Raw genomic sequence first — 72,089 nt, forward strand, 5'->3', positions numbered from 1 at the left:
TTTGTATTATACTAGCAAATACCCCATTTGAGTTTTGAAAATTGTTAGATTGGTTGTGAAGATATAACAATATTTTCAAAAAACTGTGTTCTGTTAAATCTAGAGTGTACTTTATACATGCAAAAGTTAGCCTTCAACCTAACTAACAAATACCTTGTTTGAATTTTGAAAATCAGACAATTGTTTGCAAAGATATTATAAGAGCAGCACCCCATTGCAGCTCCCAAAACAGCACTCCAGAGTCACCCCATTTATTAACAGTCATTGGTGATGATTGATCTAGCCTCGCAAGAGGTGCTCATATCACCTCACGACGCAGTCCCCACAGGAATTATTAATAAACAGAAAGTTTTTAAATTAATTTTATGTGAAGTAAATTTAATTATATTATTCATTTGATTAATTCAGTTCACACAGTGATAGAGGCTCACAGTTCATAAGAGTTTATCCTTCTACCAGCAAACTTCTACAACTGTATACATATGTACATATTTACCTATGACACTCCTGGTAACAAAAGGATTCCAATGCGGAGTCATACATCTAAATCGGTTCAGCTGTTGAGCTGCTATGGTGGAACTTCTTCCTAAATACATGATACTTTTTTTGGGTAGTCTTGTAAAATCAGTCATTAATCTCTTTTCTGAAGCAAGATAGAGTTAAAAAAGAAAATTATATAAAATCATTTTTGGGAGAGGGAGTGAAAATTTTTGGTATTTTGTGATCTTGATAAAAAAACTCAGCTAAAATTATTCCTCTTAGTTCACGTATGGGGTAAATAGAAATACAAATTCCATGATCAAATTATCACTAACTTTTAAGAAATTATTTTTGCTGAAGAGCTAACTGAGAGATATGGCTGGGCAACCAGGCAGATTAAGGCTCCAAGCCCTTTAATGGTCGACAGGTACTTACTGGCATTCAGCGGCTTAGGTGTGGCAGCGAATTGCTGTCTTTGACGAAATAAATTTAATTATTGATAGTCATATATGTTTTAGTAGTTGACGAGGTGCGCCTACCTACTTTAGTGATATATGTCAAGTGGGCGGTGGGACACGCAAGCGAGTGGTATGTGGTACCGCGCTTATTCCGCTCACGCTTTTAGGTTAGCTCTAGGAGTTAGGACACTGGTCGCTAAACTGTTTCGTGGCTCAGTAGCCGTTTGTGGCACAGAAATTCGGTCTATGCTTTAGAGCGACCGAATGGGGTGGTTGCGGGAGAAGTGCCAAGCAAACCAATCTGGTTTGCCCAGTGAAGTAGTTAGTTCAATTATTTATTTGTAAGTACTTGTTAATACAATTACTAATAAATTATAAATATCATTTATATATTTTGATGTTAGTTTACTATGGGTTTGTATTTTTTTTCTTTGAAGTGAAAGCATCGCTGTGATGATTTTACTTCAAATATTTCAATAGGGGAGATGTTCCCCATATTGAAATCATTGAATCACAGTTCACCTTTATTGAAAATGTCATGTGACAGTTGGTTGATATGTCAATCACACGATTTTCTCTAATAGATAAGTTTTTTGTACCAAATATTATGTAGTATGTGAGATTGGATAGCCATAACCTGATTTTAATGAATATAAAATATTTACGTATTTAAAAACATCCAACATAATAAATAATGTTTGAAATTTACACATGTCTAAGTATATTTATTGGTGTTTTTATATTGAGTGCAGTGAGTTTTGAAAATGGAATATATCTGAAATGCATCAACATGTGATTGAATTCTGACAATGCTAAGAAAGGTAGACAATTGTACCCATATAAAAAATTATGACAAATCTATAGGGATATGATTTGCTTTCAGCATTTTAAACAATTTGTAAATAATATTTTGTCTGTGTAAGTAGTAACCAGTTGTTTAATTATTACTGTTATTTTAATATATATTAAAAAATATATTATATTTTATGGTTTAACAAAAAAAAATTAAGTTAGGTTTTCAAGAGAAAAAGATAGTGATTTTCATTGTACATCATTTTTTAATGTTAAATATTGCGCTACTCATGATGAAAGTAACAAGGTGTAGCATTGCGCACAGTATTCTGCGCGAATATGTATACACTCGTCCCAAAATCTCATTTTCTACCGGGTTATTTGAACATATAAGTAAGGGATTTTGGGACAAAAGTTTTTAGTTGAACAAAGTTTTACAAAATTTTAAATACATGATAATGATTAAACGAGCTAACAATCGAATATTTATTAAATATAATAAAAATAAATATTTTATACAAGTCTATTGATTCTTATGAGTATTGAAATTGATTGTTAATTAAGATAAAATTCAAAATAATGAATGAAAACAAACAAACAAATGGAACACATCTTATGAAGTGCAACTTCAAAATTTTATAACTAAAGATCTGATATTATTTATTTTGGTCAATCTTCAGAATTGATGATTTTTTAGTTTAATTAAAAATATTATCACAAAACAATTTTTGAAAGAAATTGCTTTTAATAATCTAATTTACACAGGAAAATGAGATATTACTTATTTTTTTATGGATACCAAAATGAATATTACTTTATAATACTGAAATAAAAATAAAATAAAAAGTTTAGTGAAAAATAATTTTATATTCAATAAACATATTTTTCTAATGAGTCAAATGAAATGCAAGGGATTTTCTAGGTAAACCATTTTAAACCGCGTTCAATAAAGAGAACAATTGTTCTGCATTCAGGTTTGATATCTTAATCTGTTTTGTTTTACAACTCTGACTAATTTTTTTACTTGGGCAAAGCAGAAAAGAATTTTCTCTCTGAAGACACAATTCTGTTTTAGCCTTTACACAGATAGTTTGTCTCCGAATTTTCCCGATTTTATAACTACTCGCTTTTAAACAGTGTTTTGTTTTTATACAAATTTATTCTGATACAAATGTAAATATGCCATTGTGTTATTTCCCCAATTGTTTGAGCAGAACTGATTCGCCAGCAAAAAAACGTGAAATATTTTCCGTTCCCGGAGAATGAAGACAAAGTGTATGGCTACAAAAATGCGGAAAATCATGTGATAATATAAAAATTGAACATGGTTATTTCAAAAGTGTGTTTTTTATCTGAATTTAAATTTTGATGAAATAAATATGATTAAATTTCGAATTCAAATGCCTGTATGGGAAAAATGAAAAGAATATATTACTGGCTAATCGATCAATTGAATGAAATTTTCTTTGAACTTATTGACATCATCTTCAATTATTATTAAATTTTAAATTCTAAAATTAATTAATCTAAAAAATTATATGATTTATACAAATTAAATGTTTGCATAGATGAATTGTACCCTCCCCCCTTGATAATTCTGCCTTTAATCACATTGATGTCTTGCTTGTGTTAGTGCGCCAACTGCATAAACGAATTTAAACATCATGGCGGGAAAAGGATTTTGGGACGAGCCACTGCGCAATGCTGGGAGTGCGTCACCTTGTTACTTTCATCATGGCGCTACTGACATGAAATTCAGCTGATGATGTAATGTAGTCATGCGCTTTACTTAAGACTTTATGAAAGCGTGACTCGCATCATTAATTTATTTATCCGAAAACTGATTCTTAACAGTTCGCATGGTTTTAAATTAATTTAATTTCAGCAGTATATTAGTATATAAAGATTCAGATTTAACTATTATTATTTTATTAAATAGTAAGGTCAATTTCTATTTTTAAATGATAATCCGATTTTGACCGATTCAGATTTTTAATTAAGAGCGACGACATCATGTTCACAGTGCTCAGTATCATGACATCTTGTATTGTGAATTGTGTTCGGTGGTGTACACTTCGTTTTTTACCTTGTCTCTTTTTAAGTTTTGTTTTGTAACATCTTGAATTAGCAATAAATTAATTGGTAATTGTTTTTGTCTTTATTTTAAGAATTGATTAAGATGATTTTGTGACAAATTCGAAAATCATTTCTTATACAAACGTTTTGTTTTTAATAATAATAGCCAGAACATCAAAAACCAAAACAGTTTCCTTTTACTAGTTTTAATTTATTTATATATTAATGTACCTAATTAACACTTGAATATTCTATTTATTTATGTAAAATATTTTTTCTTCATTTGGATGTATTTTTTTTTATTAAGGAATGTTTACAGCGTTTAAATATTGAAAGTTAAAAAGTGTGACAACATAGAAAAGGAATGAACTTCTAGGTAAAATATTTAATAATATTTTTGCAGTAATAATATTTTTTACAATATCGTATTACCTCGGTGAATCTTATTTTTCATAATAGATTTTGAATTTTAAATAGATTGTTATTTTTTTAATAAAAATTGCCCTTTTTCAAAATATTGTATTGAACAGCTTACATTGGAGTAATTACAATGAAATTTTGTGGTTTCTCTAGAAGATTCTTTTTTTTTCTATTGCATTGGATACTTTTTTATATTTGATCACTGTTCTACAGCCACTTCTTAAAAGTTTTTATTTAAATTTACATTTTGTCAAATTTTATTTTGTGTGTTTTAGTTATCGCTAGGTAGATGCATCATATATATCCTGTTCAGTTGTTTGCTAATATAATTTCTCTTTTTGATACAGTGTACATCATCAATTTTCCATTTCATATATACCCATCTTTTGTCCCTATTACTTTTACTCTTTGCACTTTTACTGCAAATTATATATTTCCCAGCAACCTTATTTCTTCTTTTTTCAGGATTTTGCATTAGAAAATTGTTCTGGCATGTAATTTTTAAAATATTTATTTTCTAAGAAATTTGGGTTTAATTATATGCTGATTAAATTAAATAAGCAATTGAAACAGTAAGTTGTGATTATGAAGATAACATTGTGTTAAATCATTTACTGATACTTTATTATAATCAGGAAAATTCTTTTATAAAGTTTTTTTTTTAATTTTAAGTTTCAATTAAAATTAATTTATCTTTTTTTATAAAATTGTTAAATCACTTTTATTGTTTGTAATTTTATAAAAGTGATATCTTTTTATACTTACACTAATAAATGATTTAATTAATTAATTTAATTTAATTAATTAGCAATGTAAAAAAGTGTAATTTCAGTTGTTTATGGGGAGCATTTCAAATACTTAATTGTATGTATGTGGTTAAAATTAATTTATTAGCATAAATTTTTGTAATTATTTTTTTCAGGTTATCATCAATTTTTAATTACTGTTTGTAAATTATTGAATTAATCATTTGCAAAACAGGAAATTTATAAATCTGATATCTAGAAAAAGATTTCTACCAGTATCAATTGCATTTAATACGCTTTGGGCTAATTTTAGGGGGAAATGTAAATAAGTTTTAACTTATGTGTATTAAGCTTACAAGGTCAAATTAGACATAATATATACTGGCAAAAGTAGGCATACTAATCATTCTATTGCCTATTAGGCTTATTTTTTTTTTAAGTGGAGTGCAGATTGTTCTTATTCTTAATAATACTGGTTTCATTTTGTAGGCTAATTGAAATACAGTTTTGTAAGTTGTAGAATAGTATGAATTCAAGTAAATCTAATCGTTTAATTTCACTGTGATATGTAAAGCTTGTGTGATAGATTTCATGATTAAAAGGAGTAATCTTAAGTTAAACAAAGAATTTATGAAGTTTTTCATAAAATGATTGTTGTGCTATTATTTATAACGGTTTTGTACTGTTAAGCTTTAGAAATACCCAGAGCTTAAAATATTTCTATAATAAGTTATAGGTTTTTGTGCTTTTGCAAATCTTTTAACCTCATAATTGCGACATCCTACGTTCGTAATTATCTTTCTTTCAATTTTTAAAACTTTTCAGTTTTTATCATCTATTTTTTTACCTTCTACATACATCCCCCATTCCCAAATTACCTTAATGTTATATTTTAATGCATGGCCTAACAATATATCGTATCTTTTACTTTTAAAAAATATTCTCAATTTCTTGTCATTCATATCAAGCGATTTATCTCACCTTTACTGTAATTAAGAATTTTTAGGTTTCAATTTTATCAGCCATCTAATTTTCAAAATTTTAGTGTAATATTTACATTTTCATTCTTATAAAATTCAGGTGATGGGCAAACATAAACAAAAAAGAGTTGAAAACTATACAGTTGTACTGAATCTGTTTCGAAATCACTCAGAAGTAATGGATAATTTTGTTTTGTTCTGATTAAAGCGTATTTTCATCTTTGTGGAGTTTAGTTAATAAGCAGAATTATTGTTGCCTTGTATTTAGAAATTCTAAAGAGATTCATCAGCGACCTTTTTATAAACCAAAGTTAATTGTCTGGTGTGGTTTGTTGCCATTCTAACATAATTAAACTATACTTCTAAGAAGATAAAAATGTGTATTAAATTCAAATTACATAGAGTGCAATAAAGTAGATTTGAACTTTGGACTCAATACTTATGGTCACCATCTGACAGTATTAAAACAATTAAATTCTAAAAAACAAAGGTAAATAAAATTAAATACATGCAATAAAATCATTTCAATGATATTAAACCGAATAAATTGTTTTTTATTTTTACCTATGATAATAGGCTTCTTTTCAGGCAATATAAACCATCCATTAAAATACAAAAAGAAATAGTATTTTGACTTACAAAAACAAAAAGGTAAACATATAAATAAGAAATAAACTTTTATTAAAGTAAATCTTTAAAACAACCCAATTTACCAATTTGAAAATATAAAAATAATTTAACATGCAAATATTTAAAAGAAAATGAATCAATACGTAAATAAGATTTAAAATTTATTACAATAATGGTGTAAAATTAATCAGTTAATTACATTATTGAATTTTACTGTATTCATATTAATAGACTACTGGAACAATTAAATTTATATGTTCAACGTATAAAAAATAATATTAAATAAAATTTCAATAATATTGAAAATTGAAAAATATTGAAACTACTGTGCCTACAATGCCAGGCATCTTTACTACACATACTTAAACCCAGTATTACTTATAAAGTTAAATGAAATTAATGTTTAATAAATATATTTGTAATACTATTATATCCACATTGCCAGGCTTGTTTGCATTACAACAATGCCATAAAACAAGATCATAACTAAATTAAAATATTCATAAATAAAAAATAAACTTTTACTGTAATATTATTAAAATAAAATTGATATTCTTGGATTAGATTGTACCTACATTTCCAAGCTTTAGTATAATACACATTAAAATCATTGAAAATAATATGAAAGTAATGTAATATGCATAAAAATTAGAAATAAATACATGAAATGCAAAAAGTAATATAGAATTAATAAACAAATATTGAAACTGTATAATTTACCCATCTATCTGCATTACAGTCACATTCAGTATTTTATTTATGCTATGTCAAGCTTTCAACAGGATATAGTTTTACAAGCTGAACTGTACAGGTCTATACATACAAAGTATATAATTTTTTGACCTTATCTGTCATTGTCTTTAACATCTTCGGTTTACATGGTATATCAATTTATAAAAATTAATGATTTTTGTTAATTAAAAAAAGTAATAGTTTTCATTATTATGTATTTTGTTTGATAGATTACTTATAACAGTCAGAATAAATATAGTACTTTTCGGTTAGCATCCCACCTAACACAATATTGACATAACCTAATGCTTACTTTGCTCACTAACCTTATTCTTATTGATAATATTATTTTAGATAATTATTATTTCATTAAAAATAAACATTTTCAGTTTTATATTATGTTTTTCATATTATTGCGATAATGAGATTTGAAAACTTGTATTTTCTTGCTTTCAGTTATATTTAGTTTTGCATCATGTTAGTCTCGTGGCATTTAGTATTCAAGGTTAATTAGACAAGGATAGAGAGCATTAGGTTATGTTGATATCATATTAAGTAGGATGCTAATCGAAAAATACCTAAATAACTACGTGAATAAAGTGAAATTATGCATGAGGCATCGTAGGCTAGATGAGAATATGGTTTTGAGCATCCTTGCATTGTGAGGTGATGAAGATGGGAGTACATCAACTCTACATCCTTGCAGGCCAGCTCGTTTTGTAAAAGATGTACCTGAGTTATCGGTCCCATCCTTGAACTTTATTGGTTTCAAAACATTGGGTTGCCAGTGAAACATTTGATTTGTGAAATCAATGGTAATAATTTGGTACTGGCAAGGTGTAGTGTGAAAATGGTTGAAAATCTACTTGTTAAAGTGGTAAATTGCAACTTATCGAGAAGTATCTTCTTTTTATCAAAATAATATCATCGTGAGTATCCCATATCATTAGTTTTGAATTGATTACATGAAGTTTCTTCTAGCTCTGTTATTGTAGTTCCAGATTTTATGCATTCTACAGCAAATTTGGCTTAGAATCGTAAAACATTATAGCCTTATTTTTTTTTGTTAATACTGAATGGTTGAATTTTTTTGTGTTGTTAAATGAGCTGTGCATCAACTCTTTCATCTTGAATTTGTCATACCACTGCCATTCGTAATATTATTACTAAAATGAAAAAATAATTTACGGATCTTGGTAGCATTGTCCTTAGTTTATAAAAAATTAATCATAATAATTCATTTATCACATTTGAATCCATGTTTCATTGATTGCTAGTTAATCAACATTGAATAGAAGCGTTTGTATCAAGAATATAGTTTCCGTTTACTACTGTGCATGTAAGCTGTCATGGCAATTTGATTATATGATATTATTTTCAACAGATAATCAAGACCTTGTACATTGTTGTTATTAATTTTATAGTTTTTTCTTTTATAAAAAGAAATTATATTTTATTTAAGGTTGGATCATTTTATTTTTCAGGTTATTTACCCACAAGTCAAAACATTTTTGTAACATGTCTGATTGTCAGAAAAATGTTTCAAAACTTACTGCGAAAAAGCCAATATTTAAACCTCCTACATTTGTTCCACCAACTTCAACAAACACTGTCAAAGGTGGTATTAAATCTAGTGCTACCACTACAACTAAAAGTGATAATGTAATGGTGACTAAATCCGGTATTGTCACTAACGATTATTCTGTTCTCAGTAAGAATAAAATTAAACCAAAAACTGATGAAAAATCTAAGGTATTTATTGTTATTTATTTTAATAATACTTAGTGCATGTATCTAGTGGAATATTTTTCTCTTTCAACTTTCCTCAAAATATGTTAATTAACTACTAACAGATTATAAAATAAATTCTAAAGAGTAATTCATTAAAATGAAGGTAAATTTGCAAAGTTTTTCTTTTTATACGCACAATGTGTTTAACTTTGCAGATATGATAGAATTCAGATGATACTCCATTTCATCCCCCATATTATATAAGAATCTACGGTTGCAGCTGTGATAATATATATTAAAGTGACATGAAAATATTCAAAACAGTATTTTTCATGAATATGAGAATTGACAAGAGTTGTCTTTGCTTTAGTGAACATTATAGATAATTTTTTCTCTCTGTTGATTAATTAATTTACATCATCATAATTTGCTAGTAAATTTGTTCTTTGTGAAGTATTCTTGAATTTAGAATCTACAGCTATAACAGAGAAGTATACAGATTCTTAAAAAAATTGGTTTTTTAGTTTTGTGCCTTAAAGAATCATTATAATAAAAAAATTTTCAACAAAATAATAAATTTTAATAAATAATCTCCAAAAAAAGTTTTTACTTCTAATGCTCCCAAATCCAAAAAATTTATTTTGTATCAGATGGACATTTGTTTGTATGTATGTATGTAGGTAAGTCTATATTTGATTTTTATAACTTTGGATCCTGTTGATGAATTTTTTCAAACTTGGTTGACAGGTGTTACCTTCAGGAGGAAATTGTGTAATAAATTTCTGCAAAAATTGGAAAAATCTGTGTTATGTTTTGGCTGAAATAAAATTTCAAATCTTTACTTGGGGGATACTTTAGCAAAAATTTTTCATAGAAAGTTGAAGTTTCTTTTATCAAAGTCATAAATTACAAAAAAAAATATTTAATATTCACCCCCTCCCCAAAAAATGAATTAATAATTTGTGCTTCCTTTTACAAAGTCAAGGGAGTGAAAAACTGTGAATGTGAAAAATGCTGGTTTTTAGATTTCAACAGAAATCTACATTTTGACCATCCCTCAATCCATTTTGACTAGTTTCAGTATGACGTCTATACGTAAGTACATTCATATGTATGTTTCTCGCATAACTCAAAAACAATTAGGTGTAGGATGTTGAAATTTTGGTTTAGGACTATTTTAACACCTAGTGCTGTGGACCTCCCCTTTTGATTCCAATCGACTGAACCAAAAGTGTCCAAAAAAGCCCAAAATCCAAAAAAAAAATTGGATTTTGGACCTTTCTTAATTGCAGTAATAACCCCCCTCATTGAGAGCTTTTCAATGATATATCATAAGTGGTACTTTCATTGGTTCCAGAGATAGCCAAATAAAATTAAAATTTTTTTTTTTCAATATACTGATTTTATTTTTAATTATAGAATAATTTCCACTTACTAACTATTTTTATTATTATGTCTGAGTGCTTTCGGAAATTAATCCATCATCAGGGACATTTATGTGTTATGGAATAATTATTTCCTTCACAAATTAATATATTTAATGAATTTTGAATTTTTTAAAAACAAAAATTATAAATACAACAATTGATCGTCAAAAGGTCTACTGTCGACGTTGTCCATCATGTCAGTATGAAGCTCTCAATTGTTGTGTTTGCTAGTATGAAACAGTATAACCAATCTAAGAATCAATATTATTATTTAACATTTGTTTAAATAATACATCATTATCAAATTTGTATTATTTAAGTATATGTAATTTGTTTCAATCATATTTGTTTTATGAAAGTTACTGGAATATTCAAGAATATAAATAAAATTATCTGGATTATAATTATGATTATTTTCTAAGATATTTCTAGCAAAATTGGATTGTTCCATATTTCCCTTATTTATACAATTAATGTGTTCATTAATTCTGATCGAAAAAGATTGGTTTGTAATCCTGATATATTCCAAATCACAACTTGCACATTGTAAACTATATACTCCCTGTTTATCTAAATTAGATTTATTGTTATATTAAGTTTTCATTGTATCCATTAATTATAACTATATGTTTGATATAATCCAATGTTTAATTTTATATTGTTATGTTTTAAATATTTCATAGCTATATTAAGAATTAAACATCAATATTTTTTGATTCCAAGTTTGAAACGAATTATGGTGCCCTGTTTAGTGGGTTTCCTATTTATATCAATACCCAGTTTGTTAGTATTATAGTTTTTATTAATTTTTATATCTAAAAAATTTATGATAATAAATTCTCTTGAGGTCGAGAAAATAACGGCATGAATTTTTCACTTGCCATGAGTGCTGCGCAAAAATGTTCATTTTCTGTATGGTCCTAATATTTAGAAGCGTAAATAACTGTTTGGCTAATTTTAATCATTAACCTATTGCCTTGCTTGCAGTGATAAGATTAATGTTCATTCTTCTGTCAGAGTTGATCAGCAGATCTGCAGTCAAATTTAATTAATATAACTTTAATATTTAAAATCATTTTATTAATTAAAAGGACACAATTGTTCTTATAAGACTGTAAAATCCTAACCTATACACTTGAAAATATCATATATCATGACTTGGTATTGTATCAAATAGATCGTATATTGTGGTATTGCAATAAGAGTGTAATGTTCCAAAATTAACTTACAGTCAGAAAGATCTAACCTCATTTATTTTGATGATTATAATTTAATTCCTTTACTATTAGTTATATGAATTAAATCAATGAATGGGTGTAAGTGAGAGAAAAGTCAATAAGTATAGTGGATTGACACATCTGGTCATGATACAAAATGGTACGTGTATGCATTGTGTACTGTTATAGATGTATAAAATGGTTATAATATCTTAAAAGTATTAATTATATATATATTTATATTTATGTTTTTTTTTCTCTAGGAGAAAACAACAAAACGTCCTGATTTCCAGACATTTGTATCAAAAGGTAAAGAAAATATTGTTGAGAAGACTATTGGAAGTGAAGATAGGTCTGCAAAAAAGGGGGAAAACCTAAAAAGGTATTTTTTATTTTATTTCAATTAAAGTGTTTTTGTTCATGTGTTCTAATGATTATGCACATTTAATCCTGCTCCATTTTAATCAGTATTAATTAGACTGCTTTAAGCGAATCAGAATAAATAAATTAAATTTAATCATTTATTGAGTGGTGGCATTTTATTCTAAATACAATAATTCTCAGAATATTTTAATAGTAAAGTCTATTTAATATTTTATCGTTTAGTTCCCTATCGCCGTTACTTTTTAATCTTTACATGGAACTAGCAGTTAATGATGTTAAAGAACAATTTAGATTCGGAGTAACAGTACAAGGTGAAAAGATAAAGATGCTACGATTTGCTGATGATATAGTAATTCTAGCCGAGAGTAAAAAGGATTTAGAAGAAACAATGAATGGCGGGATGAAGTCCTACCCAAGAAATATCGCATGAAAATAAACAAGAACAAAACGAATGTAATGAAATGTAGTAGAAATAACAAAGATGGACCACTGAATGTGAAAATAGGAGGAGAAAAGATTATGGAGGTAGAAGAATTTTGTTATTTGGGAAGTAGAATTACTAAAGATGAACGAAGCAGGAGCGATATAAAATGCCGAATAGCACAAGCTAAACGAGCCTTCAGTAAGAAATATAATTTGTTTACATCAAAAATGAATTTAAATGTCAGGAAAAGATTTTTGAAAGTGTATGTTTGGAGTGTCGCTTTATATGGAAGTGAAACTTGGACAATCGGAGTATCTGAGAAGAAAAGATTAGAAGCTTTTGAAATGTGGTGCTATAGGAGAATGTTAAAAATCAGACGGGTGGATAAAGTGACAAATGAAGAGGTATTGCGGAAAATAGATGAAGAAAGTAGCATTTGGAAAAATATAGTTAAAAGAAGACAGACTTATAGGCCACATACTAAGGCATCCTGGAATAGTCGCTTTAATATTGGAAGGACAGGTAGAAGGAAAAAATTGTGTAGGCAGGCCACGTTTGGAGTATGTAAAACAAATTGTTGGGGATGTAGGATGTAGAGGGTATACTGAAATGAAACGACTAGCACTAGATAGGGAATCTTGGAGAGCTGCATCAAACCAGTCAAATGACTGAAGACAAAAAAAAAAAAATAAAAATCGTTTAGTATTTAATGTCGAGGCTAAGAGTCCAGTTTAATTCAACAAGAATATAGGACCTTAATGTAGTCCGGCTTAATCTGAAAGGATTATCATGCAGCCACCAGACAAAACACTCTGTGTTGGGTTGATCTGTAGTCAGCTCTTAGATCACAATAAAAATGGACTGATTTTGTCAGTGTTCCTGGCTTTACCAAACTGGTTTTCTCAAATTTTTCATCTACTTTTTCAATCAAATTCTTACTGGCAGCCGGCTTCTATGGTCATCATCATGAATGTCGTTTGCCATTTTTTTTTTTAAATGATTGCCACCACTGTCTTACTTTAGAATCGGTTCATAATATTTGGTCCATAAATTTCACAAATTTGTCTTTGAATTTTAGCTACAGAATTGTATTTTGTCATCAAAAATTGGATTACTCTCATATTTCACATTTGTGAGAGATCACAAATTGCAGCACTCATTATTAATAGATGAATATAAACAACTAATAACAAAATGACTAATTTATTATTGCTAACAGCTGACTACTGATTGAAATAACTGAGTTACACAAACGCCATCTGTTTACATCATGTATGTAGACAGCCAGTTCAAAACACATCTTACTTTAAAAATAAGTCTGGTATTATTACTAGAATCTGAGTGCTGAAGAGATCTTGTAGTAAATGAATTTGATGAATAAAGTTGATCATTTTTATTTATGCGCCTTTATTGAATTATTTATAAATAATTATGTTTTCACTTTTTTGTGCTTATTTTTAGGTTTTATCTGCGAGATCGTTGACCGATGCAGAATATGATGAAATATTTACTGCTGCTATTCAGAGGTCGTTTACATATAGTAGTGATGAGAAATTTCTATCTAATGATAACAGTAGAGAAAACTCTACATTTTTTGATGGACCAGACTCTTCTTCAACAACTGTAATTATTATTAAATTTATGTTATTTCTTTTCTTGTTTTTTAGTTACCTGTAGATGTAGTTATAATACAACAATAATTTTTAAAACTGGTAATCTGATTACAAGATTTATGAGTAACTGTGTTTTAACAATGATTTAATGTCATATCTATTTATAAAACGTAGTTTAAAAAGGTTGTTGAAATATTTTTATTTTATTTTACGAAAACTGTATTAATGATTTTTTATTATATTGCGGTTAGGGAAAAAGTTTCTTCGTATTCTCCCAGCAGATGACTTTAAGATCACATATTTCTGGTAATATTAATGAAATCTGGTAACATTTTAATTTGGTGTTTTTTAAAAGATAGCAGCATATCACTGAGTACTTTTAAAAAGATTATGATTATATTAGTATATTTAAAAATTATTGTGTCGAAAGGAGTGAAAATAATAATTAAACGAATTACAATACATTTTGAAATTTTATTACAAAAATGAGAAGAATTGATGAAACCCAGGCTGCTAAAAAAATTGTTGTTATTTTTGGACATAATGTGATATGAACATGGAATGAAATCGAAACATTTTTGAAACTGCTCATTACAGATGATGAAAATGAATGGATCGAAATGTCAATAACATATGGAAAAATTCATGGTTGAAGCATGTTAAAACTCTGCAAATGGTAGAAAAGCAAGAACTGATGCCAAAAAATTGTGGTATCACAATTTTTGCCAGGAATGTGTATATGATGAGATTGAAAAGCCGTTGTTCACTGGTCAAATGATTGACCGGTGCTATCAACGACTGAAAAGATTACACCAAGCAGTTAAGATAAAGCAGCCAAAATTGATTGACTGGAAAAGTGTCTTCTTCCATCACACCAGTGCCAGACATCTTTGGTGATCCATTGAAAATAGTGAAAGAAGCTTGGCTAGGAATTTCTGATGCATTCATCATATAGTCCTATTCTTGTACTGTCAGACCACCATTTATTTTGGTCTCTATAGAACTGTCTTAAATAATATAAATTTGGCTTCAGAAGAGATCTGTGATGATCACTAGTCCCAATGTTTTCATCAGAAAACAAGTTTTTAGGTTCTTCATTTGTGTTTTGTGAAGATAGTCATTGTTAACCTGGTTGGTATCAATTTTCTTTTAAAATCAATCTGAAATAAGAAATATGTCAACATTATCAATGTCAGTCTGGGAGAGTATGGAGTGTTCTACATCTTAGTGATAAATTTTATGTGAGGAAATAAAATATGTACCCTATTCACTGATATTTTTTTCCCTTCTATTGACAGTCGGTTCTAACTGCTTAAATGCTGTATTCTCTCGGGTTATTGTTTCTGCAACAACAACCCACAACAGCTGCTATATCATAAAACAGGGATTGAAGGTATATTTTATAATGATCTCAAATTTAACACCAACTTTCAGAAATTATATATGATGTGATAGATCTTGTGTAAAAAAATCTAACAAAAAAGGATCTATGATAAGATCATATGGTTTTTGTTGTCGCTATAAAGTTTTACTCTTTAAAAGAGTGAACTAAATTTTTTTTTAAAAGTTGTTTTACTTGATCTCCTAGTAGCTTAAAAACTTAGCTTAATGTTTAAAAGAGTTTTATTTAAACAAATTTTAGAGCCATTTAGGTCAAGTAAAACAATTTTTAATTATTTAGTCTTGCTCTAATAAAGAGTAAAACTGTTAGAGACAGCTAAGAACCTATCGTAGGTCTTTCTTGTTATATTCTTTCTGTCTTGAAAGATGATGATATGCTATTTATTTTTTTAAAATATTTTTATGTGTATATTTTTTTTAGGCTCCAGGCAGTAAAGGAAAGAAGAAGAATATTATAGAACCAAAGGGCAGTATTAAAATGGTTGAAAGTAACAAGAAACCTTTATATGAGGAAAATGAAGGTCATAAAAATGATACAGGTACGTGCTGTGCTATGTTTAATAATTGTTTTTTAACAAATCATAAGTTTGTATAATTTACTCTGGTAATGTACACAAGATTATAATGTAAAACAGTTTGTAAGACTTAGAAAATTGTTATGTACCCTTACAACTAACTTTACAGTAATATAGTCTTTTAATGTTTGTGTAAAAATGTAATATCTTCTCTCTAGTAAATCGTGCCTAAACAAAAAATATTCTCTATTTTTTTCTTTTATGATTGTGCGTTTATATTATTTGTTTTACTTTCCTGGCATCACAGCTCAAGAAGAAAAGTGTAAATCAATCAAAGAATCGAGTATGGTTTTTTTTATGTTTTTCAAAGTTGATGACCAGAAACCTCAAAAACCAAAAATAAAATGGTGGGGGTAATGTTCATATGTACTTAGGTGGTGTGTATGTACCCATCTGGTTGGTCTAGTGGTGAACGCGTCTTCCTAAATCAGCTGATTTGGAAGTCGAGAGTTCCAGCGTTCAAGTCCTAGTAAAGCCTAGTAAAAATCAAGTCCTAGTAAAATTTTTACACGGATTTGAATACTAGATCGTGGATACCGGTGTTCTTTGGTGGTTGGGTTTCAATTAACCACACATCTCAGAAATGGTCGAACTGAGAATGTACAAGACTACACTTCATTTACACTCATACATATCATCCTCTGAAGTATTATCTAAACAGTAGTTACAGGAGGCTAAACAGGAAAAGAGAGAGAGGTGGTGTGCATGTGTGTTAACATATTTGAAGCTAATAACTTTTGATTGGATTGACTGATCTTGAAATTTTTTTGCAGACTTGTGTATAGGGGGCAATTTTTTGGTAAAATTTTGGAGTCAATATTTCCAGGGAGTTTTTTTGGAGGTCATTTTCTCAAAAACTTGCAAACATAACCCCACTTTATTTTAAGCTTAGTATGTGTGTGCATGCTTATCTTACCATTTAAAAAAAAAAATTGCCACATATTTTCCCCTTTCCCCCAAAAATTGAGAAAAGCTATCCTTTTGTTTATTGCATATTTTATATCAAATTTTTTTTAATGTCTTCTTAGGCATAGTAGTAGTGCAAGTGACCCCAAAGAAATACTTTGGTAGCAATATTGATGGTGGGGAACTAATCAAAATTTAAAAATATTGATTTTTTTTTCAAAGCTTTTTTGGATTATTTAAACTTTAATGTTATTAAAAGTTTAAATAATAAACTTTTAGTAATAATATTACAATAAAATTCATCATAATTCATCCCCACTCCCAAAAAAGAAATCTTAGGCAACATGAAATATTTTGTAGTTTCAATGTTTAAAGTTTCAAGTTAACTTTTTTAGTTTCATATTAAGCCCTTAACTTTTAAAGGAAAAGGTATAAGTAGTGAAAAAATACAAGTATTTTAAAAATTCAACGTTGGTGAGGGTTGTTTTGAAAAGTTCTCTGCCCGACAAAGAAAACAAGGTTCAGAATATTTTTTTATTTTTCAATGAAGTCACTCCTGCAATGTTCGTAAAAACAAATTTGTTCAACTGTTCTAAATAAGTGGTTTTCTCAGCTTTGACTTTATCGTTTGAATTGAATATTCATCCAGCGACCCTTTTCTTCATGTTTGGGAAGAAGTAATCAGTGGGAGCCAAATCTGGTAAATACACACATGTAAAAAAACTTTGAAGTGTAGATCATGGAGTTCTACAGCAATAATTTGAAACGTGTGTATTTTTTTATCATGGTGAAAGAGAACTTTATTTTTGGCCAGATGTGGATGTTTAGTTGTTTGTAATGTCATCAAGTTCATACACCTTCAGTCAGCAAACATTTAATATAGCGTTGGTGATGATTTCATTGGCCGTAGCAGTTTTGGTTAACCCGAGTGTTTATCTTGAATGGATGTATGAGGCCACATTTAAATTTGCAGCTCACTTTTTATTATTGAAAACAAAGGAAAAATCGTTTAAAGTGGTCCATTCCTTTTTTTTTTGTCCTTGGGGTTAATCTTTTAAAACAAAGTACCTTATAACAGGTTGAACTTTAATTTTATCCATATGTCAGAAAATGTTTGCTTTATTTGTTTTAAAAAAGAAGCAACTAAACACCACCTACACATCTGAAAATTTGCAGCATGCAAATCTTGCAAAAGATCTTTAATGATTATGAAAATCTATATAGATCTATAGAAAACATCTAAATGTATACTGTTTGATCATACTTGACAAACATTATACTAATTTGGTCATATTTGCACAGTCTCTGTGTCAGGCCTACAACTTTCCAAAAGTCCGTAGTATTGTATCATTACAGTTAAATGCAAAATATACAATTTATAAACAGAAAGGGCTTAAAATGAATTGTTTCACATAGGAAGAAATTGATTAATTCATTGCTTTACACTGCTTTTAAATTTCTGTTATGCGACTGTGATGCTTGTAAAGCATGTGAGATACAAATGGTGTGTGTTAGGATTGATTTTTCTAAAAGTAATGATGTTCATTATAAAATTTCTATGGTAAATGGAGCATTCACCATGAATAACTTGTAGGATTGAACATTAGTTGTATCTCAGTAGTTTAATATAATAATGTGACATTTCAGCTTGATGGGGAAAAAATGGGAAATTGCTTCATTTCTCACTTTCTTTAATAAACAGTGTTAATCTTGGAAATGGCTCTGCCATTTTTATAGTGACTGTTCACATGTCAAATTGTATAAACTATTATGTTTACTGAACCTAACCTAAAACATGTACATTTTAGTAAGCATTTTAAAATGTTAGAAAATTTGAATTGCTTAAGGTTTATTTTTATTTACTTGTTTTCACAAATAATTTTTATCATATTTTACAGTGGAATCTCACGACGAAAGTGTAATAATGGAAAATAGCAATGAAGATATAGTATCTAATTCTGATTTAGATACTACATTTGATAAGACAGTAGATATTTTTGAGAAGAAAAAGAAAAAGAAGACATCAAAATTGTCACATGGTGAAAAATTAAGGATGATTTGTGAAATGATGAGTCCTTGGGGAAGTCATGCTAGTAAATGACATACTCAAAGTTCTTCACTTAGTACTCAGATTGATTCTGTAAGTTTATAAAGTATTTCTTGTTTTAGAAATGCTAACATCTGTTATTGAGTTTGCCATAATTACTCAGCTGCCAAATTTTAACTACACATCTAAGATGGGTGAAAATGTATTAACACCAAATTTTCATGTAATCTAGGCATGTACGTTCACTTGAGATGTTCACAATGTAAATGACCTGGTAAATCTTTTTTTCAACAATCTTCCAAAATGTTATCATGAATTTTCTCAATGATTACTGATGTTTTTATCTTATTTGGATGATCTTTGTGCGATTCCTGTTTTGTGCTTGTCCAATCGTGTTTGAATCCACCAAATTGAAAGATAAATGGTTGTTTTCAATGGTATATCTGTAAAATCATTACTGAGCAAGGCTTAAAGACCCATTTCTTGAGTCAAAGATTTTTTTTTAGTGGTTATAACTAATTGATCAGCTCTTATATTATTAGCTATTCTTCAGTGATATATGTTTGAATTCCTGGGAGTTCCTGAATGCACCTCATATAGAGTGTCCTACCTTACTAAACAGCATTCTGTGTGTGCATTAGCTTAGCATCAGAATGTACTGATGACTAGTGGAAAATCACCATTTATTAGTACATGTCTCGTGTTGATCAGGTGTATACTTGTTATATTATTATATAATGATATACCGTATATATATATATATCTGTATATATGCGAAATATGTATTGAAGTTTTGGGAAAATTTAGTATTTTTTAAGCAGATTTGAATTTTCAGACGAAAATCACAAATATCTCGAAACCTGCAAGTCCTTGCGTTCTGAAAAAATTTTTTGACCCCCTGGACGAGTATCCCATCTGTTCACAGTGGTACCCGTTGGATGATAATATTTTCAAGTGTCCCTGGGGTACCATTCAGAAATTGGGGAAGGGGTATGATGGGGGACCTCCATAATATCTCTGCAATCGCTTGTCCAAGCTTGAATCCTTATTCTGCATTTTCATCCCTATAGATTTTTTCATAGCACAGAAAAATTGTTTGTAAAATTAATTACCCTCAGTGATATTGTATTCTTATTATTTTTTAAATATATTTCTTTCACAAAAAATACATGACATATAAGCAACCTTAAAACAATCTCTCAATTTACTAACAATAACATCAGCATTGTAGCTGTTTGGAAAGCCATCATCATATTTTTAATATAACTTAAAGTATTTATACATATAACGTTTTCAAAATAATGATATTTATTTTTTAATATTTCTATTGAATAATACATTTTTTTATTAGTGCTATCAATTTTTTATTCTAGTCATTTCAAGATTCTGAGGAAATCATTTCAGAAAATTTGAACAAAAAAGTATCAACAACTCTTTCAAATGAAAAATTATCTGAACGACAGATTAAATCAAATAATTCTAATCAAATAATCAAACCAACTATGGTATTATATGAGAATAATAATAACAATAATAATGATATTGTTTCTGAAGAAAATAATCAGATAAAGGATTCAAAAAAAGGTACTACTAGTGTTAAAAATGATAAAAATAAGAGTTTGTCAGTGAAGAATAATGAAGTTATGAAAAATCCAAAAGATTCAACTTTGAAAAAGAAACTTTATCGCATAAAAATATTAATGATATTCCAAAAGTTCAATGTTCATTAAAAAATAAATATAACTCAAATAATAATAATAATGTTCAAAATGAATCAGTTGCGTCATCGTCATCAAGCGATAAATACTCATGGTCAGAAGTTAAGAAAAGGTTCTATCAGCCACTTCCGTCAAAATTTAAAAATCATAAAGAATCTTTAATGTGGTTAATGAAACAGCGAGACGTTGGGACTTGGGTAAGTTGTAATTTTATATTACTAAGAATTTACTATTAAGGAAGCTACTTTATATACGTATGTATAAAAGGTACATCAGCAAAGTAGAAAATTTTTAAAAGAGATTGGTTATTCATTTTGGTTGCGGGGAGCTAAACTTGATGGTATATTGTCAGTCATTTAATGCATTTAATATTCTTTGTTAAATCGTTGTATAAAAATGGTAATTCTGCGACAACTTTACAAAGGTTATTTTGAAATCTGTTCAATATTTTGTGTCATGAGCAGCTACTGTCTGTTCATGCAGTTAACTTATGGTTTAAAACATTGTGGAAACCAGGTCAATATTAAATTTTAAACTTGAAGGACCAGCACACTGATACTGATTGAAAGTTCAAACTCCCATTACACACAGTACAAAATTTTTTTTTTGTCATTTTTCTGTATTTTTTTTTATTAAAAAAATGTAGCAAGATGCGAATGTCAGCTGGCAACCATATGTTTGTGATGATTAGTTTTTAGTTTTTGATGATTTTAGTCATATCATTTTACTTGGAATCAAATTCTCCATAGATTAGGTTTAAAACTTAACAAACTTTTTAAAACATTCAACAAAGTTATTTTTACACCAGACATAAAATAGTGTAAAAATTCATAAAATAGTGTGTTTTTACCCCAGATTTCTCAAAAACTACTAAAAATACAGTTCCAGGACCTATTTATTTTTTTTTCAATTTTTAAGTTAGATTTCATGTAAACCATAAAATTTACCTCATTGTTTTGGTTCCAACAGTTACAGAATGGCTTAATTTTACCAAAGGCACAGAAATCAGGGTGAAATATTTCACCAGTAGACTTTTCTAATAAAGTATTTCTGAACCTGTGTTTGTATGAACTTTCTTCTTTATTTTCACCAGTAGAAGATGTCAAGGTGTGTTACTTTATTTATGAATCACCTGGTATATATAAAAATATAGAACAATATTTATACTTTTTATTTTATTTTTTTTTACAGATAACGTGCTCCAATTCAGAGTGTAAAAAATGGCGATATGTTCATAGTATAAAAGATCCAAGTGATGTGCCAGAGAAATGGTTCTGTGATATGAATCCGGGTAATTGCTATAAAATTAAAATACAAGTTATCATGTCTATCTATATTAACGTGATAATTTGAGAGCAATTTATCATGCAAATGGAGTTTGTTGTAACAGTTTTTTTCTTAAGAATTAAAAAAATTTTTTTAGTCTAAAGTATTTACAGAAAAACTTTACTATATTCACCAAATTTAATTAAATTAAAGTGGAAAGTTCCAGTAAAATAACTTGTTGAAGATTAGTAAGAAGTAAATTTGTATAATATAATTAGATTTTATGAGAAGTAAAAGAACTGGATTTTTTCCAAAGTAGATGCCTTAGCTGTTAGTTGGTGTTTTATATAAAATTGTCTACATGTATTTTTTTTAATATTTTATTAAAGATTTTTTTTGTTTGTACATGTAGAAATTGTCATCCAAACTGTGAATTCTTACGTTATACTGCAGATAGTCAGTTGGGAAATTTATCAGTCCATAGTCTTAATTCCTACAAGCTTTTTTGTTTATTTTTTTTTTTTTTAAGGTCGTATTATCGATTGTGCTTGGACTTTGTCATTCAACCCGAAATATGATAAATTGATTGAAGCCGTTAGAGATGCGACTAATACTGGCATCAAGGTAATATTTATTTCTTTTTAATTTTTACTTTCCCAGGAGTATACTTGTATTTTATAATTATTGATTCTTTATACTATGTAATTGAGAAAATTTTCTCTAATTGGGTCAAATTTTTTACATCAGGATATTTGCAAACTTTAATATTTTATGTCCTCTAATAAAAAAACAATTTTAGTATTGAAAGATTCTGGAGGGTTATATATATATTATTATTATTATTATGCTTTTACGGCCAACATGGGACCACTTAAGTCAATTTTAGTTGGATCTTTTCTGAGAAAGCGTGTTATTTTACTCTTCCGAGCTGCCCAGTATTTCTTCATCCGTTCAGATCTTGCTTTCTTTTCTTCATCCGTAAACACCCTCTTCGTTGTATTTTGTCGTTTGTCTGTCTTTTGTTTAAATCTAATGTTTTTGTCTTTTAGCTTTGTAATTTTTCCAATTTTATTCTGTTGGTCAGTCAGGGAAATTCCCAATTCTTTCATATCTTACTAATTTCTTTGATCCATCCTACTTCTAGCTTTTGGAACCAGAGCTTTTCAATGATATTTCTTGACAGTCTTGTTTCCGGTGTCCTTATGAGATGACCAAAGAAAGAGATTTTTTTTTTCCCCGCATAGTATCAGTAACAGGCTCTATTTCTCGATACACCACCTCATTTGGCACAATCCACCATTGGCCTTCTTTTTGGTGTTTTTTATTGATACATGTTCTGACAATTCTCCTCTCTATTTTCAGAATTTTTTCAATTCGGTTTTTCGTGATTTTGAAAAGGCTCTCGCTTCCGTAGGTGACTTCTGGCTGTACTGCAGTTTTATAATGTTTAAGTTTTGTTTTAGAAAAAAGGGATTTTTTGTTATATATTGACCAAGTTAATTTTTGGGATTTAATCATTTTATTTGTCCTGTTTTGCCATGTCACTTTTTCATTTAAATTATAAGTTATTATTTCCCCTAGATATTTAAATTGTTTTACTATTTTATTTTTCTGATTGTTTACTGTAATGTGCTCTATTACCAGAGGATCTATGGCCATTAGTTCAGTTTTTTCGAAAGAGATATGAAGCCCTATCTTTTGTGCTACGTTTTGATTTGTGTTTTGGCTTCTTGAATATTATTTGCTAAAAGAGCGAGGTCATCTGCAAATCCTAGGCAATTTAGTGTGATGGAGTTTTTCTTAGTACCCATTTTTATATTTTTGGGATTTATTTCATACCATTTTCCCATGACAAATTCGAGGGCGCAGTTAAAAAGGAGTGGTGAGAGGCCATCTCCTTGCCTCAATCCAGTTTTTATGTAGAAGGGTTGAGAGAGTTCACCTCTGAATTTCACTCTGGACTGGGTATCGGTTAAAGTTAATTTTATCATGTTTACGAGTTTAGGGTGAAGGCCCAGGTTTCTCAGAATATTCAGCATGGATGGTCGGTGTATACAATCATAGGCCCTTTTAAAGTCGACGAAGGTGATTATTAGTTGTTTTTTCCGTCTTTTATATAAGTCCATCATAAGTTTTAGGGATATTATTTGCTCCGGGCAACCTCTCCATGGCCTAAATCCCCCTTGGTATTCCCCAAGTTCCAGTTCAAGTTGGTCTTTGCATCGGTTGTATATGATTCTCGACAGGATTTTGTATGTGCAATCCGGATTAGTTTTATCCCCTTTTTTATGTAATGGATGAATGAGGGCTGTGGTCCAGTGTTCTGGAAGTTTTCCTTCGTTCCACATTTTCACGAGACATAGATGTAGGGAAGTTTTGACTGAATAAACTGATGAGTGTTTCCAGAGTTCTGCGAAAAGCTGGTCTTCTCCGCTTGCTTTGTAGTTTTTTATTTCATTTAAGGCTGCGAGAACTTCTTGAATTGTTGGCGGGTTGATATTTACCGGTGAAGTTTTAACTGGAGTTTCAGTGTCAATCTCAAAATTTTCCTCTACAGAGCATTGTTTCCATTAATTTGCACTCCCTACATGTTCTTCATATTAGTTATTATACTCCTGCTATGTACTGAAATTGTGGATAATTATTAAACTATCCTTGTATACTCACTTAGCAGCAAATTTGTTAATATATATATTTTTTCCTTAAATTATAGTATTTTTTCAGATTTTTCTTTTTGTTTCTTTATCATTAAAGTTTCAAAGCAATGGAAGTAGACAGCATCTTCATCACAGTTATATTTTTTCAAACTGCTGGTATAATAGTAGCAGTCTTTATAAGTTGTAATTTATTCCTTTAAAATTTAAAGTAATCCAGTTTCCATGATTAATTACATTATTTTCTGTTTTATTTTAGGCTGCTGGAATTGATGTTCGGTTATGTGAAGTGGGTGCTGCTGTACAGGAAGTTATGGAGTCATATGAAGTCGAATTGGATGGCAAAACATATTGTGTCAAATCGATTCGTAATCTCAATGGCCACTCCATTTCACCATATCGTTAGTATTTACATTATAGTTTTATTTTAGTTTTTTTTTTTTTTTTATTATTTATTAAATGCCATTCGTTATTAGTACAGTTTATACTTTTTAATTCTATGTCATTGATGGTCATAGTAAATGTTAGCGGTGATAGTTTTTTACATTGCTAAAAATTACACCTTTGAAAGTTTACTGACCGTGCAGCAAAACTTTCTTGTGGTTTTTTGCACATTTAATGTTTCCAGCAAATGTTATTTGGAGATGAGCTGGGTGTTAAATTTTTATTGGAGATTGCATTTTTTTTGTTGTTGATTAGAATTGTTTTATTGTATCTGTAAAGAAAATATTAATAAAATTAAATGTAATTATCAAATATATTTTTTTACATTAATATAAAGCCACTTGTAAAAGATATTTTATGGGAAAAATTATTTTAAATAACTTAACAAAATTTTTGTAACTTGTAATGGTAAAAAAATTCACTTTTTTTTAATTTTTTGAAGGAAAAAACCAAATATTTTAGCAAAAATACATATTCATCAATCATTTACAAACTGTAATTTCATTACACGCCCGGCTTTCATTGTGCTTGTTGCTGGAATTTATTCATTCGCTTGACTGTATAAGTCCCAATTACAGCTACGTGTGACCAGGATTTAAACCTATAATCTTCTGGAATGAATGACCGAGATGCTACTGCTTCACCATAGAGGTTGCCAGAAATAGTTTATTTATAAGTAGAAGGGCAACAGATTGTTGTGATCATTTATGATTATGATGTAATATTTATAATAATAATGTTATGCATGGGAAAACTGTGAGAGATAGATTAGTGTTGGATATTTGGATTGACTGTCATAAAATTCTTAAAAAAGAAGGCCAATTGAATTGCAAAATGATGATTTATAATGTTTTTGGATTGGAAAGAATTTTTGCTGATAAGATTAAAATTTTTATATTGTAGAATGTAACTGTCAGAAGTTCTTGGTGGAATGCCTAAAATAGCTTGAGGATGCTCGCTAAAGAGTTACTTTTCTTTATGTCAAAGCATGACGCTGTTTCACAAGTAAAAAATAAGGTTTTACTCATGTAGAACCAAACGAGGAATTTTTTACCAACTCCCTTTCAGCAGAGATTCAGATCAGAGTGTCTACTATCACTTCATCGAGATGACAACCAATTGGCTTTAATTACTAACTGTTGAAACCAATGCAAGAATGATGATAATAACTAATTTAGTACCCTGTTCAGGGAATAATGAAACAGATTCATTACAGGTACTGTAGTGAAAAATCAATCATTAATTTTTTTTTGCCTGGATGACGAACAAACCCTGAATAAATTTAGTATTTTATTGGTTTTTACTAAATTTTTTCAGCCATACATCTTTTTATTTAAAAAATTATTCAGTTTGTTGTTAAATGCTCAAAATTTTTTTTTATGTTAATTTTAAAACTCTTCAGTCATGATTTTTGATTTTATTACATTCACTTAAATACTGATTTTATGTACGATTAAAAAAATATTTTCTAAAAATTGGCAGGATTTTTATCTGAAGGGAAGAATATGAATGAATGATTTTTTCATTACGGTTAATTTTTTTTTTGAAAATGTTTTAATAAAAACTAGGAAAGAGGCATATATACTTTAATGAATTAATACTTGATGTGGCTGATGTACAATCATGAATCCGAAAAAAGAGGAGTCCCAGAGGCAGTCAATGGTCAATCTCCCCCTTAATAATACAAAGGAATGTATTATTTCTTCAAGTTTTGGTATTATCAACTTAGAGAACATAGTGGGGGGTTTGTCAGGATTGTGTTCACAGAACTGATATGAGGAAGAATTGTTCAACGATAAGAGTAATGAGCGACGGTAAGAGAGGAACAATTTAACTGTTATCTTAATTTTTACTACCTTTTACCCAGTGTTGCTTAATTAAACCAGTCACAAAATTATTAATTTTTGTATTAACTGAATGGTTTAGATGGATTTCTGATTAGATGAATATACTCAGTTTTATAAACCATTCAATTTAAGTTACATAATGAAATTTTTATTTGTAATGAAGAGAAGTAGAATTTTTATAAAATGACAGAATCAGAGAATCATAAATTGAGAGAGGAAAGAGAGTGTTAGGAGTGGTTGAGATAAATGCTGTATTAGCCAAATAAATTATTTTTCTTTTTTTTTTTTATTTAGGTATCCACGCCGGTAAGACTGTTCCCATTGTGAAGGGTGGTGAAGCCACAGTAATGGAGGAAAATGAGTTTTACGCGATAGAAACTTTTGGCTCGACTGGACGTGGTCAAGTACATAACGATATGGATGTTTCACATTATATGAAAAACTTTGATGCCGGTTACATACCTTTAAGGTAATACTCTTAAAAATTTTTTTGTATAAATTTGATTAATTGTTAACATTTTTATTTTTCTGGCTGTGTAGTTATATTGTTTTGTATGGACTGATTTAGAAGATATTCAGCAATTATTTTTGTATAAGGGAAATCGATGCTGTTTAATTTTGATCACAGTCAGTGAAGGAGGAAGCAAGGGAGTAAAAATCTGGTTGCTGTATCTCAAAATTTCACTGTGTATAAATTTTTTACACTTTATATAAATATATACATATACTGAGTGATATTTAACTATGTAAACAGCTTTATACTGCACATTTAGAAATACAGAGTGTCCCATATAAAACGCAATCCATCATCCATGAAATTTCAAAAGTCAAGCTTACTCCCCTACTCGTTACTGAAATGGACTCGTCCAACATCTGAACTTCGTGGCGACGCAGTAGAACACTACCGATAGTAACAACAATGCGACGATCATAATGGTCAGTGTATTGCTAGAGACAAGATGGTGTTTTCGCTAGATGAACGTGTTTTCATTGTCGAGTCATACTTCAGTACGAAATCAGCGGTTGCAGTGCAAGATTTGTTTCGCCATAAGTACCCGGATAAACCGGCTCCTAACAAAACATCAGTGTTAAGGTTAGTTGCAAAATTTAAAGAGACCGGTTTCTGTTAATAACAAGGAACACAAAAGATCTGCGTCCGTATTGAATACTCAAACAATACTTATCATTTTTCAACTCAAGTCACATTCTCAAACTGATTAGTTGATTTCATTACATTACTATTTCTCGTCAATTGTGCATTTGGGCAATTTCATTTAGTTCTGAGGGCCAGTATAAAATATCTATTATAAATATCTGATTTTTTTGCTTGATTCTGATTACATATCATTGATGTTTATTAATTTTGGTTACAATGTATGGGTTTACAACTGCCATGGGTCATTCCATACTTCAAACTTTTACTCAAAGAGTACAATGATTTACTTACATAATTCTTTACTTGCATGCTTGCATTCTCTAATGTTCTATTTAATTTTCTCAGGAAAGTTATGAAGCTCCACTAGCTTTTTTTAAAGATTCTCATATCTCCAATTTTCATTTTAGATCATCAATATAATTTTTACTTTTTTTTACACTACCGATTCTATTTTAATCAATCTTCCTCTCATAATTTGTCTCAGCCAGTTTTTTCTGAATTGCTTTGAATGAGTTTCTACTCTTGTTAATTCTTCACGTTACCTTTTCATTTTGTCTGCCCATTTGTTAATTTTCTTTTCACCTCTTCCTGGCCCATATTAAAATCGTTCAATTTTTTTTCTTAGTGTCCATATTTCACATCCATTTAGAAGTACATTTCTTCTTATTTTGAAATGTTAACTCCATTTTATGGTGTGATAACCATTTCTTTCTATCAAACGCTTTAGGCACTACTATTCTTTGTTTCGTTCTCTCTTTTTTCCTTTTTTCACTGTTGTAATTTTCTATTAACAGTATATGTATGTTTTATTTATTCAATTTACCATTTTTTGTCCTGAGATTCATCGTCTTATTATTGCCTTTTATTTTTCATTAATTTTCTTTTCTCGATATTTGTTTTTATTCCGTATTATATTATAAATCTTGTAATTTTAAAATCATGTGTTTGAATATTTTTGATCATATCTTTAACAATGTGTGTATCAAATAAAATCTGTTACAGGCAGTACTATTTCTTACTCTTTTTCATTTGTTAAACCATTCAGTTTGAGCTGCTTTTTTCCTTTGTCAAACCACTCGGTTTGAGCATCCTTTACTCTTATTACTTTCTTATTCGGGTATAATCTGTAAATAATCTTCACAACAGTTCTGTTTTTTCGGTGTGAAATGCTTTAATAAAATTCTAAGCTTGTCACCATTTTTAAATACATAACATTATTATGCTTATGTACATTTCCTTCTTAAGTGTATCATCCCTTGAGTCTTTCTCAAAAGGTAGAACAAGTTTTCAAAATACAAAAATTGGCTGTTTGGTGCCCATAAATCTTTGAATTATGTAGAATTTATTTTGTAAAATGTTAATTTATCTGTTTTTTTACGTTCATGAATGTGCAATCTTTGCTAAAAAGAATAGTCGTAGCTGGGAAAGTCATGCAACACTTTGCCATCTTTTATATATATACTAGCTGTACCCGCCACGCTTCGCTGTGGCACATTGTGGTTGCATGGATGAGAAATGAGAAACAAAAAAAGCATACGTTTCCTAGAAGTTAAATTTTGCAATACTTGTGGATATACAATATTTTTTGTTTTTCCACTGTCTGCGTAGATATAAAGGTTATCTGGTTTGCCGACTCGAGAAGACGCACATACAGTTGTCCATGTGAGAAGCAATCCGCATCTAAATTTAAACCACACAATTCTAAAGATTGACCTTGAGCTTTATTGATTGTGATTGCAAATGCCAATCGAATTGGGAATTGCAATCTTTTAAATTGAAATGGTGTATCGGTCGGGATCATGGGTATTCGAGGAATGAGGACATCTTCACCTTTGAAAGGTCCCGTTAAAATCGTTGCTTCCACTACGTTATTCATCAATTTCTTAACTGCAAGTCGCGTGCCGTTGCAGAGTTTTGGCTGATTAATATTCCGCAACAGGATAATTGGCACACCTATTTTCAATTTTAATATGTGTGGTGGCATCCCTGGCAGATCAAGTGAGTTTAAAAATTCCGTTGGATAATTAACTACTTCATCTGCTTCCACAACGATGTCTATCGACTTATATGCAATTTCCTCACTTTGAATGCTGGATTGAAAAACATTATTAAGTTGATAAGACATCTTTATTCTTTGCGGCAAGGATAGCTCGTTCACTGAGCCGATCGTGATTTCTATGATTAGTTTGAATATCAGGAAATACTTTTTCGATCAGTTCTTCTTTCGATGTTACTAAATTACAAAAATTATCAGGAAATGATATTCGTCTAGACGTCTCATCGACTGGCAGTTGTCCGTTTCCAATGCCCAGTAACTGTCGTGAGAATACCTCAGCTGATGGATCGTTCTGCAACTGGACACGCATATTCGTTGTCGACTGCAATGTACATACGTGTCGCCACAGTGTTGAATATTTCAGGCAAGCATTTATTTCATCTACTGGTGTCGTCGATCGAGAAATTACAGGCAATCTTTGCCTAAAATCTCCTGTGAGCAATATCAGAGCATTCCCGAACGGTTGAACGATTCCACGCAAATCTCGTAACGATCAAGAGCTTTAAGCGATTTTTTATGTGCCATCGTGCATTCATCCCAAACAGTGAGTTTACATTTTTGTAATACTTTTCCCATACAGGATGCTTTGGAAATATTGCATGCAGGAGTCTCGATGATTTGCATGTTTAATGGCAACTTCAGAGCTGAATGCGCAGTCCTTCCACCTGGTAACAATGTTGCAGCTATTCCAGATGAAGCAAGAGCTAAGGCTATGCCATTTTTTGATCGAACCATTGCTAGAATCAATCTAATGAGGAATGATTTCCCAGTTCCTCCTGGCGCATCCAAGAAGAAGGTCCCCCCAGCTCTGTCATTTATCATTTGCATTATGCGATCGTAAATGCCTATCTGTTCACGCGTTAATTTGGGAATGTTTGATCGGACATATGACTGAAGATCACCGATGTTGTAACTCTGTTCACGGCGTAAATCCACATCAAATGAAGCAATCTCAGCTCGGGTGGGTGCTGGCATTCCCATTGACTAAGAACTTTATTTGCATTAGCTAAGCACTTGTCTTCAATATTTATCAATGCTTTGTTGTAAGTGCCTTCTGTAAATTCAGACAAAAGTGAATATTTAACCTAACAAAGGATTTTTTGGTCATTATGTAGGGATATTATTTTCTGGGCTATATGTAGTCTATCTGGGCTATAAGAAAGTTGGGTGTTTTTTTAATTTATTTACTGTAAGTCATCCTTCTTGGTGGCTTTTTCTTTTTGTTTTGGTGTTTTTTTTTTTTAATAAAATACTGATGTTTTAGCTGTTATTTAACAGCTAAAACAATAATTCAAAGAAATTTGATACTTAATCAGTTGTGATTTTGTTTACATTGGCAACGACCATGCGGGCTCTTTGTGATTGGTCGTTGTGTTTGACATCGGCCATCTTGCATTGATCTGATTGGTTTTCCTTTGTTTACATTTCCAAATTAAAAATAGATGAAAACAATCTTTGATGTGGGTTATATATTGTGATAAAATTTGAGCTCAATCGGTGCAGAACATTTTGAGTTTTTGAAGCGTACACAAATGAACTTAACATTTTTATATATATAAAGATATATATATATATCAAGCAAATGCCGAATAAATCAAGGTTTCTTTTTTTATCTGTGGAGTAGTATTTCTACGAGGTCTGTTCAGAAAGTAACCCAATTTAATGTTTTTAATCTTTATTATTAATTTTACAGATGATTGGTTTTTGTCTTCTTCAAAGTATTCATCTCTCTTACTAATACACTTTTTCCAGCGGTGTTTCCACTTCGCCAAGCAGTTCTGGATAGCTTCATTTTAATTGGCCTTTAAGGTCCATGACGAATTTGCTGTAATGTCATCAATAGTCTTAAACCTTTCGCCGATTTTAATTTCAGAAATAAGAGAAAAATAATTTGACCAGCAGGGAGGCAGATGGAGGACAGTTGTCTGATTTTTGGCACAAAACTGAGTGTGCGGGCGCGCATTGTGTTGAAGGAACCATGAGTTGTCTTACCACAGCTCTGGTCCCTTTCTGCGGATTTTTTTCACGTAACCATTGTAAAACACTTTGATAGTATGCCCATGCCCGGTTCACTGTTTCACCTTGAGGCAAGAATTCAAAATGCACAGTTCCGTTAAAATCAAAAAAACAGAGAGCATTACTTTGACATTGGATCGAAATTGACATGCTTTCTTAGGGCGTGGAGATTCTTTGTCAATCCATTGTGATGATTGAACTTTTGGTCTCAATATCGTAGCTGTAAACCCAGCTTTCATCTCCTGTTATGATCCATTGCATGAATATTTCATCGTCATCTGCTTGTTCAAGAAGTTGCTGCCAAACATCTACTCGATGTCCTTTTTTGTTGTCATCAAATGAACAAACTGTACTGCAACTCGATGCGTGTTAAATTTTTCACTCATAATGTTATGGCATTATCCAATCAAGATGCTTTAACCTCTTGTGCAAGTTCTCTGACAGTCAATCGGCGATTTGCACGCACCAGGTAGTTGATTTTCTGAATGCAGGTGTCATCATCAGTTGAAGTCCAAGGCCTTCTTGGTCGATGACCACCTTCAATTGACTGATGACCATTTTTAATCGTGAAAACTGTTCGTAACATTGTGTACACCCAAAGTGTCATCTCTGTAAGCTTGTTTCGAAAGTTGAAACTTTTCTGTAAAAGTTTTCCCCAGTTTCATGCAAAATTTTATATTGTATCCATTGCTCCCAAAAATTGCACATTACAAAAATCGTTTTACTAACACTTAAACACGTTGCACTCAAATAATAATAACGTGAAAATTAAATGAGACACCAATAATCCAAGAACATGTGGTTGCAGAGGAGGTTATGCAGAATAACAATGCTGCCAACCACAGTCACTAAATATCTGTTGGCGCATAATTAAAATGGTTGGTTATTTTCTGAACGGATCTCGTATACTCATTCCTAATGTGAGCTAAATAATATATTATTATGTAAACATCAGAATAAAATATCTATTTGTATATTTCACCGGTAGTTCTTGTGAAATTAATTTCATTGTTTGTATATGTCTTTTATCAGAATTTAAATTCTGTTAAAAACAACTTAATTCTGTTGTTCCAATAAATTAAGAAAATTTATGTTATTCTTTATTTCATTTTATAGTTTTGCATATTTTTATTTATTTATTTAACTTCTTTTTTTTAATGAATTTGGCCGACAACCACATGAAGCAACATTTTGCATTCTTTTTTCTGATCAGACGTTTTCTTTTTTCCTCTTGGGAATCCTCGAAATATTGTAACAGTTTTCTGATCGTAATCTTATACTATTTCTTCAGGTTTTTTCATTTCTTTTAGGCCTTTTTGCACTGAAGTTTATTGAATTCTGTTTTTTTTGTTGTAAATATGATTGAAGATTTGTTTTGTGAACCTGCTATTCGTTCTTATTAAGTGGCCAAAGAATTTGGTTCTTTTTTTCTGATGGAATCTGATGTTTTCTCAGTTTGATTGTATTTGTAAATGCATAAATACGTGTAAATACTCATATTTATTACTTCTAAATATTTGTTTTCATCTATTTTTATTGGTCCAAGATTTTCCTTTCTTTATTAATATTGGATTTATTTCACCTGATTTCAAACTAAAGGTATATGTTCTTATGCGTTTAGGCCTTCCAGCTTGGTTATTATATTGCAATGCCTGATATCGGTTTTTATTGAGATGCCTTTTTTATGTAAATATCTTTTGTTGGTAGGCCAAATTCTTTTTTCTCATTCTTCTTTGATCAGCTTCTTTCTCTAAACCATGATTTAGATTATTTCCCCAAGATATTTAAGTTTATTGACTTTGTTGATTTTTCCATTTTTTGTATTTAGGGACTTAATTTATTTATCGTTACTTTTTTTTTATTTGTTCTAGATTGGGATCATCAAGAAGTTTACTGAATACCATCAATACTCATTTTGGTACTTTAGCATTTTGTAAAAGATGGTTGGACAGAGTCGGATGTACTAAATATCAGATGGCACTTAAATATCTTTGCGAAAAAGGTATTTCTTTTTTTTTATACAGGGTTATCATAAAAGAATGGTGCAGTTTTGAACATGGTTTAAATTAAAACTAAATTACAGTTTGTTTTTTATTTTTCAAATTTGTCGTCTCAAACATTTTTTTACATAATTAATAAATTTCAATATGTGCACCCTTAGTCGCTTGACAAATGTCCAAACTATACTCGACTTCTCTCCAAACATTAGTTAACATTTCTTCGTTAACGGTTGTCATCGCTTCATTAATCCTGTTTTTTAAGCGGTTTAGGTCGCAAATTTTTTGTGTATAAACAACGCAAGATGTACCCCCGCAAGAGAAAATCGCAAGGTGTCAGGGGTCTAGAAGCCAAAGTACGGGTCCTTGCCAGCCTATCCATCGATCTCTAAATTTTTCGTTCAAAGTGTCCATAACCGGTGCATTGAAGTGCGGGGGAAGCACCATCTTGTTGGAAATGAAGTCTATGAATGTTTTCGAGTTCACTCGGCTGAGGAAAGCAATAATCTGTTAACATGTCATGGTACACGACTCCATTAACTGTTTTTTCGGCAAAGAAGAAACGCCCTATTACATGATTTTCATCACACCACACCAAACATTAACTTTAGGCAAATCGCGTTGTTTCTCGATAATTGCATGTGGGTTTTCAGAGCTTCGTATTTGTGGATTGTGTCTGTTAACACATCCATTCACGTGGAATGTAGCTTCGTCTGTAAAAATTATATCGTCTAAAAATGGTTCGTTTTCAATCATTCTTGTACGACATTTGAACAGCGAAATTGGAACGTTTTACACCATTATCGGGTTTCAATTCCTGCAGTATCTGGATTTTATAAGCATGTAAATTTTGTTTTTTACGTAAAACTTTGTGAACTGTTGATTTTGGAATACCTAATTTGACGCTTCAACGGGGGATGGACTTCCCAGCACTTCTAATTGCCGATCGTCTAATTATTCACCCGTTTTGTCCGGTACACTCGGTCTGCCGGTTGATTTCTGTTTCTTAACCGATCCGGTTTCTTCGAATCGTTTGAACCGACGCGTTATGTTATTTTTGTGTGGTGGATCTCTTCCGAAATCACGTCAAAACACACGTTGAACTAAAATTACAGATTTTAATTCGGCCATCAATAAAACACACTTTGCTTGGAATTAACCAATTATTGGAATTAACATGGTAAGTATAATTTTTCTAATACTGTGTTTTGGTGATTTATATTTTGTATAATATTAAATTTTATTATGGAGTGGTCAATATGTTAATGAATTATTTGAATTTTCAAAAATTTATTTATGCAGTATACATATTTATAACTTTAAAGTTTTGATTGAAATTAAAAGTATCAGAGAAGTAATTTGAAGCGTGTAAAATGATCTGTTTTTATTTGGGTTGGACAATAACTTTCCTGCTAATTATCATTCTGATGAATGGTTCCTTTTTGTTTATCGATAGAAATAGCATTCTACACTACAGCCATATTATGACAATATATCACAGTTCTGTGATATATCAGTTCAGTAATATATCATAATACTGTGATATTTGTACCAGGAGATAATATTTATAAAGTACGGGCAATCTATGTCCATCATTCAAAATCTGGTACAGAAGAAGTAATACATTGAAATTTGACATTGAAGTAACAACTATTAAAGGAAAAACTTAAAATGTAAAAATTATCCTGTGATGTTATCTTTTCAAAAGAAAATCAAAGATAAATTAGAAGAAATACTAGATGTCATGAATTTATTCCTAGGAGAGAATTTCTGTCTGAAAATATATAGGGTAAAAAAAGGAAATGAAGTGTGACAGAAAGAAACATTACTTTAAACATTATTTTACTATTTAAAATGTATATGTAATTTAATAGGCGTACAAGGAGGAAGTCATCTGGTGTGCACAGCAGATTTTTTCCTTTACTTTCGCATTTACACTATACAGAAAAGATGACACGATCGCCTAGTTTTTTCATAAACTAGGAGAGCTTTTCAGAAAGTCAATTAAGATACGTGAGCATTCCAAAAGATAGTGGCCATCGATTATCTTTGCTGTTGATGTCAATGGTTTTTCTCTTCTGTGGAATGAATTCCTGTACTTTGACTGCTGTTTTTGACTGTTTGTTTTCAGCAGGTCAGTAGCAATATACGAGTGTTTCCCAATATGAAATTGCACAAAATTTACTCTTGAATATGTTGAAACAGCTCTAAACTGTGTTTAAAAAATGTTTACTCGCTCACACTTTTGATAGATTGTGATATAATTATGGCATCCATCTTGAAAACTATTTTGGATATTTATCCAAAATATGATGTACTTAATCATTTAAGATGTCATTAGTCTTTGTGATCGGTTTCTATTCACAGTCATCATATGAATTTTTATTTAATATTTTGCTGTTTAATCTCTATAGATCGTTATCCAGAATATTCAAAACCGGTTCTAATCGATAAAGCTAACTCGTAATAATTATCTCCCTCGGTTTTAATTTCTTTGTGGTTTTCACTTTAAAAAGTAATGATTGATCACCATACATAATTCTCTTTCATTCGTTTTTTACAAATTAAAATACTCGATCGACTCAAATGATTGCCAGCAATAGATTTATGAATGTACCTGCCAGAAAGTCGGTGTATGCTCTAGTGGAGATGCGGTAAACTAAGAACAAAGAACAACTTCAGTAATGTAGTGTGCATGGAAGTAATTAGACACCCTTCATAAGAAAGCGTGTGAAAAAATCTTTTCAGAGGATGATGTAAACTGAAACCTGGTTTGACCGTGGAATTAAAAAATAGAAAGATTTTAAATTGATCTCTCCCCTGTTGAATATTTCTTTGTAAGTGTGTTATTGTGTTGTTTATATATTTTATTTATTTTTTCAGATATTGTTGAAGCGTATCCGCCATTGTGCGACATAAAGGGTTGTTATACTGCTCAGTTTGAACATACAATCGTGTTACGACCTACATGCAAAGAGGTTATTAGCCGTGGAACTGATTATTAAATAAATGTGTACAGTTACCTCGTCGTATTGTTCTGTTTTGTTACATTGTTATTATTTTTTATTATTATGATCATTATTGTGGAGTTTTATATATATGTTTCTTTTTTGTGAAATTTATTTTTTTTTTTGCTTTGTTAATATTTTTTTTTAGTTTTGATGCGATCCTGATTATGTATCTGGATTCAGTAAGTGGAATATTGTGTTTACATTTTGGATAGTGTATTATGTGGTTTATTGAAAATCCATTAAAACAGTTGATAAAAAAAAATTGTTATTTTACTAAATTTTGAAACCCGATGGAGCAATTTAACATTCTGAAATGTCACATTGACTTCTGAAAAAAAAATGGTTTATATAATTTTTTCCATCAAAGCTAGGAAAGTTACGTTGTGGTTTTAGGTTTCTTTGCCCTCAACAGACTACTACTTAGAAAGAGAATTTTAAAGTATTCAAATAAAGTATTATGTTAAAAAAATTATTGTAGTCTTCGAGTAAAAATTTCAGATACAGCATCCACGGTGACTGTTTTCTTACTACCTTCTTGATGAATTATAAGCAGTATTTTTAGCATCGGTGAATTATAATCTGAAATAATTTTACAAAATTTCATAATCTATTAACCTTTTTCGATCATGTAGCCTTGGAACTGGTTACGCACGGCGTCAGTTTTAAAACGCTGTTACAAAATCATTTTATACGGCATCTAAGTCTGTTATCTTTTTTTATATTCACAAAGGGATCGGTTTTATTACACAATTTGAACGACTTTTATACGATGTAAAATGTTTTATTTAGACTAGAAAGAATATGACCATTTTTTTATCAGAAATGTGCTTGTGTGTGTGTCTGTGACTTGTGTATTATAATTGCTATGAGGATTACTGATTTATTTATTATTTACAAAAATAGCTTATTATATTAGCAATATATCGATGTATTGAAACACATAATAAATTATGTTATACGGCACACAAAAAAAAAGAAGGACTTGTGATCATAAATACGTCACTTTTACTTGAGGTCTATAAATATCTTTTCTGACAAATGATATCGGTAAACGTGTAACACATATCGATTCGTAATGAATAACAGTGTATAGTAAAAATGGTTTTTGTCAATCTGAATAGCCTTTTGAGTGGTGGGTTTATAAAACCTACTTCAAAATCTACTTTTATTTATACTAACATATGTTACTAATCTGTGATTTATGACACGGGTTTTTCATCATATTTTGTCCAGTTTTCAACCGATTTGCTTGAAAGTATTATTTTTTAAATCTGCAAACTATGTTTCACAAACGCAAAGCAAAAAAAAATTTCGCTAATAAAAAACACGATAGAAAAGCGCAAAAAAAATTCTGCAATTAAATTATCGTAATTTTTGTACCGTTACAATTTTTTTGTTGTTACAGGCATAAAAAATATCCAATCGTAACGTTTTTTTTTGTCAGAATCTGTTAAATCTCTTTAATATACTTAATTTTTAGAAATTTTTTTCACAAGAGGGTAGCAGCATAAGACTATGAAGGGAGGCAATTAAATACCAACATATTTTCACGGAGCGCTAATCAACCGCGGATCATCGTGATGGGAAAAGGTTAATCCATTCTGAATATATAAATTAAAATGATAATTGACAAAAAAAAGAAGAAAATTTAGGCTTATTATCTATCTTCCCTGCATGAAATTGCCCAAATACTTAACTATGGTGACGTAGTGGAGTCATCTAATTAGTACAAGAATGTATTGGAGTTTCAATACAGAAACAATAAAAAGGAAAATGGATTTTACTCCCCTCCCCCTTATGGGATTTGAATCATTCCAAATATCATTGCGTGCATGTTTATTGAAACATAATGGACGCACACTTAGATCGCTTAGACAAAAAACCAAAAGTGAGATAAAAGATGAACAGATTTGTTCATTATTTATAATAAATCATTTATATTACTGAGCTTGCTTACTCACGTATTATCCCCCCCCTCTCTCTCTCTCTCTATCTATCTGTCTGTCTATCTATCTATCTATCTCTTTCCCCCTCACTCTCACTCTCTCTCTACACAAATATATATATTTGTATATATACAGGTGATTCAAAGAAACGGGAAATTTTGAAAGTTGTGTTGGTAGCCGTGGGCGATTACCACTTGATAAGTGGCGCCAGCCTCTCTAACCTAACCTTTCTTTTCTTGTTTAGCCTCCGGTAACTATCGTTTAGATAATACTTCAGAGGATGATATGTATGAGTGTAAATGAAGTGTAGTCTTGTACATTCTCAGTTCGACTATTCCTGAGATGTGAGGTTAATTGAAACCCAACCACCAAAGAACACCGATATCCATGACCTAGTATTCAAATCCGTGTAAAAATAACTAGCTTTACTAGGACTTCAATGCTGGAACTCTCGGCTTCCAAATCATCTGATTTGGGAAGACCACTAGACCAACCCGGTGAGTCTCTCTAACCTAACCTGCCATTTAGTTGTCATGGATCCTTGGAGTGGTGTGTAACGTGCATTTGCTATCAAAGCGTTTTACAAAATCAATGACAGTGTGGAGAGAGCGCATAAAGAATTTCGCCGTTATTTTAATCTGGGACAGCACGACTGTGTTTCATCAGCACATGTAATTTAAACACGGATATCTAATTTTTATATCCTCCACTTTACATTCAGTTCAATTAACTGTTTTTATTTACAGTCGATTGTAGTATGTATCAAATTAAGTAATAATTTACTCGCGTAGTAATTACATCATAAAATTACAACGTCAATTTTTTCCTGTAACTCGACTATTTGTTACCCGATTTAAAAAATAAAATGACATTTTGTTCAAAATTAAAGGCGTAATATTTTAGAAAAGATAAAACCAACGTTTACGGAGATATAACGGATTGAAAAATAAACATCGCTGCCGTTTTGTAATTTAGGAAGGTATTTAATTTCTGATTTTTTTCTACTTTTAAAACTTTATTACCGAGACCCTTACCAAATATTAATCTTATTCCTCTATCCGATCTCGAGATATAAAGTTTTATATAAAAATAAGAAAATGGCGGACAGGGGGAGAACAAAGGAGAAATTGCTGTAACTAAGGATATTTTTTGTTTAGTTTTACCAGTAGAATCCGAAAAAGTATTGCCAGCCCAGTATTTTAGAAACACTCTGTATACACATACGTAATCGTGCCATTTAAAAATTAAAGCTCTATGGTTTATTCGTTTGGGAATTTTTTGTTTAGTTTTACCAGTAGAATTCGAAAAAATATTGCCAGCCCAGTACTTTAGAAACACTCTGTATACACATACGTAATCGCCCCTATTAAAAATACATTTAAAAATTAAGCTCTATGGTTTATTGGTTTGGGATATTTTTCGTTTAGTTTTACAAGTAGAATTCGAAAAAATATTGCCAGCCCAGTACTTTAGAAACACTCTGTATACACATACGTAATCGTGCCTATTTAAAAATTGAATATTTGGATTAATCGTATTAAAGATCTCTTTAAATTTTAAATTACTGCTTTTAAATGTTTTCTTATCCATGTAACACCTAGTGAGGACTTTAATCTTTAAATGTCTACTATTTCTACAACGACATAATTCATTTAAAAATTAAACCTCTCTGAAAATCGATTTTTTCGATTAATCGAATTAAAGAACTCTTTAAATTTTAAATATTTTCGTTGGAGGATAAATCGATATAAGACAGGTGAGGACTTATAATTTTTAAATACCTCTGCTATTTCTACAACGTCATAATCCATTTAAAAATTAAACCTCTCTCAAAGTTGATTTAATATTTAAATCCCTCGTAACTATGTTTAATCCTTCATTTAATTACCTTGATTTCTTTTTTTTTAATTTATTATTTTCTTTAGTCAAATTTAATTCTTTTAAAAAGATATTTTTAATTTTTCCTTTTTTTTTATTTTTTACAATTGCTTTTATTATTATAAACATTTATTGTTATATTATTATTATATATCTATATACCGAACACACACACACACATATATATATATATCGTGGCTTGGGAAAAATGTAGTACTTTTTAATAGGATCCGAATTTTCGAAAGAAAATCGCAAATGTCTCGAAAACGGTCGGTCCTAGCACTCTGAAAAATTTTCTCAACTCACCTCGACGCAACCCCATCCCCTCCCAGCGTTTCCCGACAGACGATAATGTTTTCAAGCGCCCCCGGGGTGCCGTTCGGAAATTGGGGAGGGGGTGCCGCCGTGATATCTCGGCAACCGCTCGTCCGATTTTTACTATTCAAACGGCGTAAGTATCGGCAGGTCGAGCGCTAATCGTTTAACTCATCTGGTACACTCTCGATCGACCGGATCTCGGTTATCCGGAAATTAATTCATTTAGCCCTCTGTTTTGATCGCACTCACCCGACGTAATACCTACAGATCTGATCTTTCGCTAAATACGCTGAAATCTGTGCGCTAGCAATTACCGGTCTACAGGGTGCGGAGGGCGTGCCACAGGCACGCCTCTGCAGTTAGTATATGCGTTAAATAGGGCGACGGAAGCTAAGAAGAAATATAATCGCCGAATCCTTCATAAAAAAAAAACGTGTAAATATATTGTAATTCGAAAAAAGCGGGTACGGGCGCAGAAAGAAATGGGGTTCAGGAAAGTTAAAAAATCGGCATTACGGTGGGCTTTTAATTTTTTCCGCCGTATTGAATCAAATTTAATTTTTTAAATAGAAAGGTTGACGTACGATACGTGATTTCGGTTTAAAATTTTATGATAAAAACAACGGTGAACGCCGTTTTTCTGTTAACGCCTTCGTTATCGAGTTTTAAGCGTTCAAATTGAGAACGATGGAAAAATCATGTCGGTAATAAAACACGATCCACGATCAATTTTATCGAGAGCTTTTCGACTATATATTATAAGCGGTACTTATTTTCATCGGTTCCAGAGTTATAGCTCAATAAAATTTTAATTAATGAAATATTTGGATCTTACAAGAGGAAGGGATATCGGTTCGAATCAGACTTCATCTCATAAATTATTAACCTCCGATTGTAAATACTAAATAAGTCAAGTTAATAATGAAACAAAATTTTATGTACTTTTAAAAATGTATATATGTAATTTAATAGGAAATCCCGGTGGGAAATTCCCTATTCCCTTAATCCCAGCTGGATGTTTGAAATTACGCAGGGGCGTCAATTTGGTTAATATTTTCGTTTTAAATATTATTTATAATAATTAATTATAAAGTTGGTTTGAATTAAATAAATAAATAATATTTAAAGTGAAAAAAAAAATCTAGCCCCCTAAGACTCGAACTGTGTTACGAGCAACGCAGCGGAAAGACGGGTTAGACCAATCGGCTACAACGGCAATCTGAGACGTTGGGTGAAAAATGTTGTATATAAGTTGCGCAGAAGAAAAATTAAACGTATATTAATACACTGTAAGTATAGTAATATACTATTTTCTGGGCGTCTGAAACCAGTGTTTTATTATGTATTTTGCAGCAAATCCAGTCTTCCAGCGGGAAAATTTTACTACAAACACGGGATAATCGTGGAAAAAACACGTTTAAATTGGTTCTAGGGGTGAAAGGTTAAAGCGGCTATTGAATGTAATCGTTATACGCTACTTGTAATATATATATTAATTCGAAACGATTGCGATCCCATACAACAAGTTTTCACTTTGGCCGTGCGGTCCTAAGCACCCTTTTTTTTTTTTTTTGTTACAAATAACAATTTTTAGGTGAGAATTAAGGAAAAAAAATATTTTTTTACCTACGCTCGTTGACATCGACAAATTAACAATAATGTTTTCATTATTTAAATAATAAATAATTGTTAGAATTACTGAATTTATTATTTAAATACTCAAACCATTACCGTGTTAATTAGGCAACGTTAGCGAGCGTAGGTTAAGTTTGATTAAATTATATTTATAAAATAAATAACTATAAATGGTAATTATCGAGTGAATTCCTAATATGTTCATACTTGATTAGCGAGGAAAAATATGTTTTTTTCATTTTAAAATTATTTTTATGCCCAAAATCAAGGAAATACAGGGCAAACTTTGACAACTCATTCTTAAGGCTAAAAATAAGAAAAAAGTTCACGTAAACATAGGTCCGAAAATGCTTCGTTAGCGAGTTATACAGGATGAAAGATTACGCCCGAGTTTCAGTTCCTCCGGGTAAATTAAGACTTTCTGAAATTCTGGGAAGATCAATTAAGGGACAAATTCAACTGTTTCTTATGGTTTTTGAGCTGGGAAATCGAAAAAAGTAACTCCCAGAACTGTATCTATCTTAGTTTCTATGATATCCCGTGTAAAACGCCAAAAAATATTTAATTCGTATCGTAAAATTTTCAGAAAACTGTTAAGAAGTGTAATATTGTATTCGTTTTACTGCGCATAAAAAATTGTCTCTTAAAAAAAGGTAAATTCTGTTTAGTTTTGTTTTGAAAAATGCTGCCTATCTTCACTAATGCCGAATATTCCGACGTGATTTTCATCTATGGATTTTGCTATGGAAGGACTGACGCACGGAATATCGAAATAGGTATTCTGGTCGTGTTGTACTAAATCGAAAAGTAAAGTCCGTTGGATTATTGTTTGTGGGGACGGTTGAAAAATGAAGTTTACAAGCAAAAAGCAGACGCACGCAATGAACTGATCGCTCCCGTTCTCAACGCTGCAACTATAATCAAAGAACGCAAAGATACCGTTAGACTGGCAACACAAAATCTAGTACAACGCGTTGAAAAATGCATTGAACACAACGGTGGCATTTTTGAAAGTTATTAAACCGCATGAAATACTACTTGTAAGCAGCATTTTATCATTATCATAAAAAAAAAAAAAACAGTAAGTATTCTTTCTTCCTCCAGTTATTTTTTACTGTATATAACGAAAAAGTTTTTTAATCTGTTAAAAATTAATCAGTTTTGTTGTTAATAAGAGTCGACTTGTTTAAAATTTTGTTTTCTGTCGACATTATTTACATCTCAATCTTCTTATAATTAAATTCTCTACAATTTACGTTTAAAAAATGTATGATTTATCGCCAATTTAAAAACGTTATTGTTCGTCAAACGCAAAAAATGTGTTTTTTGACCCTATTTTTGGCGTTTTACACGGGATATCTTGGAAACTAAGAGAGATACAGTTCTGGGACCTATTTTTTTCGATTTCCCAGCTCAAAAACCGTAAGAAACAATTTTCCCCTTAATTGACCTTCCCAGTTTTTCAGAAAGCCTTAATTTACCGGAGCAACTGAAACTCGGGCGAAATCTTTCATCCTGTATAAGTCGATAACGAAGCGTTTTCGGACCTATGTTTATATGAACATTTTTCTTACTTTTAGCCTCTAGAATGAGTTGTCAAAGTATTGCCCTATCCTCCTGAATCACTCTGTATAATGATTGTTGAAGGGGATTTGGGGGGAGGGGCCGAGCCCCACCGATTTTTACAATATACGGTCTAAATGTAAAATTATAATTTTACGTTCCGATAATTTAAAAAAAATATATAGAAAAAATCGAAAAAATTTTTTGCAAAAATTGAAAAACATTTTTCCCATTTTTTGTCGATTTAAAATTGGTTTTTTAACATGATAATTATTTTTGAGTGATTTGGGCAAGAATTTTTGGGTAACATATAACGAAAGAGTACTGAACATTATCGCCAGGTATAATTGCTATGTTCAGCATTTTAAAAAGTTTACGGTTCAAGAATAGAGATAGAAGAATAATTGCTGACATTTACAGGAACCAAACAGCAACAGTAACAATTGAAGAACATAAGAAAGAAGCCGTAATAAGAAAGGGACTACGACGAGGAAGTTCCCAATCCCCGTTACTTTTTAATTTTTACATGGAACTAGCAGTTAATGATGTTAAAGAACAATTTAGATTCGGAGTAACAGTACAAGGTGAAATAATAAAGATGCTACGATATGCCGATGATATAGTAATTGTAGCCGAGAGTAAAAAGGATTTAGAAGAAACAATGAACGGCATAGATGAAGTCCTACGCAAGAACTATCGCGTGAAAATAAACCAGAACAAAACAAAATTAATGAAATGTAGTAGAAATAACAAAGATGGACCGCTGAATGTGAAAATAGGAGGAGAAAAGATTATGGAGGTAGAAGAATTTTGTTATTTGGGAAGTAAAATTACTAAAGATGGACGAAGCAGGAGCGATATAAAATGCCGAATAGCACAAGCTAAACGAGCCTTCAGTAAGAAATATAATTTGTTTACATCAAAAATTAATTTAAATGTCAGGAAAAGATTTTTGAAAGTGTATGTTTGGAGTGTCGTTTTATATGGAAGTGAAACTTGGACGATCGGAGTATCTGAGAAGAAAAGATTAGAAGCTTTTGAAATGCGGTGCTATAGGAGAATGTTAAAAATCAGATGGGCGGATAAAGTGACAAATGAAGAGGTATTGCGGCAAATAGATGAAGAAAGAAGCAATCGGAAAAATATAGTTAAAAGAAGAGACAGACTTATAGGCCACATACTAAGGCATCCTGGAATAGTCGCTTTAATATTGGAAGGACAGGTAGAAGGGAAAAATTGTGTAGGCAGGCCACGTTTGGAGTATGTAAAACAAATTGTTGGGGATGTAGGATGTAGAGGGTATACTGAAATAAAACGACTAGCACTAGATAGGGAATCTTGGAGAGCTGCATCAAACCAGTCAAATGACTGAAGACAAAAAAAAAAAAAAAAAAATATCAACCTAACCAATCACGGCAATATTATAAATTAAATTAGTAGGCAATGAAAATAGTTTACTTTCTTAATTAAAGTGCAGTAAAATTATTTTTAAGCTGCATATCTTTCATTTGGTTTTAAATGAAAGACATCAGAAAAAATGTTAATAAAGTACGGAGAATGTTAAATAATTTTTCTATCATTAAACACCGAAAAACAACATTTATTTTATATGACAGTACAGAACTACTTCAGAAGTCCTGTGACAATCTTTGAAACTAGTGGTAAAAAATACTAAATAGCTGTAAAATACTACGTAATGTAAAAAATGGTTAATAGCTGGAATAGTAAGGGGTAACATAACCTGAATTTTTTTAATGAAAAAATTGTTGTTCTGCAATCACCTTTAAAATATTGTCGCAACCTTATCCTATACTTTGGTCCTTCTGATGCGTATAATCAAAGTTGTTACCGTGACTTAGGTTAGCTTTGGTGTTTTTTTAAATCGGTGTCAAGCGGTTACGTTCCCCGGGTTTTTAATTCTTACTGACTAATGTTTTAACAGCATCTGCATAAAAAGGGTGGATCGTTCATGATTTGACCGTTTTCACAGAGTTCCTTTTTGGTATCTGGTGTTTGATTTAGACATGCATCTGCCTCAAGAGCCTTGTAAAGCGATCGGCTATTTGTGGCAACGACTGCTGGTGTAAATACCCTTTTTATGTCTTTCTTTTTCCTGTTTAGCCTCCGGTAACTACCGTTTAGATAATTCTTCAGAGGATGAATGAGAAGGGTATGAGTGTAAATGAAGTGTAGTCTTGTACATTCTCAGTTCGACCGTTCCTGAGATGTGTGGTTAATTGAAACCCAACCGCCAAAGAACACCGGTATCCACGATCTAGTATTCAAATCCGTGTAAAAATAACCGGCTTTACTAGGACTTGAACGCTGTAACTCTCGACTTCCAAATCAGCTGATTTGGGAAGACGCGTTAACCACTAGTTCAACCCAGTGGGTTTTGGTATAAATACCCTGTAACGAGCAAAGGTTCGCCCAGGTAGGGCGGACAGTCTACCTGGGCGAATTAAGGCGATTACTCCTATATACGCTCTTTTCAGAGCAGGGACCGAAATCAGTATTTTCGTAATTGCTTGCACTCGCTTAAACTATTCAGCAGCGGGGTTAAGACGTGCAAAAAGTGACGTGAGGGAATCAGGCCACCGGCTGCTCGTATTTCAAATATGTCGGCTTGCCCGACAAAGTAGTAGATGACAGAGGCTAATTAGGGATACCAAAAATTAGTCTGAATAGTGATTTAGTTAAGGCTGGTAGTTCTGTATCTCTGGTACACAATTTGAGTAACTATGTGAGCAGTTGTTGGATTTCTTGGAGACGAGTGATCCCTAGGCATAATGAGTTTAGGGAAATGTTCTCTAAACATAAATGTTTCCTAAACATAAGTTTAGGGAACTGTGCTTTGGCGAACGGATTTGAGGCGCTTGTCTCTAAGCCGACTGAAGTCAAGGAGGTTATAGTTAAAGAAAAGAGGCAAATTCCGTCCCGGTACCAGCGCCCAGCGCCTGTACTTATTAGGGCGAAGCGGAAACTCTACGCCTAGGTGCTTAAAGGCAAGCGAGAGGCCAGCTTAACCCACAAGCAACCAGAAGTCACATTCATAAACAGGAAGGAAAGCTCCACAAAACTATTAAGGAAATTAGAAAGGAATAAAAGGAAATTTCAAGGAAATTTGAAAATTAGGAACATAAAACACAGTAGGAAAGGTCTGGTTGTCTTAGCGGATGATAAAGAGACAGTAGAGTCATTTCAGAATCTGTCGTTAGTAAAAGGCTGGAGGTCAAAGTGCTTCAGAAACGTAAAAGGAGGCCTCGAGTAACTATGATGAGGTGTTGACCTCGCTCCCGAAAGCGGATCAAAGCAAAGAGAGAAGGGTATGTTTTTATTACAGGCTTATTAAATTTGTAAATCTGTTTCTTGATTTTTAAGTAAACCAAGAGGACTCTGAGTAAATTGAATTGTACAACAAAACTGTCGTTGTTGGAATTAACACTTGCTTTCTTAGCATAGTATTTTTGGCGTTTAAAGACGTAATCAAAAACGATTTGGCGCATAGTCTAATTGAAGTTAGATATAGGGAGAATTTTATGTGAAACTTCAGTGTTAGGAAAGGCGCAAACCTAATATATCCCTTTTAATAAAAAATATTATGTCTGGAAATTAATTTATAACCAAATTTATTTTTTATTTATCAAATTTCATCGGTATTAATTAACAAATTAATACCTTTTACTGTCTTAGAGAATATAACATAACCAATTTTTTTTCTTAACCGAAAAAATAAATACCGATGCAAAAAACAAAAGTTCAGTTCTGTAAATTACTATTCAAAAAAATGTCTGTTTAATTTTCAATTAGATCGGTAATTTTGATGACGTAATTTGTTTTTATTAATAAATATATTAATACAGGTTAAAGTAAAAAAATCATTTTGAAATTAGTTCCTTCTTTTTATTTTAAATTCAAATATATATTTTAATGCTATTATGTGTTGAAGATTACAAGTTACGACAGGATGGATTCATTAGAACGATTAAACAATTTTTAATACTATTCACCAATCAGAGACGCAGAAAAGTAATTAACTTGTTTTTCAATTCTTATCACAGAGTTGGTCTATTCTTTTAACGTTGAACGGATTAAGAGACGTCGCTCGGGTCTGTAACGAAACACTCCGATATTATTGACCAATCAGAGACGCAGAAATGTAATTAACTTGTTTTTCAATTCTTATCACAGAGTTGGTCTATTCTTTTAACGTTGAACGGAATAAGAGATGTCACGAGGTAGCCGCTCGGGTCTATGACGAAACACTCCGATATCATTGACCAATCAGAGACGCAGAAACTTGTTTTTCAATCTTGTAACCTTATACAAAGTAAGACATATTTTAGTTGCGTCGTTACCGTCTAAAAGTGAACATCTCGTCTGTATGGTAATTATGAACAATCTTCTAGAAAGAAAAACCATACAATTTAGGACATTATTTTAAAGTGAGGGACATTTATTTTATTGTATGCAACATAGATTTATTATTTTTTTTTAATATATCTGTTTTAAATTAAACATTTTTTCAAATTTAACGTAGATTTTTTAAAGCACGTTGCTACAGTTTATATGATGATCTTATTTACATGAAATTTTGTTTTTTAATTTAAAATCTATTCTAGATTAATAATTATCTTCCATTTTACAAAATTTGTTTTATTAAAAAAAAACAGGGGTGATGTAACCTTTTTTTGAAATGGATACATCAACGTGGCAAAATTTTTATAAAATTAATTACCGATGAATTCTATGTAGGTACTAAAATGAATTTTATTAAGAAAATGCTATAAAATGTTTCAATAATTTTACAGGAAATGCCTAATTTTTATATTACATCTGGATACATTATTTGTATAAATAGTGCATGTAATTTATATGTGTTGAATAGACATGTTTTTTCTTGCGCTTTGCTACCTTTAATGTCTACTGAAAATAAGTACAAATACCTTAGTACAATGAATATCTCGGAGGAACTATCAAATTTTATTGTTTGATGTATCGAACACTTTAATTATTACTGATGAAACGGAAAATATTTTTTAGAAACTGTATTAAGGAACAGTTTGTATTTTGAATTAGAAAAACAATATTGTGCATATTTAAAATACACTTATTCTTTTTTAGTTTTTTAGATCATAATAATTGTGTTATCTCCCCGCTAGAACAATCTGGATCTTCTTTCATACAAAATCATTGAACCAAATCTTATTGGACATCCACACATTTTCACATCTATGTAATTCAATTTCTTTTTTCTGTAATTCTGTAAAAAATTCTAGAAATAAAAGCCAATTATCTCTTCTAGAAATATTTTCCACTATTGAAGATATATTCTTCATTTTTTCTCAAGAATTCATAATAATAAGAAATTAACTTTCATTTTAATTAAAGGTAATTTTAAATTTTGTTTCCTATATTTCTAAATTTTTCCTGGACGTCAGTTGTAGTTAACCGCATTCATTTCTGGGTCTCTTGATTGTAACCTGATAAAGAAATCTTTTGTAAAGCTGTTTCACAGTGTAATCAACCAATACTGTTTCAGATTTTTTGCCAAAATTTATTCTAATTCCTTCAGTTCACAAATAAATACCAACAGAATACACTAATCCAAACAAAACTTGCTCTAATCCATTTTCAATATTTTCCCCGTCCATTTTCATTTGATTTATTACAGTATTTAGTGAATTGCCAACAGGCACGCAAATTTCTGAATACTGTATGTAATACAATCAAAAAAGTTTAATCGTATTCTTTAATTATTTTCAAGCAGGTGCAAATTTTTTATTTTTCTGTTTATACAGGTGACTAGGTAGAAAGAAAAAATAAGGGCATAATTTTTTTAATTACTTATTCTTCTAAATGAATTTTTGTCTACGCTTTAATATATTTTTTATGTAATTCTTAACTCTCTTAGGTTAGGTACTTTGGTGGTTAAGATACTGATGGTACCTCCCTTGTCGCTACATTTATATCAAAACAGCCGATTATTTCAAATAATTTCTTCGTTGAAATCATTTACAATTTTTTATTCTGCTTTTTCTTTTCAGTTACAATTGTTTTACTCAATTTATTTAATTATGTATAGCTGTTTGAAAAACTTCATACAGGAAGAAAAATACAATCCCGGTTTATATTCGTGCCTTTAAGCAAGTAGTCAAATGATCATATACTGCAAAGGTTTTATTTATTTTCAAAATAACAAGTAGTACACTGTAATTTTGTTCTTTATGTGAATTCTCTGTTTTTTAATGTAATGCAAATAGTACAATTTTTCAAAAATGTCAATAAGCATTATTTTCCTAACCTTTTAATTAAATATTTAACTTTAACCTCTTTGGAGAGAGATAAATGTTTTTACTATTTCATATACAAATTATGTTTACAGGTTTTGTTGGCCAAATACAGTAATTTTAATAATATACATAAAATAATTAGGTAGCTTGTAATTGCATGTACTTGTTATGTAGCTAGTAATTTCATGTTTCTTTATGTAGCTTGTAATTGCATGTTCTTTTTATGTAGCTTACAAATATAACTGTTTTATCATAAAAAATTGTTTTGGTAACATCGACTAACTTACTAACATTAATTACACTAATTTAAGTTTAGATGATGGGTATTTTATGTATATCATTCATTCTGCTGTATTTGAGTCGAATATCTAAGTTTAAAAGTAATATAATTTGATTTTCAAGTATTAAATTAGAAATGTGTCTTCAAAGAGGTTAAATTATAATATGATTGATCTTAAGTAAGAGGGTATATATAAACCACTTAAGACTGTTTATACAACTTTACCATTTTTTAAAAAATAAATAGAAATTTATGATTTGTTAATTCATAGTATTGGCTTTTTTCAATCGTATTAGATCTGTTTATGTAAAACAGTCTCTCATTTTATTTTTCTTTCTGGATTCGCCTTTATTTTTATAATTATATGAAGTAATTTCTTAAATAAATAATCATATTTAACAACAAAATTAAATCCGAAATGTCCCTTTGATTATCTATATATAAATAAATTTAAGGATACAACACATCAGATTTTTTTAGCTTTCATTTAAAAACATCTTCTAAGTATTCTAAAAGCCCTAACTATTCTAAAAGCATCTAACATTACATAAATCTATTTTTGACACCGTCACACAGTATTTGAACATATACTAGTCTTCGGCCCAGAAACATCAAGGAACTATTACAGTATATCGGTCAGGAATCATTTTAGTTCTATTTAAAAGACCCATCATTATTACCTTTGATAATTTTACGGGAATATTAAACCTAAAAATACACTACATTAAACCTTTTGTATGAGCAAACTAAATATATAAACCCGCTGGTTTTAGTCTTCTAGAGTATATGCCATATCTTGCCCGATGGTTATCCACTGAAATTATTCGTTTATTTCTATAAATGTATATTTTTTATAAACCATTTTTCCAAACCGTGTAAAACTGAAATCGAGCACCTTCTCTTTTCTTATACAAGATTAGAATTTGTGATTTAATCGGTACCTGTCACCTGCTATTAATCATTCTGCACCACCCGGTGTTCACATATAGAATTCCTTTGTACTTATATTACATCGTTGATGAAAAATGACCTCCTTATGGATTACTTAATAATAAGTTTTAATTTTTTTCTATAATCCTACAGATAAAGGTAACTTCAATATTACATTTAGTATTTGCATTATTTAATACCCCCTTTTCACTTGGATTGTCATCGATCACAATTTGATTCCATTTGCTATTCATTAGCAACATCACCTTTTTTTCAATAATATAAATCGACTTTTTTTTTAATTACAACCGGGATTGGCCATATTATGCTGTGAAAATGCATTCTTAAGAGAATCTTAAAAGGGGTAATTAAGAGGTCTGGATAGTAATGCAACATCTACACAAGTACAAAAGGGGAAAAAAGAAATATGGAAAATACAAGTAAATTCATTGATTGAAAACTCTCTGAGTAATTGATTTCTTTGAAAAATCTTCTATTTTTAATATTGAAAATAATACAAAAATCCCTTAAGTTATATTTCTTCAAATCAATAATATTTTCTTGTTGAAATTATAAAACTAAAATCTTCTGGTTAACTCATATATTTCCCTAGTTCAATCTTCTAATTCGGTTTCATTTTTAGAAATAGTTTCAAATTATGAAATTGTAAAAACACACAGATTAGAGTGTGTTATACATACAGCAAACCTGATGTACTCTGACAAAGTTCAGGATGTATTATTTTAGATTTTTGATCAACACATAGCAAATCTGATATGCTCTGACACACTTCGGGGTGTATTATTTTAGGTTTTTCCTCTACAGATAGCAAATCTGATATGCTCTGACACAGTTCAGGGTGTATTATTTTAGATTTTTGATCAACACATAGCAAATTTGATATTCTCTGACAAAGTTCAGGGTGTATTATTTTAGATTTTTGATCAACACATAGCAAATCTGATATGCTCTGACACAGTTCAGGGTGTATTATTTTAGATTTTTGATCAACACATAGCAAATCTGATATGCTCTGAAACAGTTCAGGGTGTATTATTTTAGATTTTTCCTCTACAGATAGCAAATCTGATATGCTCTGACACAGTTCGGGGTATATTATTTTAGATTTTTCCTCTACAGATAGCAAATCTGATATGCTCTGACACAGTTCAGGGTGTATTATTTTAGATTTTTCTCTACAGATAGCAAATCTGATATGCTCTGACACAGTTCGAGGTGTATTATTTTAGATTTTTCCTCAACAGATAGCAAATCTGATATGCTCTGACACAGTTCGGGGTGTATTATTTTAGATTTTTCCTCTACAGATAGCAAATCTGATATGCTCTGACACAGTTCGGGGTGTATTATTTTAGATTTTTGATCAACACATAGCAAAGCTGATATGCTCTGAAACAGTTCAGGGTGTGTTATTTTAGATTTTTCCTCTACAGATAGCAAATCTGATATGCTCTGACACAGTTCGGGGTGTATTATTTTAGATTTTTCCTCTACAGATAGCAAATCTGGTATGCTCTGACAAAGTTCAGGGTGTATTATTCTAGATTTTTGATCAACACATAGCAAAGCTGATATGCTCTGAAACAGTTCAGGGTGTATTATTTTAGGTTTTTCCTCTACAGATAGCAAATCTGATATGCTCTGACACAGTTCAGGGTGTATTATTTTAGATTTTTGATCAACACATAGCAAATTTGATATGCTCTGACAAAGTTCAGGGTGTATTATTTTAGATTTTTGATCAACACATGTCAAATCTGATATGCTCTGACACAGTTCAGGGTGTATTATTTTAGGTTTTTACTCTACAGATAGCAAATCTGATATGCTCTGACACAGTTCAGGGTGTATTATTTTAGATTTTTGATCAACACATAGCAAATTTGATATGCTCTGACAAAGTTCAGGGTGTATTATTTTAGATTTTTGATCAACACATAGCAAATCTGATATGCTCTGACACAGTTCAGGGTGTATTATTTTAGATTTTTGATCAACACATAGCAAATTTGATATGCTCTGACAAAGTTCAGGGTGTATTATTTTAGATTTTTGATCAACACATAGCAAATCTGATATGCTCTGACACAGTTCAGGGTGTATTATTTTAGATTTTTGATCAACACATAGCAAATCTGATATGCTCTGAAACAGTTCAGGGTGTATTATTTTAGATTTTTCCTCTACAGATAGCAAATCTGATATGCTCTGACACAGTTCGGGGTATATTATTTTAGATTTTTCCTCTACAGATAGCAAATCTGATATGCTCTGACACAGTTCAGGGTGTATTATTTTAGATTTTTCTCTACAGATAGCAAATCTGATATGCTCTGACACAGTTCGGGGTGTATTATTTTAGATTTTTCCTCAACAGATAGCAAATCTGATATGCTCTGACACAGTTCGGGGTGTATTATTTTAGATTTTTCCTCTACAGATAGCAAATCTGATATGCTCTGACACAGTTCGGGGTGTATTATTTTAGATTTTTCCTCTACAGATAGCAAATCTGGTATGCTCTGACAAAGTTCAGGGTGTATTATTCTAGATTTTTGATCAACACATAGCAAAGCTGATATGCTCTGAAACAGTTCAGGGTGTATTATTTTAGGTTTTTCCTCTACAGATAGCAAATCTGATATGCTCTGACACAGTTCAGGGTGTATTATTTTAGATTTTTGATCAACACATAACAAATTTGATATGCTCTGACAAAGTTCAGGGTGTATTATTTTAGATTTTTGATCAACACATGTCAAATCTGATATGCTCTGACACAGTTCATGGTGTATTATTTTAGGTTTTTCCTCTACAGATAGCAAATCTGATATGCTCTGACACAGTTCAGGGTGTATTATTTTAGATTTTTGATCAACACATAGCAAATTTGATATGCTCTGACAAAGTTCAGGGTGTATTATTTTAGATTTTTGATCAACACATAGCAAATCTGATATGCTCTGACACAGTTCAGGGTGTATTATTTTAGATTTTTGATCTACACATAGCAAATTTGATATGCTCTGACAAAGTTCAGGGTGTATTATTTTAGATTTTTGATCAACACATAGCAAATCTGATATGCTCTGACACAGTTCAGGGTGTATTATTTTAGATTTTTGATCAACACATAGCAAATCTGATATGCTCTGAAACAGTTCAGGGTGTATTATTTTAGATTTTTCCTCTACAGATAGCAAATCTGATATGCTCTGACACAGTTCGGGGTATATTATTTTAGATTTTTCCTCTACAGATAGCAAATCTGATATGCTCTGACACAGTTCAGGGTGTATTATTTTAGATTTTTCTCTACAGATAGCAAATCTGATATGCTCTGACACAGTTCGGGGTGTATTATTTTAGATTTTTCCTCAACAGATAGCAAATCTGATATGCTCTGACACAGTTCGGGGTGTATTATTTTAGATTTTTCCTCTACAGATAGCAAATCTGATATGCTCTGACACAGTTCGGGGTGTATTATTTTAGATTTTTCCTCTACAGATAGCAAATCTGGTATGCTCTGACAAAGTTCAGGGTGTATTATTCTAGATTTTTGATCAACACATAGCAAAGCTGATATGCTCTGAAACAGTTCAGGGTGTGTTATTTTAGATTTTTCCTCTACAGATAGCAAATCTGATATGCTCTGACACAGTTCGGGGTGTATTATTTTAGATTTTTCCTCTACAGATAGCAAATCTGATATGCTCTGACACAGTTCGGGGTGTATTATTTTAGATTTTTCCTCTACAGATAGCAAATCTGGTATGCTCTGACAAAGTTCAGGGTGTATTATTCTAGATTTTTGATCAACACATAGCAAAGCTGATATGCTCTGAAACAGTTCAGGGTGTGTTATTTTAGATTTTTCCTCTACAGATAGCAAATCTGATATGCTCTGACACAGTTCGGGGTGTATTATTTTAGATTTTTCCTCTACAGATAGCAAATCTGGTATGCTCTGACAAAGTTCAGGGTGTATTATTCTAGATTTTTGATCAACACATAGCAAAGCTGATATGCTCTGACACAGTTCGGGGTGTATTATTTCAACTTTTTCCTTAACGGGTAGGAGATTCGATGTGCTCTTGCACAGTTCCGGGTGTATTATTCGCATCTTAGCTTATCAGGTACCTAATATGATACAGAATTATTTTTAATTATTATTCTTGATTACATATTGACATTTTAAATATCTATGTTGTATGCAATGAATAGCTCTCGCGAGTGCTGGGTACATAAAATATTCGTACCGCGTCAACCGCGTCGCGACCGTATTTCATCATCCCGATATCGTTCATCGGGTTTCGGTTGGGGGTGCTGTGTATATAAATGTGTCTATATATTGGGGGGTGATATAGTTTATTTATATTTGCTCTATGTTTATTATGTTTCTTTGTCTTTTCAGCTCATCACTTCACTACCAGACCAGTGGCTGAAGTCCTCCCTATAAATCAATTTACATTTTTTTTTTTTAGTATTACATCACGTAAAAATTCCTTTTGTAGTTTTAATTGCTTTATAAAATTTTATTTGAAATATTAATTAGTAGGTTTTTAAAATTACCCTTTTTATAAATTATTTAAATTTTATTCATTTCATTGACAAAATTAATCATTTAGTTCAAGAAATTAAAAAAATAAGTAAAGATATAGAAGCAATTTCTTAATTAACTGTAGCTTTTAAATCTGGTTCACATAGGATATAATATACATTTATTTATATATATATATTTTATATTTATTATATTACATAAGCTTTTTCTTAAATTTTTTTGGTAGGTGTTAATCAAATTGAAGGTTAGAGCATATTTATATCTAATTACAATTTTAAGAATTTTTTATCTTATTTGAAGTATTTTAAATTTTGAATACTCCTTTGCTTTTCCCAATCAGCGTTCAGCCAGCCACCTGCTTCAAAGAAGATGCATGCTTGCATGTTAGTTTAATTTTTTCAAACCAGGGTCAGCCGATTTTAGAGGTGCCATAATAAATTATTTAACTTTATTTGCTTATTTTTTTATTAAAAAAATTAACTTAGTTGCAACATTTACCATTTTTTTGTGGTAAACACCTAAGGAGAATGATTATTTGAAAAAATCCATCTTACATAACAGTAATCCAAATTACTTCAAAATTTAATAATTTTTATATGTAATATATTTGCCTTGCACATTAAAAAGGCGTGAACTGACCCCGGTTTTTAGTATGTAATTATTTTATCTTTTTCATATTCTGAAATTGTGGGGTAAATAAAGTGATTGGTGTAAATAAAGTGTGAAATTAAAGTGCGATCAAGATCAAAGTGTGAACGTTATCTTCCTCACTATAAAAATTTACAAACTATAAATAAAAATGAGACTTGAAATAATACAGATTACCGGGTTATATTCAACATTTCGTCACTTCATCCTTCATTTCACTTCATCCTGCGTCCTACATCTTCAGAGTACCAGATCGATCGATTCTTTCAGCTGCTCGATAGATTTGATCCTTGGATTAGCCGTGGTGATGAATGTAAAGCTGTGTAGCCAAATGGTATAATATTAAGGTACTATTAATTCTTTACTACATTATATATATTTCACAATAATACTAGTATTTATTAAAAGATTCCATCCGTTTATGTAATGTTTAGCTTCAGTTAGAACGACCAAGTAATGGAGCTTCTCTGTGGCTTCAACCAGCCATTATCACTTAACTTGTACTAGGGGCCAGGGTTAGGGCATTACCCGACCGGTCTAGTCTAGTCGTTAACTCGTCATTGCAAGTCAAATGATTTCAAAGTCGAGAGTTGTAAGGTTCAAATCCTAGTAAAGATTTTAAATGGATTTGAATACTAGATTGTGGATATCTGTGTTCTTTCACGGTAGGGTTTCAATTAACCATACATTTCAGGAACGGTTGACCTGAGACTGAACAAGACTGCACTTCATTTAAATTTTCATACATATCATCCTCTGAAGTAATATCTTACGGTGGTTCCAGAGGCTAAACAGAAAAAGAGAAGGTCAGGACATTAGTGATACTGCAGTTATTTTTATTTCTAACTTTTTTAAAAAATTTTATTTAGATCTGATATTAAATGTCATTTGGGACACAGAAATTTTGTGTGGCAAATTACAATATAAATGCAATAAAGAAAACATCAGTATAATAAAGAGACGAAACTTAGTAGCATTACATATAGAGAAGTGCCAGTATCCGGTCAATGCCTAATTTGTCTCTCATATATATTTTATTTGAAATATAAACCACCAACACACAGTAATTAGGTAAAATAAACTTGCCATATAAGTTTGCACTGACTGTTTTTCGCAGTACCCCTGCATCTTCAGTCTGTATTAAATTCTGTTTTTATCTTTTTAATGAGTTCTCTTTTTTAACATAAATTATAATGTTACCTGTTGTGAAATTTTAAATTATATTATGAACATAAATGTAGAAATATTTATAATGAAAAAAAAATACAAATCAATTAAAAAGAATAAGTTACAATTTAATACAAACTGAAGGTTTAAGGTACTGACTGCACAAACTAGTTATTGGAAATAAATAAGGTAAGTATAAGTAATGTAATTACTGTGTTTAGGTGGTGTTTACACAAATTTTTATGAATTTTGTTAGTTACTGCAATGAAACTTCATAAGATTATCTTGTACATTTGTTGGCTTATATTTCAAGGGACTGTTATTCATATTTTTAACCTTCCTAATAATATTTTGAGTATTTATCGGTTAGCAGTAAATCACTTGATTTTTTCATCGTTGTTAATAAAATTGAAATGCAATATATAATTTAACTAAATTATTCTTTTTGTTGACAACAATTATTTGTTTCTAATGTAAAGAATAGTCATGAAAAACGATTGATATTGAGAGATTTCATCGTGTAAAATGAATGAAATAATTATCAAACTATTGTCGTGACAGTCATCTTTTCACTTGGATACCCCCAAACTTTTAATTATAATAAAAATGAATTTTATGTACGTTTACAGATAGAGAACGGGGTTTTGATAGATGAAACAAAGCGATATCTTCATTTAACATATTATTTTAATAGAAGATATACTGTGTGAAAATTTAGAAGTGGTTTCACAAGTTTTTTTTCTTTTTTGACATAGAAATTTTGTTTAGTCCTTTATTGTTTTGCTTGCTTTGGCGATGAATCTCTTGCCTTGCAGCAGTTTGAAAATTTAATGAAACCATGGTCGCATCTCTTTGTTAAAACTTGTTGTAGAAGGTACTTTCAAAGTATATGGTACATAAATAAATATTTCATGAATTTTAAATACCAGAGCGATCAAAGCAAGTGGAAACAATAAGAAAATAAATGATGTAGTTCATTCTACAAAAAAATTAAGTATGATTTGAAAAAAAATAATATAAAAATTAGTAAAAGGATCAGGTGGTGTACCGAACCGACATCCTGTATTCAACATTATTCTTAGCTGAAAATTTTAGCTCGTCCAAATAGGTTCATATAACACACATTCCTGGATGTGTTATAGATCTGTTACCATCTACATCAGTGGAGCTTAATTCAGAATAATTTTTTTGCTTCTATTCTTGGTAAAAGCGCTCTGTTCTTGTAAGAGAGGAATCCCTGCTGCCTTAAAAGTGGCTTAGAATTTCTTTGAGCGAGTTGTCTTGTTTAGCAATCCTTGTGGATTACGCCTTTCTAACATCCACTTTATTCCTTTATTTTCTTCCACCTTGATCTATTAAAATGGTGTTTTTCAATGATTTCTCACAGGATATCTAACGATGTCGGAGATGTAAAAAAATTCAGTGTTCTTGGTATCTATCTAGTGGAAGAGGGTATAGCTTATCTTATGTACCTACCTAGCTAGCGATTCTATTTCTTTATTAAATTTAAACTATATTAATTTCACAACCGCTAATTGAATTTGTCTTATTTTCTTTTGTTTCAGGTAACTCTACGGTTCATTTAATATTCTAAGGGAGAGCTGCCATGTAAGTGGCCCTCCTTACATTGCGGTACTCCCTTTTACTGTAGGATAATTTTCTACTAAAGGTATTTACTTTTGTTATTATTGTTTAATATTATAAATTTGCATGTTAAAAATAAGTTGTGTAGTTTTTAAGTTGATAGTATAATAATATTCATATAAAATCGCGGTAGGTCCCAAGTCCCAGTAGGGTTCCCTGATAGGAACTTATCTGTAGGAATTTTTTATGTGTATTTTTTGTGTATGTGTTTCTGTTTCAGGTTCGACATAAATTTTACATTTTGTTATTATTGTTTAATATTATAAATTTGCATGTTACAATTAAGTTGTGTAGTTTTTAAGTTGATAGTATAATATTAATATAAAATCGCGGTAGGTCCAAGTCCCAGTAGGGTTCCCTGATAGGAACATATCTGTAGGAATTTTTTATGTGTACTTTTGTGTATGTTCTGTTTCAGGTTCGACGTAAATTTTACATTAGAATTACTTAGACAAGTAGTATAAATTAAGTTTTATGAAAATAGATGTAAAATTTGGTATATGTTGTGTATGTTTTTTTCAGGTTCAACGTAGATATTATTTTATTATTACTTAGTTAAGTCGCGTCCGCAATCCCAATCCCTAATAGGGTCCCAGTAGGTTTCCCCATCGATAGAATATAATTTTTTCAATGTATTTGGCACACAACCGTGTGCCTTGTGGTTAGGTCCAGTTCCTATTTCATAAAGGGGGAGGGTTTTTAGTCGGTGCGAGCCCGACACTACCGTCTGTTGCGGGCGCAGACGGTGGCTGTTAGAGCTTTTCCCTCCTCCTACGCAAAACAAAAAAAAAAAAAAAAAAAAAAAAAAAATTACCTATTCATATTATGTACATTACTAATCTTTTTGCCAAGTGATTTTGAGTTGTAGGTTCCGTACTGGAGGTACTTTCAAACTCACGGAAGCTGTGACAAAAAAAAGGTTACCGATTCTCAAATGTAATATTGAAAGTGGAAAATGACTATGAAAGATAAAGAAAATTTGAAACCGTAGTTTCAAATCCGGATTGAATCAAAAGTAAGTACAGCAAATGTCTAACAGAATTTTTAAAACGCAGCAAAACATAAAAAAAATATATGTATATCTAGAATTGTACATGGTGATTTTAACAAATTTTGGGTGCTGAATTCAAAAATAATAAAATTTTGTGTAATACATCGCATTTTTAGATACATACTATTTATTTATCGATTAATGCATAATCAGTGTGATAACAATATTTCAAAAAAGTTATTATTTGTGTTTATTCATTTATAATTTGTTTAAATCGGCTAAATTTCTGTTTATTGAAATACAGATGAATTGAAATATATTCGATACAGTTTTTAAACATTTACATCATCGGAACCGAATTTTTAAAATACGTTGACAAATGTTTTCGCTTTTACGATGTTTGATCGGTTTCTCTAAATAAAAACCTAACAATAGTCAACCGTCATTTCAGGATCCCATCTTCCTTGGTAATGATGCTCCACAGTCAGAATATCCTGCCGGAAAGCTCTCATCACTGACAAAGCTCAAATTTTCAGGATAAAAGTCTACGTGGAAGTGTAGGAAATGAATTTTTAATAACATCCTACATGCTAAATGTTTGTAGGTTTTTAACCGCTTATTAACCATAAAAACATAGTTTTCATGATTTCTGTTGCCACAAAAATGCTTAAACAATGTCTTTGAAGGACTTCCATGCAGCTAATTCACATTCCCTAAATTTATCCTGAAAAGTTATATCCTTAAGCATAGTGTTGATTTGGGGACCGATAAATGTACTCTCCGTGAACTTACAATCGCTCAATTATACCAACGTATAAAATGAAAAAAAAGAAGGTATACCTTATTTCGTTCAAGAGGTAAGTGTACCAATGTTAGTTAACATTGTGTTGGATAGGGATCCATGCTGCCCTTTTATTTATATGAGTCTATACAAAACTTTTATTAAAAAACTTGAAATTTAAAAAAAAAGCGTATGAATGAGGAGAATACATTCCTGAGATGCCAACTACCAAATTAATTGTAACCCAACTACCAAAGAGCACCCCACTATCCATGATTTAGTATAATCAGTATAATAGTAAAAACATGAGACAACCTTTAAAGTGTTTGTAGAAATAAAATAAAATCCTTGAGTTTTGACTGTATAGAGAAATGATGCTTTGTCTTTTCATTGCAGTCAAAACTCAAGGATTTTATTTTATAGTGCTGGAATTTTTTAATTTTTTAGTCGCAGCATTTGTACAATTTTATGACTGGTCAATGTAAAATCATTTATTATTTACATTTATCATTAGAGTGTTTACTTCATAATGTGGTTTCTCCATCAATGGTTTCTCACTGCCCTCTTTTCTTTAACCTTCTTTTGGAATTGTTGTTTCCGCTGATGTTTTTAAAGTTTAAAGTTAATCTTGTAGGCAAATATTGTTTGTGAATTTAAGAACTGTGTATTTTATACAGTATTTACGCAAGCCTAATGGTTAAAGCACCTGTTGATTGTAGAAAGGCTTTCTAAAATATAACGCTATTACTTTCCTTTGCTATTTGATGTATGTATAAACATTTTTTTTTTCATATTTATAAATATTTTTTATCAAATAAAACAATAAAATATTTTTATATTTTGTATTATATTTCAGACAGTTAGAAGGAAATTTTGAAAATTGAACTACACCGTGATGTTTCTGAATTATTGGAAGTTTTCTTCAGATCATTTTTATTTATATAGAGTGTTTAAAACAATCATGGAGAGATTATTCACTGCCGGTATGTTTTAATATATCTGTAGAGTGTTTATTTATTTATTTGTAAATCACAGTGCCTATGTGTTTGTTTCTAATTATTGATCGGGTTCTAATAAAACTTATGAACCGCCAGGCAAATCTGAATAATACTTTTACCGTTGTATTAACTGAAAATATATAGAAAATTAACATTGAGAAATGTTACAGCCATGTCACTTAGGGTCGACTGAGGCAATGTCTGCAAGGCAAAATTACCAGTTCCTCTAAGCGGTTAAAAATGTTACAAAAAAAAAGTTCCAGTATCAAATGAGAAATCAATTTTGAACGTGTTCTATTTTACAGCTTTACAACTTTTACGTAGTAACAGGATCTCTTAGTTATCATGAAATATAAATATAATTATAAAATAAAATAAAGTTTCAAAATTTGCTTAGATTTATTGTGAAAGGGTCTGTCTCTATAATGAATTTAGGTCTTTTATTTTAATTAACGATTAAATTTTTCCTGTTATTATTTACTTCCAGAAATAGAAAAAAGTAATATATAGAAAATATAAGTAATTGATTATAAGTAATATATTTATTGATATAAGTAATTTAAAAATTATGTTGTGTTTCAAAAATGTTATGGAATTATATTTGGAGAAAGGTGTTCTACTTTATGGTCTTTAGGTGAAATAGATTAAATGTATATTATGCCAATAATTGAATATAATTGCATCCTTATTTATTGCTCTTCAGTCCAAAGTGTTGTATATGGAGGTAGATTTCTGTCTTACCTACCTAAATCCTAAAGGTTTACCTACCTATAATTACTTCTTTTTTAATGTTACTTGAAATGTTTGAGCAGCACACTATATCTAGTGTTTACTGAAGTTTGTCTTGTCTAGATGAAAGTAAATCTCTCCTGTACAACTGTTGAAATGAAATGAAATAAATATATAAAAAATGAAATATATATATATTTTCTAAATATATATATTTTATATTTTCTACCTCAAAATGATCTATTTTTTTTGGTATGAGACTTAAACAGGACATTAAACAGAAGTGTTTTGACATACAAACTTCAAGTTAATAATGTCTTTCAAAAACTGTGTATAGTACCTCTTATATAACTTCTCAACAATGAAACAACATAGAAGAAAATTTAACAAATGATTTTTCTGCTTCTGCTTGTTTATAAATAAATTATAAATAAAAATTGTTTACGTAATTATTTTATTTTTAATAACTTCTGAAGCTGTAGAAAAGATTATAAATGAAATATTAACATTCAAAATTTAAATAACACTGGTAACACTGGCTGCTCGTGTTGTTGGCCTTTCATAGCCAAAGCAGAGAATACCACAAAGAACAAAGAAAACGGTTAAATAGTAAAAAAAAAAAATAAATGTTTTTATGTTTAAGTTTAAAAAATCTACAACAATTAATCAAAAGCAGCTGATCTACTGCATGCGGTTAGTACGCTTGGTTTTTAGATCAATTGTTCGTAGGTGACGTGGAAACTTTTATAAATACCGTTCATGTTATGTATGTATGTATGTATGTTTAATAAGATATATGTTTATGACTAGTGTGATGGTCTGATAAATTTTTACTCACTCAACTGCTGTTGGTCACACTGGGCAATAAAACGTCACTAAAAAAATTACATTCACGGTTATTTAAGTGGGGTAGTTTTTGTTCTCAGAATATGTTGATTAGATTATACATCCTGTTTGCCTGATATAATGTTTAAACAATAAATTTTAATTTTTTACTATCTGATTGCTCTTGCACTTTTTTAGGTTGTATACTTTTATTGTGTTAATTATATAATTTATAATTAAATTATTATTGCATAATAATTATAATATAAACTGACATTAAATCATCTACGACATCCAAGTTGAATAAATTTTAGTGGAAATCACACTGATGAAATAACTCGTTTATGATTTACTGTTCTCCCGGCCTTGATCAGAACAGTTCATCGTTGACAATTGTTTTATAATAAAATTAGCCAAGCAAGCCTCACTCGCATATAGAGACACTTGTAGATAATATTATAAGAAATTGTTTAATTATCCTCGGTTTTTATCCTCCATTATTTTTTTAAAAATATTTAATATTTGTAGAAAAAATTTGTAAAAAAAAAGAGATAACAAATAATAAAATTTGAACTTCTGTGTTAACGGGGATTCAATTTTGATTTTTGTTGTTTTCTGTTGGCAATATTCTTATTTACAAAATAAATAACTCGTTTTAGGTTAGAAATGTAACTAACTAACTAACTAATGATGGTTTACAAGTTTTAACGATCTAACAACCCATCCTAGAAACTTATTATTTTGACTTTTTGAAGGAGCCTCCTTCAAAAACAGATGACATATTTCGGATAAGAATATTCATAAACATAATATAGTCATGGGTACAAGTTTTATTAAAGCAAAAGAATAGGAATCCTAAGAGGTTGCCATCTAATATAACAACCAGAAATTTCACTCTATGAGTGGTAAATATATATTATCATTATCATTACTGCTCATACAAGTAAGTAACAATGTTAGAATTATCCAAGTTTGAACATAATTATTGTCATTTAGTGTATCCTAACCGTATAAAATATTTTATTTCATTTCCACTAAGTAAATAAATTAGTCTTTATTCTGATCAGAATAATATATTATACAGATCAATCAGAAATCAGTGTAAGATAATTAATATAATATATATTATATCTGGTTATATTAATATAACCAGATTATAATAAGAAAGATTTGATTTAAAAAAATTACCACAAATTGATTCACAATTCAGAAGTCGCAATTGGAAATTAATTTACGTACATGCTGAACAAGATGCAGATAAATCAGTTTCTTTTAATTATCTTTTAATTAGTATTATTTAAAAATGATAGAATAATATTTATTTACACAAAAGAAAATCCTTGAGGCATCTTAAGTAAATTGGTGGAAAGATTTTTCAAATTTTGTAAAAAAATCTAAAATTTCAGTGGAAGCATAATATTTCTTGTAAGCGTTTAGTTATAAGAAAACAGTTGTGTTGTATAGTTTGAAAGTAGAATTTTAACTGATAAATCTGTATTTAAAAAAAATGTATTTTATTAAGCTCCTACTTATAGAAGCAAAATTCACACTCCAATTTTTATCAAGGTATACGTTCGTTTGTTCATAAATGTGGTTATGAACAAAGTATAGGTTTCTTTTTTCTTTAATTGTAAAGAATGGAAAACTGTTAAGCACTGGTTAAAAAATTTTGCTGGCATGTTAATGAAGCAAAGTTTTAGTTTGTACTGTAGCAAATAACAGATAACAGGAAATTTCTTATTTATATAATTTCTAAAGTTCAGGTTTATTAACTTACTACTGTATTTTTACTTTACAAATTGTAGCAAATAACAGATAACCTATCATTTCTACTGTTTCTATTTTAATGTAAAAAATTTTTTTTCGTGATAGTAGCTAAGATTTCATCGGTATTACTACAGTTCATCGAAGTTGCCATCTGTGACAGCGATCATGAACTTTATCGAGAAGGTTTGAATCCTGATCACGGTTGGCATGATTTCATAATACAGTACAAAATTCATTTCTTATCGTTAAAAAAAGTCTGCTGTAATTCTTCAGCCTAGTCCTGTTATTTCTTTTGTTTTTCTTGGAAACAGATATTTTGAAATTCTTTCTCATAGCAAATGTTCTTTGCTATGAAATGTTCTTAGCCTGTTAGGGTTCATATCATTCTCTGGTGTTTACTGGTGTTTATAAGTATGCGTGTAGACCTATATTTAGAAAATTAAATATCTTATTTTTATCTTGTGTTTATTTATGAATATGCAATTCTTTGCAAAAAAAATTGTCACATTTTAAATAAAATAACAATATCCCGTCTAAATTGAACCCGACAGCAGTTCTGCTGTTTTTGTATAACTCAACACAATCTTCATTTTACAAGTAAGGGCCTGAATTGCTGAATCGTTTTTAACGATTCAATTGAATCGCATTCTGAACAAAATATACACAAATATATGCTTAAAATAATTTTCATTAGCACCCTCTGAATTGTGAATTATTTAATGATGATTTTTGTATATTTATATATTTACATTAACATTATTTCATTTGTTTCTTATAAACAATTAATGTCGACTTTAATCGCTTTAATCCTTTTTTCATTTGTTGAGCCGATGCATTAATGCTAAAGTAATCATACAAAGGATTCCAGAATACCGATTTTAGTTTCCATTGTAGTAACCCATTTGTCGATCCATCAGGGCTTTGAGGAACGACACTTACAGCCGTAATATTATTAACTGATTAGATTAATAACATACACGACTGATAATGTATGCAAATATATATATATATATATATATATATATATATATATATATATATAAAAAAAAACGTTTTAATAAAAATAAATAAAAATTAAAAAAGGAAGGATTAGTCAGTCAAATAATCTGGTGTTAAAAATCTGAGTTTCATAATCTGGCTAAGGATGAACACAGCCTTCTTTTAAAAGATTTTTAATATCGATGAAAAGATGTCTTGCTAATGTATTATTATTCTCTAATACACTGATTCCCATACTGTGCACCCCAGTGCCCTGGTGTTGGAAACTGTATCCTGCAGGAATCTGAGGAACAGCAAAGTTTTCAAATGTCGAAAATGTTACGTGTGCCTTGTAACAGCGAGCTCCATGATGATGCCATTATTGTTCTGTCAGACATTAAAAAATCTGTATTATTACAGATTTCTTAATAATTGACCTTTGGTAATTATTAATTATTTTTAATTTTACAGGTTACTATCAAGGGAAGTACCAAGCGTTGCAATCCATAAATAATTCTGTGCGTGATGGAATTATAAAAAAAAAAAATGTAAGTGTGCATATGGTGATGATGTAACAACAGAAGAAAATTTAGTCGAAAATATAAGTAGTTACCTATTCAGAAAGGAAAGAAATTGGTTTGTGAATGTTGCGATGAAAAGATTCAGATGTAAATTTTATTTAAAGAAAAAATAAAGTCTCTCATTCATGATAATGATTTAAAAACCCACCTACTACTCATAATGAAAATTTTGTCAGAAAAGTTTTAATCTACTTTAAAATTACATTACTTCAAAGACACTTTAGACACTTCTTAATACCCATACAAAAGAGGAAAAAATAAGTTTCATATGAAAAAGAAAAATTATGTCTGTAACTTCTCTCAAAAGGTTTTTTACCAACCTTAAAAGATCTTTGTAATTTAAAGAGGCATATTAATTTACACACCAAGAGAAAAATTGTTTGTAACGTTTGTCAAAAATTTTTAACGAGAGCTACACTTTACAAAGAAATATCAATATTAGAGAATGGTTTTGACCATTAAAAATCATATATTAAGATTGATTAAGGTTGATATATTAATACCACCTCAGAGGATAAGATGAAATAGCAATTTTTACACTGTTAAAAATACTATACCTCACCTGACTGAATTTGAACCCAGGACATTTGGATTAAAGAGTGAGACACTAGAACTCTCACCACAGAGGCCAGCCTAGGTTATAAACTTCTTTAAAAAAAATAAAATGTAGATTTTTCTGTTACTCTGGTTTATAATATGTGAATAACATTTATGAACATATTAAGCCGAGAACCATGCCATCAGATATTTTGGTAGATCCTTAGGAATTCCACCGATTCAGCAAAAGCGGTGTAGATATGTAAAGTTCACAAATGAGAGTTGTCTTTGATACTGTTTTTCTCAAATCTTTTTTCACAAAACAGTAGTATTAATAATTAGAATTAGTATTTTTGTTAAGCTATTGGCTTTTTTGTTTGGTTTTTATTTTCTGTCAAAGATTCCCTTCAACTCCTGTACATGTTCCATTGTTTTTATGTATTTGAATTTTCTTATTTAATTACTGAATATGGTTTATTGTTTAACAGATAATTTTTGTTTGGTATATAATTATACTTAGCCAAAAACATTTAATTTCTGATTTATTTGGTAATTTTTAGTAAAGTTATTTTTTGTATGCATTTATTATATCTTTATTTATAGTTTTCTGTGGTCTCCCAATCCATTCCCTCATTTAATATTATTAACCATGAAAAATGTTATTTGCAAAATGTATTTACTTACTTTAAAATAAGTTTGTTTTTTTATTTATCATTTATAAGTATCTTCTTTGTTTTTGATGATATTGTCTGCTAAGATCCTTAGCCACTGAAATATGCCAAGAGCATCGAGGGAAATTATATTCAGAGTTACTGAGTAATTTAATGGTATATTGAGTGTTTTTTTACATTTGCATCAATTTTACTTTTTAACATATGAGGTAATTTACAATTTTTTTCTCATCAAAAAACAAAATCACCACTTATAATACTTTTAAAAAGATATGTTCATTATAAATACTTCATGGTTGTAAAATTAACACGTAATTTATAAAAACTGTTTCATTAAAGGGTAAGTAGTTTTGATTTCTTTTCAGTATTGTAAAACAGGCTTTTATAACATATAATAATAGAGTAATAACAATTTAGATATATTATTTACATAAAATGATTTTAGTTTGTTATTACACTGCGTATTATTTTACATCAAAAATAATTTTTTGAAGTGAAGCTTCTTAATGCAGATTTAGGATGGGGAGTGAACTGAGAAAAAAACAAGCGTATTTGTTAAATATTACTAAAAATGTATTAAGTCACTATAAAAAGATAGTTATATCAATATTATTTTTTTTTTTTATAAAGCAAGTAGTTTTGTTATTATAGACTTTGCAGAAATGTTACTGTTTCAGGATATTGTAACTATAAAAATGATATTGCAATGAAGGGGTGAAATATCAAGTTATTTTTTTTAAATTATTATTACATAAGGTACCATACTCACCGTAGCTTGAGTAAGAACTGAAAAGCTTTTCATTCTTTTTTTATTATTATTAAAAATTTAAACTTTTGAAAGTTTTAGCTTTTTATCTGTGTTGACAGGCTTGGGACAAAAATCTTAATTTTTCCACATAATATATATAAGTCTATATAAGAACAAACTAGAGTAAACATTTCAAAATTTGATTCTGAATAAAGTTATGAATTTTCAAAATAGGTACAAATCATGTGCATTGACGCCATTATTAACCATTCTGAAATTTACACTGCGTGAAGTGTTCTGCAGATATATATGAGCGAGATAGCAATGTTTTGAAAAATGTTATTTTTTTGAAACGCTTAGATTTTTGCCACATTTCATATATATGCTTCATTTTACCGTGCCGTAAAATATTAAAATTGTTTTGTTTTACATTTCAAAAGCTTTTAATCTTTTTTTCTCAGGTACTACAATCGTCCAAGCTTCACTTTCATATAAAGCTATGCTCCAAACATATACTTTCAAAAATGTTTTTCTAACATTTAAATTAATTTTTGATGTAAGCAAATTATATTTCTGACTGAAATATATTTCATTTCTACTGTGCTATTCAGCATTTTATGTCATTCCTACTTTGTCCATGTTTAGTGATTCTACTTCCCAAAGAATAAGATTCTTCTGCTTCTGTAATCTTTTTTCTTCTTATTTTTATATTCAGTGGTCCTTCTACATTTCATCACTTTCATTTTGTTCTTGTTTATTTTCATGCAGTAGTTCTTGTGCAGGACTTCATCTATGCCATTCATTATTTCTTCTAAATCTTTTTTACTCTCGGTAAGAATTACTATCATCAGGAAATCGTAGCATCTTTATCTTTTCACCTTGCACCGATCTAAATCGGTTTTTAACATCATTGACTGCTAGTTCTATGTAAAGTTTAAAAAGTACAGGGATAGGGAATATCCTTGTCGGACTCTCTTTTTTATTACGGCTTCTTTCTTGACATCAGAAAAAGATGCAATCTTTCAATGCTTCATCTGATAGATCACATTTTTCTTGTTCTTGATAAAAGTTTAAAATTTGTCGTCATAAAATTAAAACTTTTATCAAAACCTGCCCTCTTGATAGCCTACCTGTTATTGCAGTAGTGCAGTAGATTAACACTACGTTTTCCTAGTCTAAAGTTTGCATCTGCCTAAATTCAGTATAACACATTGCACTTACACAAATATAGTTGACAATCGCAATAGTTCTATCCAGAACGTCTTGCAAAATGATGGATTTTGCTAATGCAAAATACATTGAAATGAAGTCAATTTTTTCAAGTTTAAGTTTTCCTGTTTTAATAAAGCAACAAATCCTTCTTTTTTACCTCTCATGGAAAGTGCACCATCAGTGCAGACACTGGCTAAATTACTGACATTTAATTGTAATCGATGACATACTTCTCTGAAGTTTTCGAAAATGTCAAATCTGTGAGTTCTTACAGTTAGTGTACCCAGTTGAAGAAGTTCTTCGTAATACTGAAAATCTTCAGTTACAGCACGAATAAAACGTAAAACTTGCGTTTTATCTGTGCTTTCGTCTAAAGCAATTGAAAAGTAAACATCTTCATTTTGTATAATTGTACGAAGTTGTTGTGATACATTTTCAGCTAATTCTTGCTATTGATCTGTTACAGTTTTTTCATGAAAGAGGCAATTGTTTGTATTTATCAAATTTTTCTGGATCTAACATACCCACCACTTCAACAACACATTCTCTAATTTCTGCATCACTAATTGGTTTGCTTCTTTTTCCAAGTATATGTGCTATTTTGTAAGTAACGTCAATTGGAGTGGTATTTTTCTTTACAAAAGCACAAAAAAAACGCCTGCTGATGCTTTTCATTTTTCAATTTCTAAAGCGCAGCTTGTCAAGCTTCACCTTCTAAATTAAAATAATTATGTTTAACGAGTCAAATAGTGTTTATTTGCATTTGCCTTTTTCAAAGTAGTTAATATTGTATTGCACAACAAACACACCATTTTATCTTTCACAGAAGTAACGAAAAGTTCTTACTCCCACTCTACATTAAATGTTCTGTTTTCTTCATTTAATTTTTTTCTCTTATAATTTGACATGATGGAGAAAAAATGAATATCAAATCGTATCTTTAAGAAAGCGTATGCTTGCTAGAAATAGAATAAAATCTACTTAAGTTACGACAAACCAGTAATTTCTGTGATAAAATGCAATGATTAAACTTCGATATTATGTTGAAATTTTTCTATGTTTTATGTAAATAAATATTTTTTATATGTTAATTTATTTTTAGTTCAGATTTCTTATTAATAAAAAACTTTATCATTCGTGTATACATTATTTTACACCAATAATTCATATTATTATTATT

General features: G+C 30.2%; 2 protein-coding genes and 1 long non-coding RNA gene across 3 annotated transcripts; all 3 read left to right on the forward strand.

Moving 5' to 3' along the window:
* The first annotated feature begins 8,832 nt into the window (after positions 1-8,832).
* LOC142333359 (uncharacterized) lies at positions 8,833-20,553 on the forward strand. The gene is made up of 5 exons (XM_075380380.1): positions 8,833-8,976; positions 13,959-14,120; positions 15,933-16,050; positions 18,891-19,132; positions 20,413-20,553. The coding sequence occupies exons 1-4, from the start codon at positions 8,833-8,835 to the stop codon at positions 19,091-19,093; spliced, it is 627 nt and encodes a 208-aa protein (XP_075236495.1). The 3' UTR covers positions 19,094-19,132; positions 20,413-20,553.
* Positions 20,554-20,818: 265 nt separating this feature from the next.
* LOC142332834 (methionine aminopeptidase 2-like) lies at positions 20,819-37,466 on the forward strand. The gene is made up of 7 exons (XM_075379456.1): positions 20,819-20,954; positions 21,949-22,048; positions 22,553-22,647; positions 24,937-25,078; positions 27,263-27,437; positions 34,068-34,198; positions 37,077-37,466. Exons 1-7 carry the CDS (start codon positions 20,919-20,921, stop codon positions 37,196-37,198), a joined length of 801 nt encoding a protein of 266 aa, XP_075235571.1. The 5' UTR covers positions 20,819-20,918; the 3' UTR covers positions 37,199-37,466.
* Positions 37,467-65,070: 27,604 nt separating this feature from the next.
* On the forward strand, positions 65,071-68,859 carry LOC142333231 (uncharacterized). Its single transcript, XR_012758560.1, has 2 exons — positions 65,071-65,358; positions 67,632-68,859. It is a non-coding gene; the product is annotated as an uncharacterized LOC142333231 (long non-coding RNA).
* The last annotated feature ends 3,230 nt before the right edge of the window (positions 68,860-72,089 follow it).

This window comes from Lycorma delicatula, chromosome 12 (assembly GCF_047948215.1).
Source record: "Lycorma delicatula isolate Av1 chromosome 12, ASM4794821v1, whole genome shotgun sequence".
NCBI lineage: Eukaryota > Metazoa > Arthropoda > Insecta > Hemiptera > Fulgoridae > Lycorma > Lycorma delicatula.

Coding starts and splice junctions, on each gene's coding strand:
- LOC142333359 (XM_075380380.1), top strand. CDS start 8,833: ATGTCTGATTGTCAGAAAAATGTTTCAAAACTTACTGCGAAAAAGCCA. Junction 8,977..13,958: donor CTACAACTAAAAGTGATAAT/GTAATGGTGACT, acceptor GCTTATTTTTAG/GTTTTATCTGCGAGATCGTT. Junction 14,121..15,932: donor CAGACTCTTCTTCAACAACT/GTAATTATTATT, acceptor TATTTTTTTTAG/GCTCCAGGCAGTAAAGGAAA.
- LOC142332834 (XM_075379456.1), top strand. CDS start 20,919: ATGTGGTTAATGAAACAGCGAGACGTTGGGACTTGG. Junction 22,049..22,552: donor GTTCTGTGATATGAATCCGG/GTAATTGCTATA, acceptor TTTTTTTTTAAG/GTCGTATTATCGATTGTGCT. Junction 27,438..34,067: donor GCCGGTTACATACCTTTAAG/GTAATACTCTTA, acceptor TATTTGTTCTAG/ATTGGGATCATCAAGAAGTT.